The sequence below is a fragment of the Dipodomys spectabilis genome, unplaced genomic scaffold (genome assembly GCF_019054845.1).
Source record: "Dipodomys spectabilis isolate Male_0828 unplaced genomic scaffold, ASM1905484v1 ptg000071l, whole genome shotgun sequence".
Classification (NCBI taxonomy): domain Eukaryota; kingdom Metazoa; phylum Chordata; class Mammalia; order Rodentia; family Heteromyidae; genus Dipodomys; species Dipodomys spectabilis.
Genome location: NW_024870748.1, coordinates 8,625,992 through 8,698,080, shown reverse-complemented (window position 1 = coordinate 8,698,080; position 72,089 = coordinate 8,625,992). Strand labels below are relative to the sequence as shown.

The 72,089-nt window shown below is 40.6% G+C and overlaps 1 long non-coding RNA gene and 1 pseudogene across 1 annotated transcript; both read right to left on the bottom strand.

The window, feature by feature from the left end:
- Nucleotides 1-11,891: 11,891 nt before the first annotated feature.
- On the bottom strand, nucleotides 11,892-42,716 carry LOC122109958. Its single transcript, XR_006147780.1, has 3 exons — nucleotides 42,658-42,716; nucleotides 24,195-24,260; nucleotides 11,892-11,924 (listed from the first exon to the last, which is right to left on the bottom strand). It is a non-coding gene; the product is annotated as an uncharacterized LOC122109958 (long non-coding RNA).
- Nucleotides 42,717-44,947: 2,231 nt separating this feature from the next.
- Nucleotides 44,948-46,366, bottom strand: LOC122109966 (annotated as a pseudogene).
- Nucleotides 46,367-72,089: the final 25,723 nt, after the last annotated feature.

Genomic DNA, 72,089 nt, shown 5'->3' with positions numbered 1-72,089 from the left:
GGGCTTTAGAAACTGTGTCCGCATGGTGGCAGCAGCGCACCGCAAATGCGGCAGGGCCGCCATCTTGAGTGCGCTCCTCCCGCCCTTTCTGTCTGAAAAAACACCAAAAACACTGCTAACCCTAGATAGAGGAGCCAGCTGCCTCAATTCTTAGGTTTCATTGAACAGAGACTCCTATATTTTATTCCTTTTCTATCAGAATCCAATATAAGGCCTACATCCTGTGTGTATGTTCTTGTGCAGGCCCTGGGGCTTGAACTTAGGGCCTGTACATTGCCAATAAGCTCTTGGTAGTGCTGTACCACTTTAGCCATAACTCCATTTCAATTTTCTTGTGGTTCATTGGAGATAGGAGTCTCACAAATTTTCCTGTCTGGGCTAGCCTCGAACAGCAATCCTTAGATCTCAGACTCCTCAGTAGCTAGGATTATAGGGTACTACCTCTAAAAAATCAGTGCCTGCCTCAACCTTTAAAGGGACTCATCCTGATGTGTGATGATGTCCTATGTCAACACACAGTGAGAATACATCCATCTCATATGTGTCAGGAACAGCTGTTGGATGACTGAATTTGAAATATGTCACTTTGTCATGTTTTCTTAAATTTTGTCTTTTTTAAAAAAAATGTAACCTTTCCCTCCCTTTTAAAAAAATGTAATCCCTCCCTCCCTCCCTCCCTTCCTTCCTTCCTTCCTTCCTTCCTTTTTCCTTCCTTCGTGGGGAGGGGCAGTGAGACCACTCAGTCTGCAGTGAAAATGTATATGATTTTATTGAGCGAAAACTCTGACGGGCGAGGACTGCACCTGGAGTTGGGATCCCAGGAAATGCCCCCCCCCCCCCTCCGCCAGCCCATAAGGCCTTTTAAGCATTTTGGGCTAGGGCGGGGAAATTTCCTGCCAAGGTTGCTTGTGGGAAGCAGGGGACTAGAACAAAGGGTGGTGATGGTCCTCTGGGTTAGGGCTTGCATTGCACAGAAAACAGCAGAAGCAGAGTTACAGAGTTACTGGTTTATGGAGTTACAGAGATACAATTATAGTTACTAGCTAAAGTAATGAGTTACCAGGGAAGTCTTATCCACAGCACACTTACATTTATATCTTAAAATTATCCATTAATTTTCTGGGGTGATCTGAATTTCATGATCTTGCTGTCCCAACTACTCAAGTGCTGACATTCAGGCATGTGCAAAGAGGCTGGACTTTAAAGATGTATTTTCAGATAAGAATTTTGGATAAACATCCAAGGTAAATATGAAATACATGATTTTCTCGTTTAAATGTGTGTTAAGTATATGTACATATATATGCATCTCTAAAGAAATAAACAAAATTTTAATGGAAGAAAATGATTTTTTGTTGTCATGAGAAAGCCAACAAGAATGCCTTGGTAAATATTACATTTTCTAAAATTTAGTTGTTAAAATTTTTTTTGTAGAAGTGCCAAAAATATCCAAGGGTCACAAATGAAAATTTGTATTCTTAATGCAATGTATAATTATTCATTTTATTGGGTTTATTTTAATTTAAAAATTGTTATTATAAAGGTGATGTACAGAGGAGTTACAGTGACACATGTCAGGTTATAAGTACATTTCTTTTTGGACAATGTCACCCCTTCTCTCACTCTCCCAGTTTTCCCCTCACTGTGTTCACTGTATGAGAATTTGTACTCTTTCACTGTCTATACAGAACTTTGTGTCTCTGTATTGAACCAATTGGAGAGCTAATGAAAAAGGTTAGTGGTGCTTAATACAAAGCTTGATGAAATTGCTCTTCTCTTGATCAGTAAATACTCATCTACATTAAAGCCATGAGAAACACTCATAGGCCCACTTCACACTTCCAATGTGAGTATGCCCTGACAACTGCAGGTCCACTTGAGGCCTGCAGCTCCCCAAGTTCTGTATCAAGATGCGAGTGTCCAGATATCCCATGTGACCTTAGGAAAACGTTTAAGGTCCAGTTTGGAGCCCAAAGCACTTCCAGTGCTCTTTAGAACATCTCTTCCACCAACTGCTATGCCAATAGGAAAGATAGAATAATAGATCATCGCTTATAGAAACGGTATCCGCATGGTGGCAGTAGTATGCCACAAGTGTGCTAAGACCGCCATTTTGGAGGGCGCTACTCCCGCCCTTATGGTCTGAAAAAAATAAAAACCAAGATAAAGGAGCACCCAAGGAAGGCAGCCCACTTGTTTCCATTCAAGGAACAGGCTTACCATGCTGTGTTTTTGCCCCTTTCCACCTGGAACTAAACTAAAACTTACATCCACCATTCTCTATCAGGATTCCAGTCCTCACGTGTGAAGATATGATGTCCTGAGGAGAAAAGATGTGACTATATCCATCTGTAATGTGTCTCAGGCCAGCAGCTGGTGATTAAATTGGAAAGGTGCCAAGTTCAACCACCTTGTCTTGAAATGTGCCTTCCCTATTTGGTGTGAATATAATCCTTTGGCCTCTTCTTCTTCTTGACATGGTGCCTGAATTTCATGATCCTTGGGCTTCAGTTACATGACTGCTGAAATTCAGGCATATGCCAAGAGGGTAGGCTGAGGATGTATTTTCAAATAGGAATAAAAACTTGTGTAAAATATGAAACTTGAATTTCTTGTTTACATATGTATTAAATGTACATGTACATTATTTCATAGTATATATCAAGTGCATATGAAATGCCATGTATTTCTATATAGAAGAAAATGTTAAATGAGAGCTGAATATTTTTTCATGAGCAGGGCAAACAAGAGCATGCTTCTGAATCTACATTTCCTCCTAACTAGGCTATCTATCTATCTATCTAGCTAGCTAGCTATTGAAAGGGTCAATGAAAGGAGCTGAGGACTAAAGGTGTGGGCATAATGCATATATATATTTTTTGTCAGTTGTGGGGCCTGAATTCTAGGCCTGGGCACCATCCCTCAGCTCTTCGGGTCAAGGCTAGTGCTCTACTACTTGAGCCATAGCACCACTTCTGCGTTTTTCTGCTTATGTGGTGCTGAGGAATAGACCCAGGGCCTCATGCATGCAAGGCAAGCACTCTACCACTGAGCTACCTTCCCAGCCCCCCCGCCCTTAAAAAATTTTTTTTAAAGAAAGTTCTAAAACCTACCCAGGAGTCATAAGTGAAAATATTTGTTCTAAAATGCAATGTGTGTAACTTTGTGTCTCTGTAATGAAGAAATTGTAAGTTTGATGACAGTGCTTTTCTCTTGATCAGCACGTGGCTAGTTTGAGAATCCTTTGTACAATATACAGTTTAGTTATCAGTGAAAAAGTATATTGCGTCGTAAGTGATAAAGTGTACTTTGCACCCAAAGTAGAGCCCTGGGAAGCACTTATAGTCCTTTTTTTTTGGGGGGGGGGGGTCTGGTCGTGGGGCTTGAACTCTGGGCCTGGGCGCTGTCCCTCAGCTCTTCAGCTCAAGGCTAGGGCTCTACCACTTGAGCCACAGTGCCACTTCCAGCTTTTTTCTTTTTGCTTATGTGGTGCTGAGGAATCGAACCCAGGGCCTCATGCATGCAAGGTAAGTGCTCTACCACTGAGCCACCTTCCTAGCTCTCATAGTCCTTTTAATAGTATGAGGGGAATGGTTGTTTTTCTATTTAAATGATTGAACTATGGGACAAATCATGTGCTTTTTTTTTTCTTTTTGTAATTGATATTCCAGCTGGTATTTACTTCTCTCCAAGTAGAGCACTGTACATAGCATTCAGTTTTGAGTGGCACCCTGACCCTGCTCCTGGAGTACCAATAAACCTGCCTCTCAGTGGATCTACAAGTCAGAATGTACAGTACAACTGTCAAAGAAAATGAGAAGTGAATTAGGATGTCAGCCAAATGTCCTGGATCTACCTCAGAATTTGTTTAATTCACAGTTTAAAAATATTTTATCTTTTGTCTAGACATGGATTCTTAAAATTTACCTCCAGCCCCCAACAACCAGATACTAGATGACATGAGGAAACACTGGAGATAGTTTGTAAAAGAAGACAAAAGGGGAAGACTCAATCATATTGATTTCAGTTTTTGGAGAGAGATGCTATTTTGTTAAGGTGGGTATTTCGGGTTGCCCGGCATCAAACAGTCTTGTGTAGTGAAAATTACTGGGATATCAAATGGAAACTCAAAGCAAGGCTATGAGGGGGATATTTAGTGACTTTTTTTTTTAAACAAATGAGATTATCAACATCTGGAATTTTTGTGTCCTTTTGTCATTTTTTATTTTAAAAAGCGGAAGAACCCATGCACGCCATTTCTGGCTAGTGAAGGTAAATACTGCCATCATGCGGAAGTAGTTTCAGAAATGCCAATCCAAGTACATTTTGTCCATGAAAATCCAAAGTGGCTGAGAGTAAACTCTCAGGTAGTCAAAGGGGACTAGAACCATTCTTTGTTATCTATCTATCGTGATTTGTTGTCATCTTTCAATGTCATTAAATTTGGAGGAACAGAAGGTCCATGCCATGAATTCCGGCATCAGTAATGTCTGACATATGCGGGTCGGCTCCAATCCCCCTACTCTCCAGGTTCTGCCCCACAATGATACCCATTTTGGTGTCTCCCTATGGCCTTAATAGTAGGTGAAATGGCCCAGCGTGGGGCCCAGCCTGCTTCCACATTTTTGTGGAAAACATCTACCGCCAACTGCTATGCCTCATGAGAAGAAAAGCTGTAAGTATGCAGCATTTCTTGAAACGAATTCCGCATGGTGGCAGTCTTGTTCCATTGAGGCACGTTTGCATGAGTTCCTCCCGCCTTTCCAGCTTAGAAAAAAAGAAAAAAAAAAAAAAAACGCCAGCAGACTTTGGCTCCTTTGTGTTTTGTTCAGCTTGGTGGAACAGGTTCACTGGCTGCATAGCCAACTCATCCAGGCTCTTGATATCTCAGATCTAAAATTTCCCTCTTTCTTGCCTATGCAGTTTTGTTCTTTTTCATTTTACAGAGCACTGCTCAGCATGCTATGCCCACTATTTTCCTATGACATCCAATTTCTCTCGCAAAAAATGAATTGAGTATCTACCCTTAAGAAAAGAAGAATGAGCTGACAATCTAATTGTATCTCCAGTAACCCTTTTTATCTCAGAGGCTATGTAATAAGTCCTCTCTGTCTTAACAGTAAATAATAAATTTGTAAGACCTATCCATAGCCTAATCTCAACAATCCTTAGCAACTATTCCAGTTGCATGTCAAACAACGCTTTACTTGGACCACCACATATGTATACATTTTAATCCATATACCTTCTTTAATGTTCTGTGTGCTTACTGTTGGTTTCAGTGATAATGATGATGATAATAATAATAATAAACCACTTTCAATATCATTATTGTTACACTTGTGAATATTAGTTGATAAAATTTTGTGCTTTGGGTACCGGTGGCTCAAGGCTGTAACCCTAGCTACTCAGGAGGCTGAGATCTGAGAATCATGGTCCAAAGCCAGCCTGGGCAGGAATCCAGTCTGTTATACTCTTTTTTTTTGGGGGGGGGGTCTGGTCATGGGGCCTGAACTCTGGGCCTGGGCGCTGTCCCTCAGCTCTTCAGCTCAAGGCTAGTGCTCTACCACTTGAGCCACAGCGCCACTTCCGGCTTTTTTCTTTTTGCTTATGTGGTGCTGAGGAATCGAACCCAGGGCCTCATGCATGCAAGGCAAGCACTCTACCACTGAGCCATCTTCCCAGCCCCCAGTCCGTTATACTCTTATCTCCAATAAACCACCAGAAAACCGGAAACAGTGCTGTGGCTCAAGTGGCAGAGTACTCACCTTACGCTAAGGAGTGCAACAACAGCACCCAGTCATAGAGTTCAAGACCCAAGACTGACAAAAAAAAAATAAACAAAACTTTTGTGGGAGGGTTTGGTAGTCTTTTGGTAGTTACTTGAGGAGATGACCCAGGACCTCATGCTTCTAGATTGACTAACACTTGAGGCTTGCCTCTAGTCCTGCATTTCATTTGTTATTTTGGACATCTAGCAAACTTCTCTGTCCCCAGGCTGGACTCAGACAACAGTCCTCTAGATCTCAGCCTCTATAGTAGCTAGAAGTACAGTTGTGAGCCACAGGTACAAGGAGGGAAACAAATAATAAGGGAAACAAATCATTTTTTAAAAATTATTAATGGCCTTCAACAGTACATAAATGCCTTCTAAAAAGCAAGGCAGAGGGCTGGGAAGTTGGCTTAGTGGTAGAGCGCTTGCCTTGCATGGCTGAGGCCCTGGGTTCGATTCCTCAGCACCATATAAGCAAAAAGAAAAAAACCGGAAGTGGTGCTGTGGCTCAAGTGGTATAGTGCTAGCCTTGAGCTGAAGAGCTGAGGGACAGCGCCCAAGCCCCATGGCCGGACCCCCCCCCCCCCCCCCGCAAAAAAAAAAAAAGCAAGGCAGAAAAATGTAATGTGACCATATCAAATAAACATTATCTGTCTGATTCCTTTGCTATACTTGAAATCACTTTATCCTTGTAGAAAACAGAATACGAAATTGCTTAGGAGCATATATATTTTACTCATTGAACACAACATCAAAACCAAGATTGTTCTATTATCTGGGTGATGCTTAGCTTCAGGCAAACATAAGGATACTCAGCCTAGAGTCCAAGTCTCTTGCACCTGCCCACAGGATGGTTCTTCCCCAAGTGCTAGGCCTCATGAAGACATTGCTAACAGCACAACTTACTTTGAAATTCTTTCCTCATGACGGCATTGGCACTGTGGGAATACCCATAAGTGCCATCTTTGCTCTTCTTCCCTTCCTTTCTGAGACAAACACTGTAGGAAGGCACCAACCAACATGTCTGCCTTAACATTTTGCTTGGAGTAAGTTCAAAATGCTGTAGTTTTGTTTTATTTTCCATTTGTAGCCAAACTAAGGTCTAAAAACACATCTTCTAATGCCTTAAAAAACACCTGATCATTTGGGATGTCTAGTATTGAACCTGGAAGGGTAAATGTCATACTAAGCTAGTAAATACTTAGAATTTCTAAATAGGAAGTCATAGGCAAGATAAAGTCTTATACCCAGTGTGGGGAGAATTAGAGGATTTTACTGCAAGTCAGGTTGGTGCTCTCTCTCTCTCTCTCTCTCTCTCTCTGAGTCAGTTAGTACAATTCTATTTGATGTGAATTTCATATGGATCCGTTGTCATGACATGGAGAATTAGAAAGTACCCTATCCAGGGCTTACTGCAGGAACAGGTATGTTTGCCTAAGATCTCCAGGCTCATATCCTGGAACCAGTGGAATCATTTAGCAGCATTGCTATCCAATTGCCTCAAATTGTTGAAATGGCTAAAGAATTATTACAGATACTTGTCCAAATAGTAATGTAAACCTCAAACTAAAATTAGTTATAACTTCAAGTATTCATAAATTTAAGTATGGTGAAGCTGTTACATTAACCTATTAATACTGTGAATAAATCCATCAGTGCTCAAGACTGGGTGACAGAATTTGAACTATAAACATTTCGCTTGCTTTCATTGTTGAAGGTAAGATTTTCTTGTATTGGGGCTGGGAAGTTGGCTCAGTGGTAGAGCGCTTGCCTTGCATGCATGAGGCCCTGGGTTCGATTCCTCAGCACCACAAAAGCAAAAAGAAAAAAGCCAGACGTGGTGCTGTGGCTCAAGTGGTAGAGCGCTAGCCTTGAGCTGAAGACCTGAGGGACAGCGCCCAGGCCCAGAGTTCAAGCCCCACAACCGGACCCCCCCCCCCCCCAAAAAAAAAAGATTTTCTTGTATTATTGTTTCCCAGAGATGTCTTCCTATGAAGTGAAGTGGTCATGGCATTACATTTAAGTAACTAACCACCAGGTCAGGTGCCAGAGGCTTAGTCCTGTAATCCTAGCTACTCAGGAGTTTCAGTTCTGAGAACTGCATCTTGAAGCCAGCCCATGGAAGAAAAGTCTATGAGACTCTCATTTCCAATTGACTAACAAAAATCTGGAAATGAAGCTGTGGTTCAAGGCTTGAACAGCAACAACCACAAAAAAACATTCAAGAGGTAGAAGTCTAAGAATTCAAGTCTCAGTGAGTATAAAAAAGAAAAATGGAGGTTAAAATGCAGGTATAAAATATTTGAGATTTTTATACAGATATATACATATATTTTATGTGTTACACAATATACATGCATTTTCCATAATGCATATTTATACACATATTTACATAAATGATATTTTTGGATAATAATTGTTACATGAACACTATTTGGTCAACAAAGCAAACAATTTTGTGTGTGTGTGTGTGTGTGTGTGTGTGGGTCCTGGGGCTTGAACTCTGGGCCTAGGCATGCTGTCCCTGAGCTTTTTAGCTCAATGCAAGCGCTCTAACACTTGATTGGAGGTAGAGTGTCATGGATTTTCCTTGCCTGGGCTGGCTTTGAACTAGAACAGATCTCAGCCTCCTGAGGAGCTAGGGTTAGGGGTGTGAGCCATGGGCACTTGGCGAATATTTTGTGTATATGTAATTTTCAAAGTTTATGAAATTATGGATGGTTTTTGACATCTACAGAATCAGAAGCAAAACATTTGTTCTGAAATGCAATGTGTAACTCGTCAATTTATATGCAAATTTTTCATGGTTTATGTATAACATTGTGACTTGGTGCTGAAGGAATTGAGGTAAATAAGCAAACCGTTAGTGATGTTTAGTACAAAGCTAGATAACAGTGCTTTTCTCGTTAGTATATGGCTAGTTTCTGAATGTTTGTCACAAAGCATGATGTCCTTACTAATGAGAAAGTAGAAGATTGCTCCTTAAATGAACAACTGTAATAGGTATCCACAGTAAAGTCATGGGAAATAGTCATAGGCCCTTTAAAAATGAGGACACATGCTTATGCTCCAAGGTTGAATGATGAAACTTTTAGACAATCCTGTGATCTGATAGGAATATAGGCATTATGCATAATATTGTTCTTTCTTTCTTTCTTTCTCTCTCTCTTTCTCTCTCTTACTCTTTCCTTCCTTCTTTCCTTCCTTCTTTCTTTCCTTCTTTCCTTCTTTCTTTCTTTCTTTCTTTCTTTCCTTTCTTTCTCAGTCCTGGCACTTGAACTCAGGACCTAGACACAGTCCGTGAGCTGCTTTTGCTCAAGGCTAGCACTTGAGCGACAGTACCATTTCCGGCCTTTTCTATTTATGTGGTACTGAGGAATCGAACCCATTGCTTTATGCATGCAAGGCAAGCACTCTACCACAGAGCCACATTTCCAGCCACATAACATTAAGTCTTGAGAGCTCTCTGGACCCTGTTCTTAGAGCACCACTAAAGCAGGACTCCCAGAGAACTTGGAAAGTGAACCAGAGTGACAACTGAGTGTCCTAGGCCTAGGTTTTGTCTTCTCTAAATCCTGAAGTATAAATGATTCCTGTTTCTGTTTTAGCAGTGGATTCCTGAGGTTGACCCCAAGACCACAAGTCAATTAGACATCATGAGGAAATACTGGACCCAGAATAATGCACAAAGATTTGGTCTTGTGGGACGTGAGTTCTTCAAAAGAGAAGATTCTTACAGCATTCTTTTTTTTTTTTTTTTTTTTGGATCTGGTCGTGGGGCCTGAACTCTGGACCTGGGCACTGTCCCTCAGCTCTTCAGCTCAAGGCTAGCGCTGTACCACTTGAGCCACAGCGCCACTTCCAGCTTTTTGCTTATGTGGTGCTGAGGAATCGAACCCAGGGCCTCAGGCATGCAAGGCAAGCGCTCTACACTGAGCCACCTTCCCAGCCCTAAAAGAGAAGATTCTTGATATTCTATTCTGTCTTTCAATTGGTCTGTCCGGGGAGGTAAGGAGGTTTGGGATTGAATGGGTTATGTTGACTCTTACTTGTTATCAAGTTTAAACCCAAAGAAAAATCCTAAAAGAGGAGCATGTTTCCTTCAATGGAACAACCAAAAAAAAAAAGGCAGATAACCAAATTTTGGGTGCCAGTTTTTGTGATTGGCATTTTTTTTTCCTAAACAGGAAAGGCGGAGTAGAGCTCTGACAGGCAAGGCTCTGGCTGTTGTGGGGCAACACTGCCATCGTGCAGAAATCATTTCAGAAATCTGTAGGCCGGGAGCATTTCCTCCTTACAATCCTAGTGGCTGAGGTAGGTAGGGCTCCAGGTGGTCAAATGGATGAAGACCTGAATGACTTCCCAAACATTTCTTCTGCCATTGGGTCGGAGCAATGCACAAATGCAGAGGTGTGGTGTAGATCTTTTACGGAGACTAAGAATCAGGGCTCAGTTGGCTAGGCTTTTGAATCAAGAGAAATGTCAACTGATTACTAGGTGGATCTGGCAGGTTTGGTTGTTGTGGATTAAAGCCTATACAGAATTAATTATGCAGACAAATAAATTACTCCTGTGGCTAGAGGAGGAGACACAGGACCTTGTGACAGAAGCACTGGAGTACTGGATGACTTTTTGTCCTGTTGATTTTTGATTTGTTCTTGCCTGGACAGGTGACCAAAACAGGGTCTCAAGTTAGACAAAGGTACTACCATTAAACTTGTCATGCCCTCAGGCCTAGAAAAAAGGTTTCAGGGAATTTTTTTCTTAAGTTTGAGGAGAGAACAGGCCTGTGGGGCATCTTTATAATCAATCAGATATGGAATTGTAGGGAAAGGATATGGATAATTGTGAATGGATTTATAGTTTGAGGCTAAAAGAACTTTAATGTGGAAGATACTGTTGGATTCTATACCTCTTCTCCCAGCTCTCAGGAGCCCAAAGCAGGAGGTTTAGTACGTTCATGACAGTCCATACCGTACAGAAAATTTCAAGACAGCCTGTGGTCCATAGCAAGACCCTCTCTTAAAAGCTTACAGAGTAAAACTTGATATATACAAAACAATGAATTTGAAAACTTAAAATTTTCTCCTCAAATATGTTTTATTAGTATATATCTTTTTTTTTTCTTTTCTTTTTGGTCGGTCATGCGGCCTTAACTCTGGGCCTGGGCGCTGTCCCTCAGCTCTTCAGCTCAAAGCTAGCGCTCTACCACTTGAGCCACAGTGCCACTTCCAGCTTTTTCTGCTTATGTGGTGCTGAGGAATCGAACCCAGGGCCTCATGCATACAAGGCAGGCACTCTACCACTGAACCACCTTCCCAACCCTTAGTATATATTCTTATTGCTAGAAGGCTTTATTGTATAATTCATGGATAGATATATGATCCATATTATAGGAAGATGCTGAACATTTCCATTATATTCCTTAGGCCCAATTGCCCATGCCACCATTGCCCATCCTTTAGAAAGTTTTACAGAATTGTATGGCTTCCCCATTTACAATTTCTTCTGAGACATTTCTTGGACCTTCGCTGTGCTTCCTCTGAGTCACTACAGACTACATATGTTAGTGGAAGCTGTTGGTACATGTCTTGTACATTAAAATACAGAAGTTAGGAGGGATCTAGTGGCTAATGATTGTGGCTCCTTGTGAAATCCTGCTAATTTTTGCTCGAAACCACCAATAGAGGCTAGAACCATTGCCAAGAATCATTCATGTTATTTTATTTTGTGTTGTCGGTGGTGGGCTTGAATTCCGGGCCTGGGCACTGTCCCTGAGCTCTTCAGCTCAAGGCAAATGCTCTACCACTTGAGAAACATGGCCACTTCCTCATTCATTTTGTTTTGAATTGATATTGCTCACACTGACCCGATCACAGGCCTTGGTGTCAATGTCTACCTGGCTTTCTAGGTTTACCTCAAGATGAAACCCAAGTTTTAGTCTCTTAGGTGTTTTAGGAAAAGGTGAAATGGCTGAGCTTGGTGCCCAAGGGGCTTCCAAGGCTCTCTAGGACACCCCTTCCGCCAACTGCAATGCCTCATGGGAAAGATCCTCTAATTGTGCACAGCTTGTAGAAACTATATCCTGATGATGGCAGTAGAGCACCATAAGAACTCCAGAACCACCATTTTAGCGTACTCTCCTCCCGCCCTTCTTGTCTATAAAAAAAAAAAAAAAAAAAATCACCAATTCCTACATTTAAGCCCAGTTTTCTTTACCGGATCACACATTTGATATCAAAAGGAAACCCCCAAACAATATTCCAAAGGATGATCGTGTTTAATGAAACAAACAACAACAAAAAGGTCGTTTAAAAACTATTTGCAGCCTTTGTCTATTTTATTTTATTTTTGTAAAGTCGGGAAGAACGTCTCCAGGCGACATTGTCAACTGAAGGTAAACACTGCCATTTTGTGGAAATAGGTTCAGAAATCCTAAAGCCAAAATATTTCCTCCGAGAAACTGCGAGCCGTTTGAGGAAGGTAGAACCTTAGAAAGTCAAACTAAAACTGAATTATCATTGCTTTGCCAATTAAAAAGAAATCTGAGATTTATTTGCAGTCTGCCAAAGTCATCTAAACTTCCTTTTATAAGGATTGTGCATTATATCCTGAGAATATCTAAAATGGACCCAAAGCCCAGTAGAAAAGTGGTACCTTGTGAAATTCTGCTAACAGTCCTTTGTGGGATCAGAAAAAGGAAAGTCGCTAAAAACATCTGTCTGTTTTTTATTGATTCTTCTTATTACTATTCTCATTGTACACATTTGGAGGAACAGAAACCCCTCCCCAGGACTTCCTGTGTTCTTGTCTTCTGACAAGTGGGGGTCCACTCCAGATCTCATCCGTTTCCCTCCCCACCCCCCACTCCCGGTTTTGTGCCAGCATGCCTGCAGTGTCCAGGTCACCTTCTGGAGAAGGTGAAATGTTCCATCTTGAAGCCCAAATGGCTCCCAAAAGTTCTTTAGAATTCCTCTTCCCTCAACTGCTATGTGTAATGGAGGATAATATAATGTTGCATGGCTTTTAGAAACTATACCCGCATGATGGCAGTAGTGCACCACGAATGAGCTAGAGCTGCCATGTTGGACTGCTCTCCTCCCGCCCTTATTGTCTGAAAAAAAAATCCATAACCTCTAACCATAGACAAAGGAGCCAGCAAATATGGCTGTTTCTTGTTTCTCTTCACGGAACAGGCTTTAAATACTATCTTTTTCTTCCTTTTCCATCTCACACTATAGTTATGTCTACTCTTGTCCATTAGGACTCGTGAAGATCTGATGTCTAGATGAGAAATATGAATATATTCAATATATTCATCTCAAAGTATATTCAGGGAACTTTCTATGTGATTGAATTTGAAAGTTTCCAATTTCAACACTGTTCTCTAGAATTCATATAATATAAAATATATTATTGATATATAATATTACATATCATATATTGTTATACAGTATTATATAAATAAATTTGTAATATATAAGTAATATAAATATATACTATGCACAATATAAATTTATGCTTATATTTCATTGTTGTTGTTGTTTTTTTTTCTGATGAGGACAAGTTATCTTGATGAAGCTGGCCTGAATTTCATGATGCTCCTACCTCAGCTATCCAAGTGCTGAAACACATTCATTCATATGACAAGGGGGCAGAATCTGAAGATAAGATATTTTCAAAGAAGATTTTAGGGTACAAACTTTAGCAAAATGTGAGCCTCTTTATTTATTTTTGAGATGTGTATATAAGATTATCCATAGAAAAATAAAGACTTTTATGGAAAAAAATATTAAATGCAACCTGAATATTTTGTCATGAGAAAGGCAAACAAGAATATCAATAAATGCTCCATTTTCTAAATTCCAGGAATTGCAATCTTTAAAAAAAAATTTAAGGGAATGTGCCAAAACCTACTCAAGAGCCATAAGTGAAAATGAAAGAGGTAACTGATCAATTTATATACACATCTATTGTGGTATTTATTTATTTATTTAGTCAGTCATGGGGCTTGAACTTTGGGCCTGGGCAATGTCCCTCAGCTCTTCAGCTCAAGGCTAGTGCTTTACCACTTGAGCAACTGGGCTACTTCCTGTAATCCTAGCTACCCAGGAAGCTGAGACCTGAAGATTTCAATTTAAAGCCAGCAGAGACAGAAAAGACTCTCTTCTCCAATGAACTACTAAAAAGCCAGAGGTGGAGCTGTGAATCAAAGTGGTAATGTGTAGCTTTGAGCAAAAAAGCTCAGGAACAGTTGTCCAGACTCTGAGTTCAAGGCTTAGAACCAGTACCCCCCCAAACAAAACAAAAAACCCCAAAGAAACAAACAAAAATGGATGGAGAAGGAGAATTCTTGGGTTTTGAAGGTAAACACTGCATCTTGCAGAAATAGTTTCAGCAATCCCAACCCAAGGACATTTTCTCCAAGGAAATTCAGCAAAGGGACAGAAGAAGTCAGCAACTGAGGAAATCAAATGGGACTAAACCCATTCTTGACCTCTTTTTTTTTTTTTTAAAACTGGACTCATTGGAGATTGCCAAAGTCATCGAAACTTCTTTTACAAACAGGCCTGTCCTTTATTTCCGAGAATAGTTAGGATAAACTCAAAGCCTGATAGTAAACTCATACCTTTTGAATTCTTGCTAACTCTCCTAGAACATCCATTTGAAGAATAACATCTGTTTTTCATGTTCTTTTAGTATTGCAAACACTAAGAAACAGAAGCTCTACCCTACAACTTCCTGCTTCAGTATCATCACTATCATCTGACACACACCACTCCAGGTTATACACTCTCCAGCTTCTATGCCACAATGATACGTCACAGTTCCTGGTTTTCTCTATGACTTTAGGAGAAGGTAAATCTGGCCACCCTGGTGTTTGCATGTCTTCCAAGTCCCTGTAGGAAAAAATACCTTCCGCCATTTACTATGCCTCATGGGAAGGAGCTGTAATGGTGCATTGCTTCTTGGAATCGTTTTCCTCAGGATGGCAGTAGCGCTCCACAGACTACAGAAACCTTCGCGCTCTTCTCCCACCCTTTCCGTCTAGAAAAAAACACCACTCTGTGGTAAAGGCACCAGCAGATTTAGATGCTTTGGGTTTTTGTTCAGCTTGACTGAACAGGCTAACTAGTTGGGGGCTACCTTGGTTTCCCATGTGAATCCAATATGAGCCCAAATAGCACCACTCATCCAGGTTCTTGCTATCTCTGATGTAATTTTCACTCTTTGTTGCCCATGCAGTTTTGCACATTTTCATTTGTCTGCTCAGCATGTTATGTTCAGTGTTTTTCCCACTACATAAAATTGCTCTGACACAAAATGAATTGGACATCCAACCTTATGAAAAGAAGAATGTGCTGACAATCCAATGCCATGCATCTCTAGTAACCTAGAAGAGTTATCTCCAAGGCTATGAAATGATACCTGTGTTCTGCCTTACCACTGAATTAGGAATTTGTAAGACCTGTCCATTGCCTTATTTCAACAGTCCGTATGAACTGTCTCTGTTGCATGTCAACATGCAAAATATGGAAGAACACGTCGATATGCCTCACACGGAACAACACGTGTTTATACATTGTCTCCATAATCTCCCTTGGTTTTGCAGTTTTCTGTTGCTAAAAAATGCTCTTTTAATATTACCCATTGAGATTTTTACTTCGCTAGCGCTCTACTTCTTTTAGGCACGGCTACATTTCCCATTTTCTGATAGTTAATTGGAGATAAGAGTCTCACGGGGACTTTTCTGCCTGTGCTGGTTTCAAACCATGATCTTCTGATCTCATCCTCCTGAGTAGCTAGGATTGCAGGCATGAGCCACCAGCACCAGGCCCACTTTTTTTTTTTAAAATGAAAAGTAGAAAAAAAACTTTTGTTGTGATTTGTTGGTTGGTTGGTACCTGGGTTTGAGCTCAGCCTTTATGTTTGCTAGGCTAACTATCATTTGAGACTTAGTCCTGCTCTTTGCTAGTTATTGTAGAAATGGACTCTTATCAAACTTATTTGACTAGGTTCGATTTTAACCATGATCCTTTAGATCTCAGTTTCTGGAGTATGAGTTATGAGTTTGCAAGTAAAAGTGATAAACACTTATTTTTTAAAAATTGGATTTGATACAACTTAAAAGGACTATATCAAATAAAGCACTGAGTAAGCTTCAGATACCTATTTTGTGTGTGTGTGTGTGTGTGTGTGTGTTTTGTCTGTCAGTTTTGGGGCTTGAACTCTTAGCCTGGGCATTATCCCTCAACTCTTCAGCTAAAGGCTAGTGCTCTACCACTTGAGCCACAGCATCACTTCTGTTTTTCTGACTGATTTATTAGTGATAAAAGTCTCATGGACATTCCTGCCTGGGCTGGCTTTGAACCATGATCCTCAGTTCTCAGCCTCCTGAGTAGCTAGTATTACAGGCGTGAGTCACCAGTTCCTGGCCTTTTTTTTTTTTTTTTTTTTGATAGACACCTATATCTGATTCTTTTTTTTTTTTTTTTTGGTCGGCCGTGGGGCTTGAACTCTGGGCCTGGGCGCTGTCCCTCAGCTCTTCAGCTCAAGGCGAGCGCTCTATCACTTGAGCTACAGCGCCACTTCCGGTTTTCTGGTGGTTTATTGGAGATAGGAGTCTCACAGTCTCTCCTGCTTGGGCTGGCTTTGAACCGCGATCCTCAGATCTCAGCCTCCTGAGTAGCTAGGATATCTGATTCTTTTTTAAAGCCACTTTTTTTTCTTCTTGAGACCACATAAAATAGTGAATTACTTATTAGCATATATAATTTTCTCATTAAATACAACATCAAAACCAATATGGCTCCAGTCTTTCCATCTTTTTTAGGCCTAGGAAAACACAAGGATGTCCAACTTGGAGCCCAAATCTCTTCCAACTGTTCTCCTAAGTGCTAGCATACATGAGGCATATTTTGTACGGAAACTATTTTGTCACAATGGCAGTAGTGCTCCAGGAATGCCCACAAGTGACATCCTTGTATGCCCTTCTGTGGGCCTTCCTGTCTGCAAAGAAAGCCACAGGAAGGCACCAGCCAAGATGGCTGTCTTACTTTTGTCCAGGCTTTGTAGAAGTTCACACTGGTACTGTTTTGCCTTATTTTTCATTTCAAGTCAAACGGAGGTCTAAAACCACTTCCCTTGCTTTCATAGACCAGCGAAAGAATGAAATTTCTTTTGATGTCAGCAGCTTTTAAGTTTCTAATATAGGAATTCCTAAGCAAGGCCAAGTGTGGGTGGGATTAGAGGATTTCATTCAAAGTCATGCTGGCTTCTGTGGGTTTCTCTTTTTTCTCCCCTTGAAACCAGGCAGTTGAACTCCACTTGATATGTTTTTTTTGGGGGGGGAGGAGGGGGGCCTGGTCTTGGGGCCTGAACTCTGGGCCTGGGCGCTGTCCCTCAGCTCTTCAGCTCAAGGCTAGCGCTCTACCACATGAGCCACAGTGCCACTTCCGGCTTTTTTCTTTCTGCTTATGTGGTGCTGAGGAATTGAACCCAGGGCTTCATGCATGCAAGGCATGTGCTCTACCACTGAGCCACCTTCCCAGCCCTGGGTTTTTTTTTTTTTTTTTTTGGTCATGATATTGTCAAAATATAAAGATGAAAATAGCCAGTGACTTTTTGTAGGAACGTGTGTTTTATGAAGCTCTGAGCTACAGCCTAAGATCTATAGGCTCATTACCTGGAACCAGGAATGTAATTTAGCAGTGGAAATGTTTAGACTCAAGAATTATTCAAACTTCTTTTTTTTTTTTTTTTTGGTCGGTCGTGGGGCTTGAACTCTGGGCCTGGGTGTTGCCCCTCAGCTCTTCAGCTGAAGGCGAGCGCTCTACCACTTGAGCTACCGCGCCACTTCCGGTTTTCTGGTGGTTTATTGGAGATAGGAGTCTCACGGCCTCTCCTGCCCGGGCTGGCTTTGAACCGCGATCCTCAGATCTCAGCCTCCTGAGTAGCTAGGATTACAGGCGTGAGCCACCAGCGCCCGGCTTATTCAAACTTCTTGTAAGGAATTATTACAGATACTAGTCCAACTACTAATGAGAACCCTAAATAAAAATTAGTTCTATAGCTAGGTGCTAGTGGCTTATGCTTGTAATCCTAACTGGTCAAGAGGCTGAGATTTAGGGCTCACAGTTCAAAGCCAGCTAGGGCTGGAAAGTTAGAATGATTCTTGCATCCAATTGAGCAGAAAAAAGCTGGAATTGGAGCTGTGGGTCAAGTCAGAGCCTTAACATTGAGTAAAAAAATTCAGGGACAGCACCATGGCCTTGAATGCCTGCAGGAGAACAAAAAAATTAGTTACAGTGTAAAGTATTCATAAATTTAGGTTTGATTAAGTGTGTAGATTTTCTTTTCTATAAGTAGTTTTATGAAGGAATTTTAATTCAAGAAATCAGTTTATAAGGACGTCTTGATTAATATCACCTGTTCTATCTTTCTCCCCAGACTTTCCCAATTAAAGTTACATTGTTATGAGTTTCAACAAAGAAACTGGTAAAAGGCTTAGAAGGATTTCTCATTTTAAAGGCATCACCTAACACAAGTGTGTGTTACCTATCAGATCACTTCCTCATCTAAGGCTATTGTAGCTAATGGATGGTAAGAAAGCATAATTGCTTCTTGAAACACAAAAAAAGTGGCAATTATGACATTCTAAGCCAAATATCTAAATTGTAACCAATATACATATTTTGTTTTGGTGTGTGTGTGTGTGTGTGTGCGCGCGCGCTTGCGCGCGTGCTGGTCTTGGGGCTTGAATTCATTGCTAGTGCTCTACTATATGAGTCACAGCTGCCCTTGTGTTTTTTGATGGTTAATTGGAGATAAGAGTCTCAGGAACTCTCAGGTTGGTTTGAACTGCCAACCTCAGATCTGAGGCTCCTGAATAGCTAGGATTTTATAGATTTAGCCACTGGTGTTAGGGTTAGGATCTGTCTCTGTCTTCTGTCTTGTTGTATATATATATATATATATATATTATGCAGATCTATCTATCTATCTATCAAACTTCAGATTTCATGACCTCTGATGTAGAAAAGTTACTTTTCAGTTCCAAAGAAGCAGAAACAGTGGTAAAAGCCTGATTGCAGAAGTGAAAAAGGTCTTTTTTTTTTTTTTTAAATACCACAAGGGCGGGAGGAGTGCACTCTCAAATGGTGGTTCTTGCTCCCTTGTGGAGTTCTACTGCCATCATGCGGATACAGTTTCTACAAGCAGAGAGAGAACTACTTTGTACAAGAGGTGTGCCATTACAGTTTCCTTCGCTCAGACATAGCAATTAGTGGGAAGAGTGCTCCAAAGAGCCTTAGAAGCCACTTTAACATTCTGCTAAATCCTAAAGGTGACCTAGACACTGCAGGCAAGCTAGCATAGAACCTGGAGAGTGGGGGACCCTAGAGTGGACCCCTAGTTGTAAGAAGACAAGGACAGGGGAAGTTGTGGGGCGGGGCTTCTGTTCCTCCAAGTATGGGCAACACTAGAAAATCGCTTGGAAGGCAAATAGATGTTCTTAGAATCTCTCCTTGTTATGATCCCAAGGGAACCGTATTAGTATTTTAAAAGGTACCATTTTGCTTCTGTTCTATTCTGGCTTCTGTCTGGATATACTAGACTGTCCTGTTCCAGGAAGATTAGATGCTCTTTCATGCCGTCATTGATTGAGCTTTTTGCTCTAATTTTTGGTGTTACTTGGTTTCAGACCATGTTCCTCAGAACTCAGCTTCCTGAGTTCTAGGGAGTACAAGTGTGAGCCTTTGGCTTTTTAAGGGGTCTATTTTCCACAGCTGCGTTGTGGTTTCCCAGCAACAAATGCTCCTGGAGTTAGATTTCTGAAATCATTTCCACATGATGGAAGTGTTTACTGTCAATATCCAGGAATCTGATATATGATCTGTGCTTCTGCCTATTAGTTTTTTAAAAAGAAAAGATAAAACATATATTCCAGAAGCTTTGGTAATGACGCCTTTTTGTCCAGTTTTATCTTTTAGGAGTTTGCTTTAGGCTTCCATTTTATACTAAAGGGAGATCTATCCTACAAAACGCATTAATTCTACACGTTGGCGATTTTTTTAGACAGGAAGGGCAGGAGGGATACTCCAAGATAGCGGCTCTGGTCTTCTTGTGGCGCACTACTGCCATCATGCGGATTTGGTTTCTACAAACCGTGCGCCATTACATTAGCCTTCCCAGAATGCCTAGCAGATGGCGGAAGGGGTGTCCTAAAGAAACTTGGAAGCAGCTTGGGATTCAAGCTGGGCCCTTTTGCCTTTTCCCAAAGCCCTAAGTGGTGGCAAACCTTGTTTTTTTTCTTTTTCTTTTTCCTTTTTAGTTGTGAAAATACCGTACAGAGGAGTTACAATTCCATGGGCAAGGAATGAGTACATTTCTTATCAAGCATTGTTGCCTCCTCCTTTCAAATCTTTTTTTTTTCCTTGTTTGCTTTGTGTGTGTGTGTGTGTGTGTGTGTGTGTGTGTGTGTCTGTGTGTGTGTCTCTGTGTCTGTCTGTCTTTTTCCTGCCAAGGGCAATGTGAACATTTTTTTTAAATTGTCTGTAGTGGGGCTTGAACTCTGGGCCTGGGCACTGTCCCTCAACTCTTCAGCTCTACCACTTGAACCACAGCGCCACTTCTGGTTTTCTGAGTGGTTTATTGGATATAAGAGTCTCATGGACTTTCCTGCCCTGGCTGGCTTTGAACTTCCACCCTCAGATCTCAGCCTCCTGAATAGCTAGGATTACAGGCATGAGCCACTGGTGTCTGGCTTGTGAATATTTTTTTTTAATACATCATTTGAGGTCTACACAAAACTTGAGGCAGACAGACTCCTATCAGCAAAGGAGATGATTATGTGTCTGTTCTATGTAGTACCACATGATTTCAAAGCCCTTCAATTGGAATTTCCCTACCTTATTAGAGTAGGGGGCCTGAGGTGAACCCGTAGCTTCCAGAAAGTCATGGCACTGTTCCTCTGTTCCTCCCATTGTTGACTATACCAGAGAAATTTACTCTGAGAAAAATGGGAGGTCTTAAGGATGTTTGTGCCTTCTTTACTCTTCAGCAGAGTTAGGAAAATTTCACCAGTTATTTTTGTGCTGTGCCCTTTGAGTTCCTTTGAATTCAGTCAAGTATAAAGGACAGGCCTGTTCTTTCTATACCAAATATTTCTATTTGGTATGCTTCTAGTGAATCTCACATTAAAAAAAAAAAAGCTAGGGATGGCAATGTGGCTCAGTGGTAAAGTGCTTGCCTAGCATGCGTGAAGCCCTGGGTTCAATTCCTCAGTACCACATTAATAGAAAAAGCCAGAAGTGGCACTGTGGCTCAAGTGATTGAGTGCTAGCCTTGAGCTAAAAAAGCTTAGGGAGAGTGCCCAGGCCCTGAGTTCAAGCCCCTCAACTGGCAAAAAACAAAAACAAAACAAAAATTAAAAAAGTTGCTAACAGCTGGGATGTGAACATGATATACATTGTTTATATTTTAAATATACTGTGCATAATATTCATATACAGTATCATAAAGCACACTGGTGTTTGACCATAAGGATGAAATCAGATGCTGCTTAAATTTCTCCTGTAATTCTTCAAAGAGTAAAGAAGAGAAACCCTCCTTTATTCATGAGCTAGTAAATAAAGTTTATACCCGGGCAGTGCTGGAAATCTTCCTCTCTACTTCTTCTACCTTTACTTCTAAGCCTCGGCCTAGTCATTCTTGGTTTCTCATTCTCAAGGATCCACACCAAGGCTCTGCTGTTGTGCATTGCTCCTGCCTGGTTACAGAGGACATGTTGGGGAGGCTATGTTCAGGTCTGGGTCTTTTGGGCATTCCGTGGCTCTATCTCCTTCAAAGCTAGAACTTGCTATAATATTGGCTTGAGGATTTCTAAAACTGTTTCCGCATGATAGCACTATTGACCCAGAAGAGCCAAGGAGCCAGCTTGCAAGAGCTTTGCTTCTACCCTTCCTGTCATACTGCTTTCCATAGTAATTGTCCAGTTTTTCACTACCATCATCAGTTTAAGAAGGTTAGATTTTCTTCCACATCTTTGCTAATACTTGTATTATCGTTTTCCAAATAAAAATCCTATCTGGTTTCGCTTGTCCTCACGTCTTTACTCCCAGTTACCAGAGACAATTGTGGAACTAGGCCAATCCCAGGCCAAAGGTAAGGAGCCTCCATGTCAAAACAGAAACTGAGTATGATGGTGTATTCCCATCTTTTGGAAGGATGAGGTAGGATTGTTGTCCTAGGCTGGTCTCAGGCATAAAGCTTAAGACCTTATATTTTAAGCAAAAAGAAAAATAAAAAAGGACTGGAGACATAGCTGGCCTAGTAGGCACAAGGTACTAATTCTCAGAGTTAGGAAAGAAAAGAATTAGAAAAGAAAAAATATTATTTTAGTGTTTGAAGTGGTGTAATGAGGTAATTTTATATTTCTGTTCTCATGTATTTGTTGGGAATTTGTATAACTTCTTATAAGAAACGTCTTTTTAAATGCCGTGTCAATACTCTGAATATTAGAACCTTTTCAGATAACTGGTTTGAAAATGTTTTTTCTTGTTCTGCTAGCTGCCTTTTTATCTGATTAATCATAGCTTTAATGGAAGTAACTGCAAAATTCTAGTGAAATCCAATTTACTTTTTTCTTCTGATTTGCGCTTGGCAGCATGTTCAAGAAATCACTGCAAAAATCAAATGACATGAAATTTTACCCTTATCCTGTAAAATTTCCACAATTTCAGCTTTTACAATGAGAAATTTAACATTTTCCTTTGCTTTGGGTATTTGAACCCGTGGCTTTATATTTGCTAGGTAAGCAGTCTACCAGTGGAGCTACACCCCAACCTATTTTGCTTTAGTTTTTTTTGTTGTTGTTGTTCAGATAGTTTTTGCCTGATGCAGTCTTGGACAATGAGTCTCCTTACCTCTGCCTCTTCTATAGGTGGGATTACAGGCATGTACCAGTAGGCCTGACCCATTAACTTTGTTAAATTTTGAGCTTAATTTTCCATATGTGACTGTAAGATGATCTCACTGGATCTTTTGGTATGTGGATAACCAGAATGAATTTAATACTCTGTTAAAAATCAGTTCATCGTAGTATACGTGTTACCTTTAGTCTCTATATTTCACTGGTCTCCAAGTGTACTTTTGTAACAACTTTTTGTTTCTTTTTTCTTTTTTCTTTTTTTTTGGTCAGTCATGGGGTATGAACTCTGGGCCTGAGCAGTGTCCCTGAGCTCTTCAGCTTAAGGCTAGTATTCTACCACTTTGAGCCACAGTGCCACTTCCAGTTTTCTGGAGGTTAATTGGAGATAAGATTCTCACAGACTTTCCTGCTCAGGATGGCTTTGAACCACGATTCTCAGATCTCAGCCTCCTGAGTAGCTAAGATTACAGGCATATGGAAGTAAGATTTCAAACCACGTTGGTGTTCTTATTTAAGATTGTTTTGGCTACTCATATGTCTAATACTTCTGTATGAATTTCAGGATCAGCTCTTATTCCATTGATGTAAAAATTGTCATTAGAAATGATGATAGAGACTATACCAAATCTGTAGATTGCTTAGAGTAATATTGCCAATAGAGCTTTTTTTTTGCTTTCCAACTAATAATGTATGTTATCTTCCTATCCTTCAGGTTTCACTTCAGGACTTTGGAGAAGGCAGAGATCTCACTGAAAAGTTTTACCCTTTCTTGGGCTGGGAAAGTGGCTCAGTGGTAGAGCGCTTGCCTTGTATGCATGAGGCCCTGTGTTTGATTCCTCAGCACCACATAAGCAGAAAAAGCTGGAAGTGGGGTTGTGGCTCAAGTGGTAGAGCACTCACTTTGAGCTGAACAGCCGAGGGACAGTGTCCAGGCCCAGAGTTCAGGCCCCATAACCGACCCCCCCCAAAAAAAAGTTTTACCATCTCTCAAATTCATATAGGTCCTCATGGGAAGGAAGAGGTATTAGCACACAATGTAGTTCAAATTATCTCAAGATTTCAATAATGGTGCAGAAGTATTCAGTAGTTCTTTGAGTTTTTATTAGTCATTTGTCATTTTTTTTGCAGGTCCTGGGGCTTGAACTCACGGCCTGGGTGCTGCCTCTGAGCCTCTTTGTGCTCAGAGTAGTTTATTAGAGATCAGAGTCACAGAGTTTCCTGCCCAGGCTGGCTTTGAAGCACAGTTCTCAGATCTCAGCCTCTTCAGTAGCTAGGATTACAGGAGTGAGACACTGTCACCCAGCTTACAAATTATTTTTTAATTTCTAAAATGCTACAAATTTAGAGAGTCCACATTTGTGTTCCCTGAAGCCTAGAATAATTAATAAAATAAACACCATTTTTACTAGATTTAAATTACTCAACATGTTTTGTATTTCCTTTGTCTCAAGAAATTAAAAGATAACATAATACCCAGGAAATAAAGACAACTCACCAAATCTGTTCTCATTATTCTTGCTGATCCTTTATTTAGAGGGAGGCTTCTTACACAAATGGCTCTATTAAAAAAGTTTTGAAGGTTAGTATAAGCCAGATAATGACATATTATTAAATGTTAATAAATAATCAAAAGTCCAAACAAATGAGGAAAAGTGAATTAGCTCAACATTAGTGTATTCCATGGTAGGATAGCACAATGCTTTACACTTGGTAATTTACAAAACATAGAATTTATACATAGTTTTGTAGGCTGGCAAGTCACATATCAACATATATCATCAGATTTGGTATATGGTGAGGGCTAACTCTGCCTCATAGATGCTTCCTTACAGTACATCTTCACATGGAGAAGGGGCAAATATTCTCCTTCAAACTCTCTCAGAGGGACGCTAATCTCATCCACAAGAGTAGAAGACTCATCTAGTTACCCCTCAAAGGTCTTACCTCAATACCATCATCTTTTTTTTTTTTTGGGTCCGGTCGTGGGCCTGAACTCTGGGCCTGGGCACTATCCCTCAGCTCTTCAGCTCAAGGCTAGCACTCTACCACCTGAGCCATAGCGCCACTTCCGGCTTTTTTTCTTTTTGCTTATGTGGTGCTGAGGAATCGAACCCAGGGCTTCATTCATGCAAGGCAAGCGCTCTACCACTGAGCCACCTTCCCAGCCCAATACCATCATCTTTAGCTTTAGGTTTTAATATATGAATATTGGAAGGAACACAAACATTACAGAACCTACTACTCCTTCCTCATGAACTATGAGCAGTTAGTTAATATTTAAGTATGCTAGGTTTCAGAAAGGCAAGAGGAGATTGGAAAAATCATCTTTCCAAAGAGCAACAAGGAGACTGGATAATACAAAACTATTTCTGTGCTGTGGAAATTAACTACTAGCTTATGATAGTATTAAGAAGAAAGGGGAGGGGCTGGGAAGGTGGCTCAGTGGTAGAGCGCTTGCCTTGCATGCATAAGGCCCTGGGTTCCATTCCTCAGCACCACATAGGCAGAAAAAAAGCCGGAAGTGGCGCTGTGGCTCAAGTGGTAGAGTGCTAGCCTTGAGCTGAAGAGCTGAGGGACAGCGCCCAGGCCCACAGTTACAGACCACTATGGGCAGGAGAACTGGGATGCCTCCTGCTTCCAAGTGTTTCTCAGATTTGGTAACAGGCTCAGAGGGGAAGGTGTCACACCCAACCTCCTACCTCCTACCTACTTTAGGGTGCAGCCTGCTGTCCCTTCTCCACTGCTCTTGCTCCTTAAGCACTTAGGAGCACCAACTGGGTGTTCAGTTCACTGTGTGAGTAAACACAAATAGTGTCTTTTGCTTTAGCTCTGTCTCCCAGCAACCCCTTGTGCCCCACTGATTCTGTACCCAGCTACTGTAAGGGAGCTGTGAGCCAGAGCTAAGCCCTGGTAAGGGTGGAGTATAGCTTCTGTTGGACCTTCACTTTTGCTCTGGCACCATAGGCCAGCCCTCCTGTGTTGGGCTTTGGACTTGCTAACCAAAGGTCCTTGTTACCAGTTCCTAATAAATACATTCTGTGTTCCAATCTCCAAAATACAACATAAAAAGAAATAAAGAGGATAGAAAACATAAATATCTGGGTTAATATAGAAGGCTTTTTCTCATTTGCTTATATTCAGAAAACAATATACACAGTAATACTGTTTTATAATAATATAGTAAAATCAGCAATGTATTGTTGGCTTTGTTATATAGATGTAACATTTGCTAATAATAGAACAATATTGGAGAGGGTATGTAACTATAAATGAGCAATGTTTTTACATTGTATTGTATCAAGTTGATAGTATATGCATAGGTTAAAATACATATTGTAAACTTTAGAGCCACTAAAAAATAAATTAAAAAATTCAAAGAGAAATTTGAAGAACTTGAATTTCAAGTCCAAACAAGAACAGAGGAACCAAAGGTAGAAGACCAACTATGGAAAATATCAAATATGAATCCAACAAATGTAATTACTGAAACATAACTACATTTAAGTTTAATGGTTTAAATATACAAATTAAAAGCAGAGATAAGCCAGAAGTGCAGGCTTGGTTCAGGTGGTAGAGCACCAGCCTTGAGTGGAAAGTCAAGCAAGAGCCAGGTGCTGGTGGCTCACACGTATAATCCTACCTATTCAGGAGGCTGAAAACTGAGAATCATGCTTCAAAGCCAGCCTGTGCAGGTAAATCCATGATGCTCTTATCTCCAATTAAGCACCCAAAAAGCCAAAAGTGGAGCTGTGACTCAAGTGGTAGAATGCTAGCCTTGAGAAAAAAACTTAAGGACAGCACCTAGGTCCTGAGTACAAGCCCCATAAATTGCACCAAAAAAATAAACCTTGTAAAAAATATCAGTAATCCACAGCAATTATTAGAAGCTAACAGCTAGATGTAAGACTAATTGATAGAGGTGGATTGACCAGAAGCTTAATAGGATGATCATGAAAGCAGAGTTTGAAAAGAGCTCCGATAAAACCATAATCATTTTCCTAAATGCCCATCTAAGTGTATGGTATTGAGAGAAAGGAAAAGCTGCTTGTGTTCTCATTCCAAGATGAATAGATCTTATTCCCACTATGGCTCAGTTTGCTTGGCTGGTGTGGAGGAACCCAGGCAGTTTGCAAATATTTCCAAACCTCTCAAATGAATCAGTTTATTTGGGGTATCAAATACAGAGGAGACTCTGCTTCAAGCAATGAAGGAGAAGATGATTAAATCCTCTGAATTAAAGGGCAACAGTCTACACAAGACTGATATGACTCCAGTGAAAAGATACAGCTAAGATGAACCTTCTTGGATCAGAAAAAAGCGCAAAGTCTTATCTCAAAAATATGTCCTGCAAGGAGATCTGAAGTTAATTCATTCAGCCTGTGAAGCAATGAGTGCATTCAGGCAATAAATGAGAACAAATAAAAAAAAAAAAAACCTCAATTAATTTGGCTCCTTGAACTGCCTTTGGAAATGAACTTTATAACTTGGTGGGGTGGGGGGAGGGAAAAACTGGGAGAAAATGAGGGAGAGGGTGACACTGTTAAAAAAGAAATGTACTCAATACCTGACATACATAACTGTAACCCCTCTATACATCAGCTTCACAATAAAAATTTTAAAAGGGGCTGGAAAGGTGGCTTAGTGGTAGAGTGCTTGCCTTGCATGCTTGAGGCCCTGGGTTCGATTCCTTAGCACCACATAAGCAGAAAAAAACCCGGAAATGGTCCTGTGGCTCAAGTGGTAGAGTGCTAGCCTTGAGCTGAAGAGCTGAGGGACAGCGCCCAGGCCCAGAGTTCAGGCCCCACGACTGGACCCCCAAAAAAATTTAAAAAAAGAAAAAATATGGTTTTATTTAATAAGGAAGCCAAAAATATACTATGGAAAAAAGATAGCCTATTCAATAGTTGGTGTTTAGCAAACTGGGCATCCTTAGGCAAAAAACTAAAAGTGAATCACTGTTTGTCACTATACACAAATATCAACTCCATAAGTGGATCAAGACTTTGAAATTACTACAAGAGAGATTAGAAGAAACACTAGAACTCATAGGTATGGACAGAAACTTTTTTTTTTTGTCAGTCATGGGGTTTGAACTCTGGGCCTGGGCATTGTCCCTTAGGCTCTTCAGCTCAAGGTAACTGCTCTACCACTTGAGCCACAGTGCCACTTCCGGTTTTCTGGTGGTTTATTAGAGATAAGAGGGTCACGGACTTTCCTGCCCACGCTGGCTTTGAACCATGATCCTCAGATCTCAGCCTCCTGAGTAGTTAGGATTACAGGCGTGAGCCACCAGTGCCCAGCTGCACAGAAACTTTTTGAAAAGAGTCCCAGGGGTGCAACAGATAGGAGAAAGACTTTGAAAGAGGGACTACATCAAAATAAAAAAAAGTTTCTGCATAGCTAATGACATAGTTACTAAACTAGAAAGATAGCCAACAGACTGGGAGATGATCTTTGACAGCAATATATCAGACAAAGGCCTAATATCCAATATATACAAGGAGCTGAAGACACTGTTCCAAACCTAATAAACCAATCATTAAGTGGGCAAGGGAGCTAAGGAGAGACTTCTCAGAAGAAGAGGTGAAAATGGCAAAAAAAAAACAACTTTCAGATTCCATTTCACCCCAGTTAGATTGGCCAATATTGTGAATGCAAAAAACAACAAATATTGGAGGGGTTGTGGGGAAAAAGGAACCCTACTGCACTGTTGGCGGAAATGTAAATTAGTACAAACACTCTGGACAGCATTCTGGAAGTTCCTCAAAAAACTAAACAGACCTTCCCTATGACCCAGTCATACCACTCCTGGGCATCTACCCTGAACACCATGAGCCAGGATAGGTTATGCTAAAGACAACTGCACATTCCTGTTCATTGACACATCATTCACAATAGCCAAAATATGGAAACAGCCCAGATGCCCTACTATGGATGAGTGGATCCAAAAAATGTGGTTCCTATCCACAATGGAAATTTATACAGCAATTAAACAGAATAATGTCATTTGCAGGGAAATGGATGGTACTAGAATAATTCATGTTAAGTGAGGTAAGCTGTGCTCAGAGAGACAAACAGCACATGTTCTCTCTGATATGTGGAAATTATATCTAAAATACACTGGGATATGATAAATTATACAGAATTCTAGATACACACAGTTCAAAAGAGAATACTCTTAGAAACAAAAAGGTGCAATGCCTACGTGCCTCTTCATATTAACATATAATTATATATAAAATATATTCTATGTTATATATAATATACTGTATCATTTATAATATATAATATATACTATATGTATATATACATCAAAATGAACTCCAAGATACAGAAACAAGACCTCTCCTTTGTTTTCTTTTAATTTTTAAATTTGTTATATTTTTAGTTTTTGATGATTCTGTCTTCTTTTCCTTATGTATGGTGTATTCAAATATATATCTTTAGAAGGGTTGGGGGGAAGGGTACAGAAATGTGGAGTGAAAAAGGGGGGAAAAGTGCAGCAGTGTAGTTCAATAAACACTGGTGAAAGTTAACTATACAACTTATGGGTGGAGATGGAAGGAAGGGCTGGGAGAGAATGAGTTAACAGAAGACACTGTATGAAAGAAAATGTACTCATTACCTGATTTCTGTAATTGTAATCCCTCTGTATATCATCTTTACAATAACAATAAAGTAAATTAATTTAAAAAAGAAAACCAAGAGACAGGGTGAGGCCCTGAATTCAATCTTCTATACTTACACATAAAAAGAATAACCACTCCAATAAACCACTCGAAAACCAGAAGTGGCGTTGTGGCGCAAGTGGTAGAGCGCTAAAGAGCGCAGGGACAGTGCCTAAGTCCAGAGTTCAAGCCCCATGACCGACAAAAAAAAAAAAAAAAGAATAACCAAATAGATTCTTTCACAGGAAGTCCCTCTTGATCAGAGATTCCAGATTTTTCTTTTCTGTTTTTTTTTTTTTTTTCTAATACTGGGTCTTGTATCCATGAGCCCAGCCTAGGAATGAACAGAAGAAGCAATTCTGGGGCACTAGATGTGTAATAATTTGTTGTACGATGCTATGATGTATACAAAGTCCCTGCCTTCCCTAAAAAAGTATATAAAAAGTACTATAACCCTGGGCTCAGGGCCTCTTAGTGTTACCAGTTACCTGGTGCTTGGAGGACCAAGCTCAAGCTTGCAATAAAGACTCCTTTGCTTTTACATTGGTGATGGTCTCTGATGGTCTTTTGGGTAAGCATTTCCGAATTCAGTTTTACATTTGGTGCATTGGCCGGGAATCCCCCCCAAGACCACCCAGATGCCTTAACCAAGAAGTCCTGAGAAACCTGGCTGGTAAGTAGAGGTAGAGGCATTGCCGTTCTGACATTATCTGGTATTTGAGTTGCCTGAAGGTTCTGTATTGGGGTTGGCAAGAGGTCTTGGCAGACGTGCTTTAAGACAGCCAACGGGGCTGGTGGGAGATGTCCTTTGGACCCCCTCGGCGGGGTAAACTATCCACTAGTGTGGACGCTTGAGTCCGACACTTTCTGACTGATAGTTTACAGGGTAGGCTATCCACTAGCGCAGACGCTTGTGTCTGGCGCTTTCTGATAGCCTACAGGGTAGACTGTCCACTAGTGCGGACATTTGGACCCATCTGTAGTCTGGCACTTTCTGACTGACAGTACAACGCGCACACTGTGAACGTGTCTTTTCTCAGTGTTCAGTGTTGTGTGTGTGTGTGTGTGTGTGTGTGTGTGTGTGTGTGTGTGTGTGTGTGTGTCTTTTGGAATTCTTGGAATGTTCCTCCTCCCAGATTCATCCTGATGTGAGGGCTCAGAGAAGACTGGCTAACACCCTCTTAATATCTGTTTCTCTCTAGCTCCTTCTTTTTTATAAAACTGCCACTGACCACCTACAAGTGGCAAGATCTTAGCCTTGGGCCTTGGCCCAGGGGGCCTGAGTATGGGGGAGAACCTGTCAGTCTGAGGGGACGGCCGCTAGGGACTTCTTTCCCTTGCCGCAAGATGACTGGGAATTCTCCTCTGTCTTGGAAGGCCCCTGGGTCAACGTTTGCAGGAATCTAAAAGAAAAATCCTCCGGAGGTGAGCAAAGGGGGTTTGAGTCCCCTGGTAAGTGAATGACGGTGAGATGTCGCCCCATTCACTGAGACCTGATTTTGTCTTTGTGGCCACTTGTCTGTCTTGTTTACTTCAGTGTGTTTTCTGTTCTATGTTTTCTAAGGTAGGGAAGGTCTGGGTGAGAGTGGCAGGCTCATTCAGCAAACTCTGGATTCAGCTTGAAAATGGCACAGAGTTCTGGTAGGGATAAACGGGGGGCCTATTAGTCCCCAACTCAGCCTTTGGTTGTTGTCTTGTCTAGTTCTGTTTTAGAACTGGTAACAGTTTTAAAATGTGAATCCTTGGTTTTTGTGTTTATTTGTTTTTGTTATTTATTTAAACATCTCTGGGGGAATAAAATTTCCAGCCTCCCGCTGGGTTTGGTCACAGACCTGCTAAGTCCCCCCTCCTTGTGTTACAACAGCCAAGAGGAGGGGCATGGACAAGCCTCAGTGGAGGCTTCTCCCAGTGGAGGCTGCTGGAGGAGAGGTGAGGGTGTAGATAGCAGTGAGCCTGGTCTGGACTTTCAGCTGCTCCAGACACCTTAACAAGTTGTAAAGTGCTCTTGTCAAAATTGGGTAAAAATCAGGCCAGTTTAGTTTCAGGTGACCCCTTCCACCCCCAGCCTTCCTCCAACAGAAGGGATTCAAAAGACTGATTGGTAAAATGCCTTGCTAAACAAGCAAGTCCTGGGAAAATGAAGCTCAACAAAGGTACTTCATTTAAAAGAAATATTGTCTTAAATTTTGGCTTAAAAACTTTAGAAAATGTACGTAAAACTGATTTTGATTTTTGCGCGCTTTGAGATCTGTGTGAGTGTTTTGTGTGCATGTGAACATATTCAAGATAAAAATTGTCAGCATGCTGTAACAATTGGGTGAGTTTCAGTTTAAAATTCAAAAGGTTATGAGGTTTGGACATTACCAAAAATTTTAAGAAATCTTCACATTGTTTTAAATGACTTTTTAAGGATTCTTTAACTTAAAAAATAGAAAATCTAGTATTTTAAAATGCATAAGGCTGTTTATACTGTAATCAAGATATCTGGCTTAACAAAAATGCATTGGCTGTTTGGAATTTAGTTCCCTTGTCAAAGACGTTACCTGTTCTGTCTGTCTAAAACTGTGTATTTCATTCGAGAACGAAGAGATTAAAAAAAGGGAAAACTTAGAAGCCAACAGAAGACCTATCCTTAAGGGTGAGGGGTGAACAGGCAGAAGTGCAGTTCAGCTGGTCATGTATGGTGGGACAGGCCCTGAGAAAGTCCACAGATGGTGGGACAGGCCCTGGGAGGAGTCCACGCATGGTGAAAGAGGGCAAGCTGGCACAAACGCAGTTCATCTAACCCTAAAGAGTCGGATGGGGTGCGTGCCCATTCCATTGGAGGGGCCGGGTGGCCCATCTTTGTTCTGTCCCTTTTTCCTGCAGATACACACTGGAAACACTGGAAACATGATGGCAAAAATTAGTGATGTGATGATCTGATTAGCATTGCTAAAACTTCCCCTTGGATGTGTTCAAATTAAAATTAAGAAGGCCTTAAAAAGAGGGTTAAAAAGTTTATTTGTATAATGTGACTTGCTCTCAATAATGTTCTACAATTAGGATGTGTTTAAAAGCTATAAAGGTGTTAAGTCTAGCTTATTGGTGATGGTGATTGTAATTCTTGCATTAAGAAAAAAATTGTCATTTGAGTTTAAAAATTTTAATGTGTATCTGTTTTAAAACAAGCAGCCAAGAGACAAGTGACACTTGGCCTCAAGATTTCAAGGGATCTTTTAAAATGCAAATGAAAACTATACAATATTAAAAGAGATTAATAAGAGGCTTAAAAATTAGGAATGGATTTCTGGATATAAAGTTTAAAAATAAAAGTGCACAAAAGAAAAAAATTAGGATTTCCAAAATAATTGCTATTTTAGTTTGCTCTTATAGGTTTTTTTTTTTTTTTTTTTTTTAACAGTTTCCAGCAAAGCCCAGAGCAAAGCACAGAGGATTCTTACAAGTTTGTCAGATGTAACCCTGGCTCTTAATAAGTTTCAGGTAAGAGCATGCTTAAAAGCTACTTCTATGTTGACCACCTTTTTGTTTTTAATTGCAGTAAAGTGGCCTTTTATAAGACTCATTGATCTGCAAACTGGTTCAAAGCCAGCCCTGGCAGAAAAAGGTCCCTGTGAGACTGTCACCTCTACCTAGCCAGCAGAGTGCTGAAAGAGCAAGCAGAGTTGCTTTGGATCTCAAAGTGGCAGAGTGCTAGCCTTGAGCTGTAGAGTTGAGGGACAGCACTCAGGCCCTGAGTTCAAGTCCAGAGCCCAACTAAGGGAAATGCCAATGAGGCATTTTTCCCAGTGTGGAGAAGACAGTCCTGGGATGAAAGCAATGGTGGAGCATCCAGAGGCAGTAAGCCACTGCTTGGATGGCAAAAATGTCAGATCCTAGAGTCATTTGTGCATGGCTCTTCAAGAATTGGTCAGAGCCAGGAGGCCATGGGAAGACAGCTTGTAAGCATGCCTAATGTCCATGACTATCTACCTTGTAAGGGACAGGAACTTGCCATCCTCTGTGATAGTTGTAAAAAGCTAAAGTTATAAAATGTGGGGGATAGTTTAAATACCAACCCCTATATGTGCCAAAAGCCCTAATTGGCAGTAATTTTTGAGCTGACACCAGCTATATGAAATCCATCTGCTCGGAAAAAATGTTTGTAAACCTGAGAGTGTGTATCTGTCTGAAGGCCTGCGTAGGTAACTTAGGCATTGTTAGGATTGCCTAAACCATACAGAAAGATGCTTTTGCAAACCAGAAGGCTAAACAAGCCACACGGCTGTAGCCGGAGAAAAGGTTTGTGCATTTGTCAAAAGTTAAAATATTGTTCTTAATGACATCTAACCCTGATAGCCTCTTTGTAAAACAGGCTAAGGTTATAGGTTCCTGGCTAGGTAGGATCAACACCCCTGAGTCAGCTTAAAGAAGTTATAGAAGATGAATCTTCACCCATCTTCCCCTTTTAAGAACAAGGGACCAGAGTCACTTAAAAAAATGTGGCAAAATAGACAGAAGGAAAAGGCATGGGAAATAGTACAGGCCTGAGCCTTCTATATCTGCCTAGAAAAACAGCCTTATTAAAAGAACTATCTAGTTTAAAAAGTTGTCATCTTGGTAAACTGTCCTGGGCTATTGTCTAGTCTTAAAAACTAGTGGTCACAGCCTGCCAAGCCTATGCAATGTATCCTTAACCAGTCTGTGTAGGAATTTACAGCCCAGCACGAGATGGACAGTCCCTTGGAGCCACTGAGAGACCCTGTTGCTGTTGCTGCTACAGCCTGGAGGAAATCTACATTGTTACCCTGACTACCTCTACTGTGGAACTGCCTGATTCCATCACCTGAGACTGCATCCTGTTTGAAAGCTACTAAAACTAAGATCTGTGGGACATATTTTGGTGAGTGGATATTGGGGGTTAGGATATCACTGGCTTGCCTTAGGCACTTCAGGGTCACAGCCTAGTTTGGCTCTTGTATGGTAATAAACTGAGTGTGTTTTCAATACAGGTAGTAATGAGACCCAGCCCTGCTCTTAGCCTTAAAATCTAGCAAGCTTCTGCATCCCAGTGGTGCCTTGAGGCTGTTCTGAGATAACTTGGTTCTGCAAGCCAAAGGAAAAATTGGAAGTTTTAAACTGTAGCCACAAAGAAGCTCAAGGAATTGTAAAGAAGAGGAGAGTAATAAAGAAAGCCTTGGAAAACGAATTGGGGAAAAATTGGTATCCCTTTTGGATAAGAAAGGATTTGAAAAGTAAAGATTGTCTTAAAACATAGAGTCAAAGAAGACAAACCTCAGAAAGTTTAAGTATGTAGCAAATGGTATGAGTATGTCTTAAAATTGGACCTTAATGAGTACACCTGGAATAAAATTAAGTTAGCTGTGATATACAGAGTCAGGACTGGTGGAAGAAAATGTAAGGGCATTTGGTACTGTTAATTTTGTTACTCACAGTCGGGCCCTGTGTCATAAACTGGCTAGTGATGTTTGTAACAATGAGATCCCTCACTGTATGATATAAGCTAATAAAAATTAGTACACATGGAAGTGGTGTTTCACTTTAAGACAGGTGGTGGTGCATGTCATATGTAGCTTATTATGATGTCACAATTCTAGAAGCATAAGTGTGGAGATATATAGCCCAAGATATTCACAGCAATGTGAACACAGACAGGAGACAGTACAGCTCCAGAAACTGTGCCTTTTCCAGTATAATGAGAAAACATGAACAAGTAAGAGCTAGTAGCCATGTCCTAAGTTTTAACTAGACTCTTAAGAACTTTAACAGCTGCCAAAATAATTTGAATTGTTTTTGGTTTTTATTTTACCACAAAACCTGAAAATAGGTATAGAATAGTAGGTATCAAGCTATCTGGTGTAGAGTTTTGGTACAAAATGGATGTCAGGGGTGAGCTAGTAAGCCAAATGAGAGTATGAGGATCTGAGTTTAAGACCTGGTACCAAGAGGAAAGAAAGTAAAGGAGATAGTAATGCTCAATAGGAAATGTACTTATTACCTTACTCATGTAACTGTAACCCCTCTGCACACTATTTTTACAATAAAAATGTATTTAAAAATAAAAAAGGAAAAAAAGAGGAAAGAAAGTATCCAAATATAAATGAATCCTATGTACTTTACAGAGGATTGCTCAGAACTTGTGTGTGTGTGTGTGGGGGGGGGGGGGGAGGGCAGGGATGTGTGTGGGGAAGACACAGGAATAAGATTTTTCTTCACTTATTTATTTATTTGTTTGCTTACTTATTTATTTGGTGTAAGTATTGAACATAGGGCCTGAGTGCTATCCTTTAGATATCTTGCTCACAGCTGGTGCCTAACCACTGGATCCACATCTCTTCTCCAAGGCTTTTACTGGTTAACTGTAGATAAGAGTCTCATAGTCTTTTTAGCCTAGTCTAGCTTTGGACCCTGATTAAATCTCAGCCTACAGAGCACCTAAAATTATTGGTATGAGACACTGGTGCCAGTCTAGAAGCCAGGTTTTGAAACATTATCAAACTGGGTAGGTGAGTGATATTAATAAATAAAATTTTAGAGTGTAGCAGCAACGACCTTTGAAAATACAAATTTTTGACAGGTGCTAACGGCTCAGGCCTATAATCCTAGCTACTCAGGAGGCTAAGATCTGAGGATAGCAGTCCAAAACTAGCCCCCACAGGAAAGTCCCTGATAGTCTTATGTCCAGTTAACCACAACAAGCCAGCAGTGGAGCTGTGGCTCAAGTATTAGGACACTGACCTTGAGCAGAAAAGCTCAGGGACAGCATCCAGGCCCAAAGTTCAATCCCCAGGACTGACAAAAAAGAAAAAATACTACAGTTTTGTCTTACCATTTTATCGGATACTTTTTATCCAAGCTAAGAGTACATTCTAAAATAGACATTTCCTCTGTTTTTATCAGTGTGACAAACTAGGAAAGTTCAAAGGAACTTCAATTTTATTTTTTGAAATCTTTTTTCTCAAGACGTGAAAAAATATGAGTACTAGTTATGTACTGTGCAGCTACAGAGAAATTTTGTATGATTCTTCGTTTCTTTTACTTTGATATGTTTTGAGATGAGATAAAATTTGACTATATTCAGTGGTTTCCTTTGCCATTGACTTCTACTTTAATTACCATGTTTGATAGAAAACAGGAAGTTATCTGTGTTTTCTTATATTTGGTCTTTCTGATGGAAAATATGATCAGTATTGAGGAAAGTTTCCTGTTTTGTTTTTCAGAAAAATGTGAATTTTGTAGCTGCTGATTTAAACAATCTAAGGATATCTGTTAAATTCATTTGATCTGCGTTGGTATTAACCTTGAGTGATTTTGATGATTTTTGCTTATCAGTAAGAGAGGAGTATTAATTCTCCTATTATCATTTGGATGTAGTGATCTCAGCTTTTAAACTTCAATAATGTTTGTCTAATCTAAGTATGTGCACCGCTATTCATTGCATTTTTTTTTTTTTTTGATCGATTGTGGGGCTTGAACTCTGGGCTTGAACTCTGGGCTTAGGCGCTGTCCCTGTGCTCTTCACCTCAAGGCAAGCGCTCTGAGCCACAGCACCACTTCCAGTTTTCTAATGGTTTATTGGAGATAAGAGTTTTACAGCCTTTCTTGCCCAGGCTGGCTTTGAACTGTGATCCTCAGATCTCAGACTCCTGAGTAGCTAGGATTACAGGCGTGAGCCAACAGCGCCCAGCTTCATTGCATATTTTTTTTAAATCAATCATTAGTGTTTTCTTGATTGTTTGTTTTTCTCATAGGTAATGACCTTTTGCCTCTTCTAATTCAGTTTGAAGTCCATCAGAAATGCACATGGCTAGCTATTCCTACTTGTTTTTCATGTCCCTTTGCTTGCAAGAGTTTTCTCTCCCTTTTCCTCCTAAGCCAATCTTTGTTCTGTCAGTGAGATGTGAGAGACTGAAGAGATGAAAATGACTTTCTGTTAGAACTGAATGGCTAGAAAGTTGAAAAAGGGAAATAAGACTCTCTAAAACCATTTTTGCTTATCATTAATCTAATAAATGCTTTTAGCTAGCAAGTGAGAGCCCCTATATTTCCATTTCTCAACACCTGACTCATGGATCAGAATAAATGTAACGGAGAATTGATGTCCTCATGACTCATATCACATGGAAACCTTGTCCCCCAGTCTCTAAAAGCTATCGCTCCTGTTGTTCCCATTACCAAGTACCTGTACTTGATGTTTGATTCGCTGGGAGGAGATAAGTTTTATGTAAAAAGCTGAAAGAATAATTTAGTGTCTTCTGGTTTGGATTAACAGTTACTCCTGAAATTAAAGTTTAAACAAGTAAAAAAGTAATTAGATCATTACAGTCATCTTATCTCTCCAAATTCTACCTCAATAAGGTACTCCTTTTTACCATTGGGCTAACATATTTTATAATTACAGATTTATAAATAGCAAAAGGGATAATTCCTATGAAGCAGGACTACTTTCTTAAAAAATTACTATGTAAACTTTGATCTTTACAGATTTGAGCATACAGCAGCCCATAGTGGCAAACTTTTGCAGTTTATGAGGTCATCATTCAGGGCAAGTCATGCTTGCGAGAGCTATAGGAATTCAACTTCTGAATTCCAATTGCAAAGGTCACCCAGGAATTCGTATGACTACATACCTCAGTTATCAGATACAAGTTCTCACAGTGAAACATATGAAGATAGTGATCCCACCCAAGCTACATCAAAAGTCATTAAAAAATGCAATTGAAAAAGGTAGTGAAAGATGGATATGTATCTTATCAGGTAATTCCATTAGAAATGTACTCTGAAGATAATTCTGAGAATGCTTGCAAAAATGTTGAACCACTGATGCAAAGCAAGGTTACAAATCGGAAAGGACCACAAGTAATTCCAGATCCAGGGCCTGCTAGGATAAGAACAAATCCTATTAATCTGGCGCACACAGATGAAGCAATATAGAGAAAGGGTGATTCACTTATTAGCCGTGAAAGATTATAAAAAAATTGAGCTGCTTACACGATTACAGAAAGATGGCTGGAAGAAATGTAATAGATTTTCTCTGGGTAAAATTCTTGAACAAGTAGCCAATCTGAATGCCAGCAACCACTCCTATAATTTAAAGGACTGTATTTTTAAAGAGATACAAAAGGACTGGCCTGGTTATAATGACAATGACAGGCAGTTGTTGGACATGGTGCTTTCCAGCAAACCGGGGCTCAAAGATATCTCAACAACTGACCAGATAGATTCTTCTGTTGGCTATAATTCAAATTATTTTCTGCGATCTTACCAGCTTCTGCCACCACCACCATCACCAATGGTACTTTCAGATATAGATGGCCCTTTGACCGATTTAGAAGGATCTATAATTTTTTTACCATATGCTTCAGAGCATTTCGGCTACAATCCTCTATCCGTGTTCCCACCTCAGCACTCTAGTTCAAATAACAATCTAAGTGAGAATTCCACTGAGTCTTCTTCTGATGCATCAGAGAGATCTGACACTGAAGAACTCTCTTCTGTAGGGGAAAACAATGATAGTAATGATGCTGAGAAGGAGGATCAACCCATGGATCAAGTACAAGAAGGAATCTTTTAAAGCAAGATGAAACACTCAAATCGTAACTTGTAAGAAGTAAAAATGAGAAGTTTCCATCTATAGGAAAAGTTGGCTTGTGTTATGACTACAAAAATAGTCATTGCTCATTTATTAAAATTCTGAATAAATTGCTCTAAAAATTCTAAAGATCTGTATTCTGTGTGTGTGTCACAAACTTCCAGCTTTATTATAACTCATTTTCCTTATTTTAATTAACTATAATGATTACCATTATTATTGTTTATTATTGCTTAATTTTCCTTCTATTGATCTTGTTTTCTCTGGTTTTGAAGCTAATTTATTTGATAGCCTCTTAATCCCAATATTTGTGTTTTCATTTCATTTTAAAAAATATTGAGGACATGGTGTCTATGAAGAAAATTGTAAACACTCATTTTTGGGGGGGGGCTGGTTCTGGGGCTTGAACTCAAGGGCCTGAGTGCTGTCCCTAAGCTTCTTTTGCTCAAGGCCAGTGGCTCTACTACTTGAGTCACAGTGCCACTTCTGGCTTTTTCTGCTGGTGCTGGATTTCTACCTCAAATCTCAGCCTCCTGAGTAGTTAGGATTAGAGGCATGAGCCACCAGCTCCCGGCTAAGAAATAAAGTTTTGGAATGACTAAGATGACATAATTTTGGATAAACAGTCTTTGAACTATTTTTCTATAGCATTTTCTGTTGTTTCTGTGAGGATCAAAACATTCCAGGCCTTGTACATACTAGACTATCTAGTCTTATTTGATCTGCAGAAGTCTTAATCCATAATCCAGATCTTAGTTTCTTAAGTTCAATGTTTAGGCATTTACTACCTGGATGCAATTACTATGTAAAACAGTATTTTTGTTTTTATTATTTTGCTTATTCTGAAAGTATATACTTTTACCTCCTTTAGGTGGATCAGGATATCTTTGGCTTGGAAACTACATCACAAAAGCATTCACATAATCCTTGTTTCATTTAAAAATACCTTACCGTTAATTACAAATATGATGCTTACTCATAAAACAGTAACAAAATCTATGTCCTTACAATCCTGTGTCAATGATAATTGACGGGCACAGCAGATAGGAGACTTGATAAAAGGTATTACGCAGCAAAGGACACAGTTACTAAACTAGAAAGAGTCAACAGACTGAGAGACAATCTTTACCAGCAATAAATCCAATAAAGGCCTAATAGCCAAAATACAAGGAGCTAGAAAATTACCCTCTCCCCCCCCCCCCCCTCAGGTAAGCAAAGGAGTGAAGGAGAGAATTCTCACAAGAAGAGGTGAGAATAGCAAACACACACAAATGCTCATCATCTCTGGCCATAAAGGAAATGCAAATTAAAACAACTCTGACATTCCATCTCACCCCAGTTAAGACTGGACAACCTCATGAATTTGAACGACAACCTCATGAATTTGATCAACAACCAATGTTAGCGGGGATGTAGGGGAAAAGTGTTAGTATCCTTCCCGGCCATCCCAGGGCACTACGTGGAGGCAGGCATGCACAGGAGAAAAAGATTTATAAGATTTATTAGAGGGGCCATATGTTTCCTGGGAGAGCGAGCATATAGCATCTGCCCCTATTCAGGTGGTAGCTTTGGGGCTAGTAGCAAGGTCCCTGCACGGATAAGTCTGGGTAAAGAGCTAGTGGCGAGCTAGCTATATGGTGGGAACTCTAGGGCAGGGAGGAGCTCAGGTCTGGGTGAAGCTGAGGACAGTAAGGTGAGGAAAGTACTAACAAAAAGGAACTCTATTGTGGTGCTGGTGGGAATGTAAACTAGTACAACCACTCTGGGCAGCAGTCTGTGTGAGCTTATTCATCCCTATTTTGGGTTAGCAGCCATCACCCTGGGTCATCCACAAGCCAAGCATGGCCAGATTTCCATTCCCACTGGCCCCAGCGGGGTCAGCAACGTAGTCTGGATGGCCAGTCCCGGTCACACACAGGTCCTAGTGTATAGTTGCAAGATGCCAGCTATAGAATGTATTATCACTGCTATAGGATGTTTTCTCTGGCTGCCAACTAGCTATAGAATGTCCTGCCCTGGCTGTCTGATATCTCCAGTGTCCAGCTGTGACTACAGAGATTTCCTGCCAGCCCCTTCTTTTGTCTTCAGACTACTGACACTGTATCTCTCATATGTGGAAGCTAGATCTAAAACACACTGAGGCATGATAAATTACACAGGACTCTAGGCATTCACACGCAGTGAGACCAAAGGAGGATACTTTTAGGGGAGGAACACAAAGGTGCAATGCCTATGGAAACGAGATTGGTTATTATTATTATTATTACTATTATTATTTTTGCCAGGTCTGGGTTCTGCCCCTGAACTCAGGGCCTGGGTTCTGCCCCTGAGTCTCCCTCTGCTCAAAGCTAGCACTCTACCACTTGAGCCACAGCACCACTTCTGGCTTTTTTCAAGTAGTTTATTGTAGATAAGAGTCTCATGGACTTTCTTACCCGGGCTGGCTTTGAACCATGATCCTTGGATCTCAGCCTCCTGAGTAGCTAGTATTACAGGTGTGAGCCACTGGAGCCTGGCGAAGAGGTTTTCTCCTTCACTTCTGTTTTTTTTGTTGTTATTGTTGTTTCAGTCTTTCTTGTTCAATAATATGCCTTTGGGAAGGTTATGGGAGGCACAGAAATAGAGGGACAAAGGGTGAACAAATGCAGCAGTGGTACTAGACACTATTTGGAAAGTGAACTATACAACTTGTGGGCGAGGATGGGAGGAAAAAACGAGGAGACAAGGAGGGAAGGGGTGACAGTGTCCAAAAAATGTACTCTTTACTTGACTATTTAACTGTAATCCCTCTGTACCTCACCTTTATAATAACAATAAAACATTAAATACATTTATATAAACACAAATATATATATAAGATATATGATATATAATGTTTTATATATAACATTTATATATATGTGTATATATGTATATATATTCCCTAAAATATATTTTATATATAAAATTTTATATATATAAAATATATTTATATATGGGATGCCCAAATGTAATGGCCAATCTTGGAGACCATGAGTCCAAGAGGTAAAAGTGTAACACTAAGCATGATTAAGACCACAGATAGGCCCCTTCCAATGCATAACTTTAAATCAGATCCCCTACCTTTATCATATAAATTCCCCTGGTATGAAATAGCTGTCGCTCTCCGTTTGAGAGCACCCACACTCTGTTAGAGTGCGGCTCTCCTTTCTGCTTGTGTGTGTTTGCTGCTTGTTTGCTTTTCTGCTCACTTACTTACTCAATAAAGCTCTGCCAAGTTTTCTTACCATTATGACTTGCTCAGCAATTCTTATTCTGCGATCTAAGTCAAGAACCGTAAGTGAAGAGGCTCTGCTTTTAGACAGAAACTTTGCAAACCCTTATGTGCACCCAATGACAAAAACGTGCTCCAAAAACAAAACTCAGAGATCGAAATATTATCGACAGTCTACGGCCATACCACCCTGTACGCGCCCGATCTCGTCTGAAATATTATCGACACGTACGGGTTGATCATACATGAATTCTCATCATACATGAGAATCCAGAAAGAGACTTTATGTAATTACTTAATCTCAATAAAAATTTATAAAAAATCAGAATTCGATAGAAATTCTGCATGCATATGTTGGAAAACTCAATAAATTTGCCAATACTAGATCCACAGACTTTAAATAAAGTACTAGATATACTACAAAGTACTAGATATACATACCTCTTTGTGTCTCCGGCCACTGCTGGAAGACGCCGATGCCACGTCTGCGCATCTGCAGCACACTGTCGAAAAGAACGTATAGCATCAGGCGACCGCAAAGCAGTCTGTTGTGGTGGTCGTGAAGCGGAAGTCACCTACATTACCTGTTACCAAATGCGCACCGGACACAGTCAACAGTGAAGAGCTGCAGGATTGTCCCATGGCTGGACAATCTTTATTTATTCTAGGGCTATTCGGATATTTATAACATCATTCCAATGCCATACGAAATTATCAATATACGCAGATGGCCTTTTGCAGCTGAAGAAAAAGAAGCATGCAAGAAACATACAGAAACGTACGTGTCTGTTCATTCCTGTACCAAACTATTCCATGAGCCTCCTGTAAATAGTAATTAATAGAGAATATGTTCTGAAAGCTGAACAAACACGTCTTTAAAAGGGACACGTATCCTGGAAACGCAAATATTTAGGAGAATGACTACTCTTGGCACAAAGTATTTATCTCAAAGATAAATGTCATATACATGTATATATGGTACAGTTATACATGGAATAGATTTGAATATATACACTGCGTATTATATATCACATATAAATATGTGACAATTATATAAAGCTCTCTCATCTATATGAATGCATTCTTTATCTCAAGTTTACAACTGTCTTAATATATGATGCAAGAGGTATGTGAATATATTGAAGGGATGACAAAGACCAAGATGCACTGTATACATAAATGGCAAAAAGTTAAATACATTTCCTAAAATTAAGAAAAATGAGGAAAAGTTGGGGTAGGAGTGGTGGGTGAGAATGGTGAAAGGGGTGACATTCATCAAGAGGCACTGTATTGAATGCTGTGAGTAATGCATGACTCTCCAGTGTCAGAAATTAAGAGACATGCTAGAGATACAAGACAGTTCATCAAGGAAATTTACTTTGTGAAAGAGCAATGTCATTACTCCACTCAGAGCTAGGCAGGCACACCATAAAGGGTAGCTTTCATCCCAGTCCAAACTGTCCTTCCTCCTGGTGAAGGAGCTATTCTCACAGTCTAACTGCAGTTGATTACCAGGGTTAGAAAGGGGGCCATTCTTTAATTTCTGTCAAAGGTTTACCTACCTTTCCTCCTCCTCCTCCTCCTCCACCACCACCTCCTGCTCCTCCTCTTCCTCCTCCTCCTCCTCCTCCTCCTCCTCCTCCTCCTCCTCCTCTTCTTCCTTCTCCATCCTCCCCCCTCTCTCCCCCCCTCTTCTTCACCATGGTTAGCTGAGAGTGAAATGGCTGGAGTAGGTTGATGAGGTCCATGGAAAGCACCTACTAGCATTCCTTCTAACTCTGATGATAAAAATTTCTCTTTTTGCCAGGCACTGGTTGCTCACGGCTGTAATTTTAGCTATTGAGGTTGAGATCTGAGGATTGTGGTTTGAACCTAGCCAAGGCAGAAAAGTCTGTAATACTCTTACCTCCAATAAACTACTCAGAAAAAGCCAGAAATGGTGCTGTGTCTCAATTGGTAGAGTGCTAGCCTTGAGCACAAAAAGACTCAGGGACTGTGCCCAGGCCCTGACTTCAAGCCCCAGGATCAGAAAAAAGAAACAATTCCCCCCAAACAAACAAAAAACCCTACCCATGTCCCTTTGTAACAACCAACACATTTGGTCATTACAATTTGTTATATTAACTCCTTCAACCTAAGAATTGTCTTAGTAACATGGCTAGCTGTTCAAAAGTACCACAGATATTTGAGCTTGGCTTACCTTACTTAACATGATTCATTCTAGGTCTATCCAGCAGTGAGTACCACTTCTGTATTTGTTCACTCTTTGTCCCTTCATTTCTGTGCTCCTCTTATCCTCCTAAAGACAGATAAATGAACAAGTAAGACAAAAGAAAATGAAAAACAGCAACAAAGGCAAAAACCTTGTTTCCGTTTCCTGGACTTCATTTTGATAAATATCATTTTATATGATCATATGCATGTAGCCATTGATCCTGGGTCTTGAACTTAGGGCCTGGGAAATCATCCAAGGAGGATGTAAAAGTCCTGGGTGGGGGGAGTGGGAAGACGCAAAGTCAACATGGCCTCGACCCTGGTAGAAACTAAAAGCAAAAAAGATGAGAAAACAAAATTGACTAAAAGAGGTGTGGTTGCCAGTGTCTCTCAGGAGTTGGGGGCCCTGGCTGTCTTCTTTCCTGGGGCTGTGAAAGGCAGAGTCTGCAGCATGCAGTAATGGTGGCCGGGAGACCTCACACCTACATCTTGCTCACCCCAGCAGGTTATGCCCAGCTTAGGTATCATAAAAATCCTTCAGCTGGGTTCTCCTCCGCTGCTCTGCTATGAGCATCTGGTTCTCCAGGTCCACTCTGTCATAGCTGTCCACACGCTCCACTTTCCATGACAAGTTTTTGATCTCAGCTTCCAGCTGAGCCTGCTGGTATTCGAACAACTTCTTCCTGGGGCCAGATTCCATGTAGTATGCATATGAGTAGGTGTGCTGCAGGGTGTATTGGCACTTGGCCAAGAGCTTGGCAGCATTCTGTAGCTACTGCTAGTCGATCCAAGTTCCCAGATTGTTCATGACCCTTTCCTGAATCTTCTCATGAATCCGCTGATATGTCTGTGCCTCTAGTTACAAGCTTTTATTATGGTTTTCCCACCTCTCAAAATAGAACAAGTACTTCTTGATGGCTTCCCTGGCCTGGGCTTGCTGGCTCTGGTTGACAATGTCAAGATTCTCCTTGTAATGACTGCACTCATAGTACTCACTGCCATGCGTCTTCCAGTCCTGTAGACACATCCAGCAGAAGTCATGTTTACATTTGGAGCATTGCATGTGATTCTAGCCCTCACACTTGGGACAATCCTTAGTGTGAGCACTGATGTAGTTTGCTGTTTCTGAGTCATCTGCACACTTCGTGAGCCATTTGTGGATGGTAGCACAGTCCATGGGGGCGTGATACATCTGAGGACACTTGAAACAGATGACCTCCTTGCACTGATTACACTGCACTCAACGAGCTCTAGGTTCCTGTACCCGAATGACCAGGGGGCAGTCTGCACCAGGCACAGCTGGAGCTGGTTGTGACTCTCCACATAGTCCCTGAAGAGGTAGCGCCTGTATTTGTCTCTCAATTCTTCATTGGGAAGTAACCGAAACACAAAGTCTTCTGGTGTACGGAGGGGACAATCCTGAGCCATACAAGAGACTACTACACTCATGCCATCATTGACAAGTACTGAGCAGTGCTGCTCCCAGCAGCTGCAGCAAAACTGGTGCTGACAAGTCAGAGAGAGGAGGTTTTCCTTTGTACAAACTGCATATACACTGTGCAGTGGTGAGGGGGATGGGCTGCGGGGACATGTTTTGACAGGCTAGGCAGTTGAGCAGAATTGGACTTGAATCTGTCCAATATCCCTGAGACTTGCCAGTTGAAATTAACTAATACAAGTTTTGCAACTGAATGAGATACTTTTAGTACAGAGACTAAGCTGGTCATGTGTTCATTGAGGGCACCCTCAGACTCCTTTAAGTTAAGCAGTTGAACTGGCACTCCTCAGGATCAAAGGCATCAGCTCCCTGTTGCTTCACATCGCTGACTACTCCCACATAATAGTCCTTTATGTCCTCAGGGTCCTTGTCCTCTTCTTCCTCCTCACAATTTGGATCATAATCCTCTTCATTGCTGTCAGAACCCTGACTATTCATGTCACAGACATCTTAGCATCCAGCCAGGTTGTGGATCAGAAAAGCAGGTGCTTTTTTCCCCTTCCCCCAATCTCTACTGCTTTCTCTCTCTTTTTTTTTTTTGGTCCGGTCGTGGGACCTGAACTCTGGGCCTGGGCGCTGTCCCTCAGCTCTTCAGCTCAAGGCTAGCACTCTACCACTTGAGCCACAGCACCACTCCAGCTTTTTCTGCTTATGTGGTGCTGAGGAATCGAACCCAGGGCCTCAGGCATGCAAGGCAAGCGCTCTACCACTGAGCCAACTTCCCAGCCCTTGCTTTCTCAAATTCATTAGTATTGTTGTTGTTTTGTTGTTGTTGCTTTTCTGTCTTCTGTTATCTTTGAAGTTCCATCGGGAGCTGCGGCCTGCGCCGCACAGCCCCGGTGAACCAGACCAAGGTGAGCAACTGAAGTCAGAAGGGGTGGGGGGTTGTGAACAGGGGAAGGAGGGAAGTGTGGGGAAGGGCAGGGAAGGGTTACAGTGGAGGCCGCTTGGCCCGGGGGCTCCCCCCCCCCCCCCCAGGGCCTGGGAGCTGTTCCTGTTTTTTTGTTTTGTTTTGTTTTTTGTTTTGCTTAAGCCTAGTACTTTATCACTTTGAGCCTCAGCTCCACTTCCAGTTTTCTAGTGGTTCTTTGTCCAGGTTGGCCTTGAGCTGAGATCATTAGATCTCAGGTTCCTGAGTCACTAGGATTACAGGCATGAGCCACTAATGCTTGGGCCAGCAATTATTTTTTATAGTGTATATTGGAATTTCTATAATGTGAGTTTGGTATGGACTACGATGGGGTGTGGGACATAGCTCAGGAACAAGGATGCTGCGCTGTTAGGAAACCATGTGTCAGGTCAGGGAGCGAAGCAGAGAGACAGAGGCCACAACAGGATTTGGACCACGCTCTGCCCTCTTCCTGCACCTATCTTCTCTCATTTCCTAACTTTCTCCTTCTTTCCCTCTTTTCTTCCTCTTCCTCTCCTCTCTCCCTTTTATCCTCTGCCCTCCTCTTTTCTCACATGTCTCTGTGTACCACATTCATTACCGTAATCTGCCTTGTGGTTGAATTAAAATCGTTATCATTTGCTTAGTGGTTGGGTTGATTGATCTGCTCTTTCTATGAGAATGCTGAACTTGAACCACAGCCCTGGAAGAAATCCGCTGTGCTCTTTTTAGACACAGATCAGAGCCAACCGTGCTCTGGCCACGGAGAGCACGGAGTGACCCCTGTAGTAGGGTCCCATGTATATTTCCACCCTTTGTCCTGCTGTGGGCCACATGGCCACACGACTCAAAGTCCTTTTTCTTGGGAACTCAGGGCTTCTCCCAGCTGTCCCCCAAACCTGAACCTACCTGGGTTCTGGAGAGCCTGGGCGATGTGGATGCAGTGATACAGCTGGCAAGGAGGGGTCACACCTTGGAGAGCAGTAGGTAGCTTGCTTTCATTTCTTTACTCTCATGCCCTGTCTGGCACGGGTGTAACAGACCCCTGCGCCAGTGGTCACATGGAAGCCTGGAGCAAAGGGAAAGGGAGTCTGGGGCTGTGCTCACAGGGAGAGAGAAGAACCAAGGCCAGAATGGGCTACTAAGCAGGGGTCTTGGGAGGGAACTGAGGAGCAGAATTTGGGCCAGGGTCATGTGAGCAGGTTTACCCTGGATCTGTCAGCGAAAGGTACGTGGAGTTCAGAAAGAAGAATCGTAAGCCTGAAAGAAACGAAGCTCTCCTTACTCTGCTTCCAGTCTGGGAATCTCCACATCATCTGGGGAGCCCAAGGCTCAGCTCTGTGAGCTGGGATCCCACCCTTAGAAGGTAGACAGAAGTCAGGAGAGGCCCGGTTCTCTGGAGATGCCCTGGTCCACAGCGTGGTGCAGGCCCAAGCTACACAGGGGGGTTCTGAGTGAGTTGGGTACATGGCAGGACTCGTGGAAGAACCTTCCTGAAGCAATCTCAGGTCCCAAAGCCATGCAGCTCGTCCCATTTCTCACTCAGAACCACTGTCCATGTACTGACCTCCTCAGCAGGGCTGCCAGCACTGTTTGTTTATTTATTTTGTCGGTCGTGGGGCCTGCACTCTGGGCCTGGGCGCTGTCCCTCAGCTCTTCAGCTCAAGGCTAGTGCTCTACCACTTGAGCCACAGCGCCACTTCCGGTTTTCCACTTCCGGTTTTCTGGTGGTTTATTGGACATAGAGTTCCATGGTCTTTCCTGCCTAGTCTGGCTTGGAACCACGATCCTCAGATCTCAGCCTCTTGTGTAGCTAGGATTACAGGCGTGAGCCACCGGTGCCCAGCTTGTTTTTTCTATTTTTTATTTTTCCTTTCAGGCCTTTTATTCTTGCATTCAAATTTTACAGCACATATTTTTACAGGGTTTGATACATGTAACAATTGGGTAGTCATTGCTAGAAGAGGACATACGCATGTGCTGATTGCCAAATATGATTTATATTACATTAAATTAAAATTATATTCTGTTGGAAATAAACAAGAAGGAATTCCAAGATCCTAGAGAAAATTATGGCTAAGGAAATAAAGAACTCAAAAAAGGAATCTACCTCCAAGAAACTAATTTAGTATAGTAAAATAGAATGAAGTGCCTTGTCTTAGGAAAAAGCTCATTAATAATAAGAAACAACGGGGATACCATACATCATTTCTTTGGAGATTAAAGTGCAAGCTATGAAATGGCATATAAAAATGCATAAAATAGTGCAATCCTAAGGTGCCATTCTTTTTTTTATGACACATAGCCTATTCTCACATGTCCATTTTCTTTAAAAAATCCAACCAGCATTATTATTATTTTTTGGGGGAGGGGGTCCAGTCGTGGGGCCTGAACTCTGGGCCTGGGCGCTGTCCTTCAGCTCTTCAGCTCCAGTTAGCACTCTACCACTTGAGACACAGTGCCACTTCCGTCTTTTTTCTTTTTGTTTATGTGGTGCTGAGGAATCGAACCCAGGGCCTCATGCATGCAAGGCAAGTGCTCTACCACTGAGCCCCCCGCCCCAGCCCCCAGCATTATTTTTTGAAGAGGACATTCCCTCCAACACAAACTTTGAGCTCTTTAGAAAAAAACAAAGGGGTGTGGATTCATGTATATGCTTTCTAATCAGTTCCATTGCTTTGGGGCCTGTTTTTGTGCCAATACTAGGCTTTATTTTTGCTATTCCTGGGGCTTGATCTAAGGGCACTGTCCCTGAGATTCTTTTCCTCAAGACTAGCACTCTACCACTTGAGCCACGGTGCCACTTCTGGCTTTTTCTGTTTTTGTGGTACTGAGGAATCAAACCCAGGGCTTCATGCATGCTAGGCAAGCACTCTACCACTAAGCCACATTTCCAGATCTACCAGGCTGTTTTTTTCTTTCTCTATGATTATATAGTAAAATTTTGTTTTTCAATTTTTTATTTGGAAACTTCATATACATTTTAGGAATGATTTTTTTCTGTCTCTGAAGAAAGATATTGGGATCTTCATGTGTACTGCATTGAACTTGTAGATTGGCTTTGGCAATATGGCCATTTTCACTATATTAAATCTTCCAAAATACCAGCATGGGGGTTGGTCTAGGAAGGTCCTTTCCTATCCTCCAAATGCCAGGAGGGCCTACACTTCACCAAGACATTCCTGCCGGGGTGATGCCCTCCTAAGCAGACATCACAGTGCTGGGGATCCTCCCACACCCTTTCTTCTATCCCCACATCTGGGGCTGAAGCAAATGGAGGACCACTGCATTTCTCTGGGATATAACTTCTCACCTTTCAGTTGTGTTGCTTACATATGTGATGTAGATCATAAAGTCTACCGTGGAGAAATGTTCCAGAATTGCTTCTACACGTTATTCAAGTGGACTTGTTTTCTTAGTTTTCCCAGATGGTCCCAAACTTCCAGGTAAGCACAGTTTAGCTTCTTCTCCCACTGATTGCACAATTTCACTGGGGCATTTGAAGTTGAGTCTCATATACCAATGTGGGCCACTAGATGGAGGCAGAGATCCCGGCAGGATGTCTCACTGACCCTTCCAGGGCTGGGGCAACTTTCCCATAGGTCAAGTTTGTCCTGGTCCCAAGGGTGAAATTACGGCTCAGGACAAACCTGGTTCCCAAATGCCTTCCCTTCTCCTCTCTCACATACACATTTGAGGGAATAAAAGATGAAAAGCACTTCCTGCCTGCCCCAGAAACTTCTCCCTTTACAATTCTTTCCCCTTCTGCACCATACATGGTGGGCCATATAGGACAAGGGAGCTGTGGGTGAGTGCAGCCATCTCTGGCTATCCCTAAGTCCCCCAATCCTAATATCTCTCTTTCCTATATGGTAGAGGACTGGGCTCAGGTTGTGTAGCACTCCAGGAGTGCTAGAGCCTTTGAAGACATAGAGCACATCTAGTAGCTGTGTGTCTTTGAGCTAGTTACTTTGCCTCTGTGTGCCTAAATTCCCTCATGAGTACCATGGGGGTGGTAGCTGCACATGTGTCATGGGGTTGTTTTGATCAGGTCTTTCTGTTTCCTAGGCTGGCCTTGAACTCCTCAGCACCCTAGTACTGGTATTACAGGTATAGACTACAGTGTTGCATAAATGAATATTTGTAAAATGTTCATTATAATGCCCTGCAGATAATAAAGCACACTGCATTTGTCAAATAGGCTAATGCTAATTTTTCTTTTCTTCCTCTTCTTCTTCTTCTTCTTCTTCTTCTTCTTCTTCTTCTTCTTCTTCTTCTTCTTCTTCTTCTTCTTCTTCTTCTTCTTCTTCTTCTTCTTCTTCTTCTTCTTCTTCTTCTTCTTCTTCTTCTTCTTCTTCTTCTTCTTCTTCTTCTTCTTCTTCTTCTTCTTCTTCTTCTTCTTCTTCTTCTTCTTCTTCTTCTTCTTCTTCTTCTTCTTCTTTTTGTTGGTCTTGGGGCCTGCACTCTGGGCCTGGGTGCTGTCCCTCAGCTCTTCAGCTCAAGGCTAGCGCTCTACCACTTGAGCCACAGCACCACTTTCAGCTCTTTCTGCTTATGTGGTGCTGAGGACTTGAACCCAGGACCTCATGCATGCAAGGCAAGTACTGTACCACTGAGCCATTTTCCCAGCCTATGCTAATTTTTCATGTTGGACCTTGATAGTAAATTATCAATATGTACTCTTTCTTGCCATTTCCTATTTAGAGAGCCTGTGTGGCTTGTGTCTCTGTCTTCATAAATGTATCAGGAGTCACTAAATGTTCATTAGAACCAGCTTTCCACAAAGATTAGATATTGGTAGTGTTATTATGCTCTGGGATGAGCTGAGAGCTCACGATACATTTCTGAAATCTTAATGTTCTCTGGAAATGTATGGGAGAAAACAGAATCATATTCCTCCACTCACAGGCAGAAACCTGTGCCCTCTTGTTGAAATGTTTGGTATTGGGAGCATGGGCCCTAGGGCCATTCAGTTAATGCTACTGTGAGGACAGTAATCATGCTTCAACAAGGAGATTCTTCCACTTCTGAAGTATAACTGACCGCGGACCTTGAGGTTCCTGCAACTCAGAATTGCGCATCAAATTCAGCTTACTACAAAATTTCCTCCCTCCATGTGTCCTGCATTTTCTCACTTCTGTTTTAATAAAAGTGACATACAATTCATATATATATCATCATGTTCACCACTTTAGATGACAGACTTAATGAGATTTATTATGTTCATCAAGTTTTACGAAAATAACTACTGGAAGCTGGGTAGTGGTAGCGCACACCTGTAATCTTAGCTACTCAGGAGGTTGAGATCTGAGGATCACGGTTCAAAGCCCGCCAGGGCATGAAAGTCTGTGAGATTCTTATCTCCAATAAACCACTCAGAAAAATGGAAGTGGCACTGTGGCTCAAGTGGTAATATGCTAGCCTTGAGCAGAAGCAGCTCAGGGACAGCACCCAAGCCCTGAGTTCAAGGCCCCCCTCCCCCAAAAAAACCCTCCAAAACAGCCCCATTAATTAAAGAATGTTTTCATCACTCTTCCTCCCCCCCCCACTCCCGCAAAAGAATGTCCACAGTGGTCAAACAGACCTCACTTAGAAAACAATGACTATCTTTCCTCCCATTATTTTATTCTATGTATGTACCTATGTATGTTTGTATGTATGTATGTATGTATGTATTTCTTTATTGTGTTAGTCCTAGGGCTTGAACATAGGGCCTAGGATCTGTCTTGAAGCTTTTTTTTTTGCTCAAGGCTGGAACATGAGCCTCAGAACCATTTCTAGCTTTTTAGTGGTCAATTGGAGATAAGTATCTCATTGACTAGGCACTGATGGCTCACACCTGTAATCATTACCACATAGTAGGCTGAGATCTGAGGATTGCAGTTCAAAGCCAGCCTTGGCAGGAATGCCAGTGACACTGTCATCTCCAAGTAACTACAAAATAAAAAGCCAAAAGTGGAGCTGTGGTTCAAGTGGTAGAGCAGCAGCCTTGAACTAAGAAGCTCAGTGACAGCCTCTCACCAGCATGGGCACACGCGTACACACACACACACACACACACACACACACACAAACACAAACACACACACACGCACACGAGAGAGACAGAGAGAGAGAGACAGAGAGAGAGAGAGAGAGACAGACAGACAGAGACAGAGACAGAGGCACATAGAGAGAGACAGAGACAGGGAGAGGGAGAGAGGAGTCTCATGGACTTTCCTGCCCCAGGTAGGCCTTCTGAGTAGTAGGATTACAGGGGTGAGCCATTGACTCCTGCCATCATTCCCTACCATCAAGCCACTTTTTTCCTTTCATTCTTTTGCAGAATAGACTGTCTTTATCATTTCTGGGGTTGCACAGCATGTACAGCAGTGTCCAAAAGATGCTAACAAACAGCTTTGCTGGGAGTTACCCTTTGACTCCTAGGACTCATGGCAGTTATTTAATCTAACCCAAATTCTTCCACTTCACCATTGGGACTAAGCACCCATTAAATTGTGGCTTTGTGCTGAGATCTTCATCTGGGTCATAGACATTACAGAATGAGTCCAGGTACAATATGGAAAATTTGAATTTTACAAACTAGTAGCTTTTATATACCATATCCTCTTTCTTTTCATTACAGGAGTAAAAAGAGAATTGAAGCCCTTACTGTGTACACGGGAATGGTTTGATACATTTATGTATTGCATAATGATTAAATCCAAGTATTTAGCATATGCGTTATGTCAAGCATGCACCACTTTTTGTGTAGCATGAACATTCCAAAATTCTCTTCTAGTTATTTTGAAGTGTACAATGTAATATTGCTAACTATAGTCATCTTAGACCAACAGAACTTATTCCTCTTATTTAATTGTAATAATATTACTTTCTCACGATTGTTGACCAGTATCTCTCCCACCACCTTGCCTGTAGTAACTACTACTCATTTCTTTACTTCTATGAGATCAGCTTGTTTAGATTCTGTAAGTTAGTGAGATCAAATAGTATTTGTCTTTCTGTGTCTGGCTTATTTCATATAACATCTTTCAGGCTCATTTATGTTGCTGCACGGGACAAGATTCCATGGCTAAATAGTATTCCATGGTGTATTTATACCACATTTTATTTGTCCACTCATCTACAGTAAAATTTGGATTTATAAATTCATGCCTAAGCCCTGTCATCTTTCTAAAGAGTTTCACAGATGTGGACATTTTTTTCTGTTCCCTTGGATAGAAGTGAGAAATTTCAAAATGATTCCTACATTTTATTTATCTATTTATTTTTGCCAGTCCCTAGGGCTTGAACTCAGGACCTGGACACTGTCCCTGAGCTTCTTTTCCTCAAGACTAGCACTCTACCACTTGAGCCACAGTACCACTTCCGGCTTTTTCTGTTTATGTGTTACTGAGGAATTGAACCCAGGGCTTCATGTATGCTAGGCAAGCACTCTAGAACTAAGCTATATTCCCCAATTTCTACATTTTCAATTGTGTTACTGAGCCTATATATATGTGTATGTGTATATATACATCTAGTCATACACACACATACTCAGAAAAAGCATCTTGGATAAAACCATTTGAGTTCAACTCTTACCTCTTTCACTTGTTTTTATTTTAATTTTTAATTGTCATGAAAATGATTTAGTTTTTTTAGTGTTATTATAAAGGATTTACAGAGGTGTTACATTATGTAATGTTTCACTTGTTAATTGTATAACTGTACTGTGTCTAAAGACAACTAAAACATAGGAAAGTACAAATAAGTCATGGGGATTTTTTTTTTTGTAAAATGGCAAAGATCTATCATTTTCCTTTCTTTCTTTCCTTTCTTTCTTTCCTTCCTTCCTTCCTTCCTTTCTTCCTTTCTTTCTTCCTTCCTTTCTTCCTTTCTTTCTTCCTTTCTTTCTTCCTTTCTTCCTTCCTTTCTTTCTTCCTTTCTTCCTTCCTTTCTTTCTTTCTTCCTTTCTTTCTTTCTTTCTTTCTTTCTTTCTTTCTTTCTTTCTTTCTTTCTTTCTTTCTTTCTTTCTTTCTTTCTTTCTTTCTTTCTTTCTTTCTTTCTTTCTTTCTTTCTTTCTTCCTTCCTTCCTTCCTTCCTTCCTTTCTTTCTTTCTTTCTTCCTTCCTTTCTTTCTTTCTTTTTTGGTCAGTCATGGGGCCTGCACTCTGAGCCTGGGAGCTGCCCCTCAGCTCTTCAGTTCAAGGCTAAAGCTCTACCACTAGAGCCATAGTGCCACTTCTGGCTTTTTGTTTCCTGCTTAGGAGGAATCGAACCCAGGGCCTCATGCATGCGAAGCAAGCACTCTACCACTGAGCCACCTTCCCAGCCTAGATCTATCATTTTCAAGAATTGTAATTCATTTGCTGGGTGCCAGTGGCTCACGCTTCTAATCCTAGCTACTCAGGAGGCTGAGATCTGAGGATTGCAGTTCAAAGCCAGCCTGGGCAGGAAAGCCTATGAGACTCTTATCTTCAATAAACCACTCAGAAAACCAAAAGTGGCGCTGTGGCTCAGCTGGTAGAGTGTTGCCTTGAGCTGAAGAGCTGAGGGACAGTGCCAAGGTCCAGAGTTCAAGCCCCATGACAGACCTCCCTCCCCCAAAAACATGTTTATCAAGTGGTTGCGGATTTAGCTCAGTGGAAGAGCACTTGTCTGGAAATTGCAGGGTCCCGAGTTTGGTCCTCAGCTTTGAAAAAAAAAAGCTACTCTTTATCAAGTACTTACTGTACACAAGATTCTGTGTTCTGTGCAGAGTCATGATTTTTTTTTTTTGTCAGCCATGGGGGTTGAACTCTGGGCCTGGGCACTGTTCCTCAGCTCTTCAGCTCAAGGCTAGCACTCTGCCACTTGAGCCACAGCACACTTCTGGCTTTTTCTGCTTATGTGGTGCTGAGGAATCGAACCCAGGGCCTCATGCATGCAAGGCAAGCACTCTATCACTGAGCCACCTTCCTAGCCCAGTCATGAATTTTTTTAAGGTGACAGTCCTGGGTCTTGAACTCAGGGCCTGGATACTGTCTCTGAGCTTTTTTTTTTTTTTGCTTATTAAGGCTAGTGCTCTACCACTTGGACCACAGCTCCACTTCTTGCTTTCTGGTGGTTCATTGGAGATAAGAGTTACGTGAACTTTCCTCCCTGGGCTGGCTTTGAACTGCGAACCTCAGATCTCAGCTTCCTAAGTAGTTAGGATGAAATGTGGGAGTCACCAGCACTCTGTGGGCCATGATTTTCGACAGACTCAAACAGGTAGTGAAGCTAAGAAAGATGGCGATAACTGTGGCAGTTGGTAATAGTGTGGGTTGAGAAACCTCAGAGTGACTGTTGATGGTTGGCTGGGAAGAAGGTTGTCCATCTAGATCTTAGCCTGCATTGCTTTTGCTTGAGTCACGTTCACCTGTATCACTCATTGTAGAAGAATACCTGCTATAGGGACTTGACCTTAAGCTGCTCCAAACAAATATTTTCCCCCTGGTTTCCATGGAGATGTTTGCAGTGAAGCCAGCACAGGTCTTGTACATGGCTGTGTCTGGGAAACTCTGTTAGCATTATGTCTGTGACCAATTCCACTCCACTTTCAGGAGAGCACATACAGTACTTTCCTTTACTACTTGAATAGTTAGGGGCATAGAAAAGGCCAAAGAGCATATCTTGTTCTTTGAAATGGCCAAGCCTCCTCTGAGTTGAAGGCAAAAACAAGTCAGAATATAGAAATGAAATAGGAAGACTAGAGCTGGGAAGCAGAATAAACTTTGGTATAAACTGGTAAGCGAGGTAGGAAAGAAGCCCCATCAGAAATAGTGTGAGCAAGGTTTTACGAGTGAAATGTCACCTATCTGGATAGTCATGGACATACCTGCTGTCTACTGGATAAAGGGGCAGTTAGAATTCCTTGGTCAGGAGGCCTACATAGGGTCCATCATCAAGATGAGAAGAGACACTTTCAAAAGGCATAGAATAGATGGGCACTGGTGGCTCACGCCTGTAATCCTGGCTGTTCAGGAGGCTGAGATCTGAGGATCATGGGTCTTATCTCCAATGAATCACAAGAAAACCGGAAGTGGTGCTGTGGTTTAAAGTGGTAGAGAAAGTAAGCTCAGAGACAGCTTTCAAGCTTTGTGTTCAAGACCCAGGATTGGCATGTGTGTGAATGCGTGTGCACACATACACACACATGAACACACAGAGTCATAGAATAATACCCACAAGTGGCAATCAAGAAATTAAGGGAAATTCCACCAACTAGGAACAAAACCTCACCTCAGAAGTCAGTTTGGAATGACAGAATGGGGATGGAGAGAAAACCCTGTGTCCCAAAACTCATGGATACTTTCCCTGTTATCTTCTGCTTTATGTCTTCTAGTTTACAGCAGCTAAAAAATGTATGTGGAAGGAGGAAAATGAAAACATCTGTGGCCATGCTTGGATGGAAGAGAAAGAAATCTCTAAACACCGAAGGAGAGAGAGAGAGAGAGAAAGAGAGAGAGGAGGGAGAGGGAGGGAGGGAGGGAGGCAGACAGAGAGAGGGAGAGAGGGAGAAAGGGAGAGAGGGAGGGAGGGGGAGAAATTTAGGAGAGAGATCGGGGAGAGAGAGACTAGTTAGAGAGGTGAGCAGGCTTGGGTAACACTCAAGAGCTTGTTTTAGATCTGGATTTAAGCTTCCTAGCCAGGCACTAGTGGCTCATGCCTGTATCCCCTAATGGGAAGTATACAGGTCCTTTTACCTATTTTCTAATCGGATTGCTGACTTTTGTAGTGCCAAGTTTTGTATATATATATATATATATTTGTATATATATATATATATATATATATATATATATATTTGTTGTTCATGGCATTTGAACTCTGGGCCTGGGCTGTCCCTCAGCTCTTCAGCTCAAGTCTAGCACTTTACCATTTGAGCCACAGCACCACTTTCGGTTTCTGAGTGGTTTATTGGAGATTAGAGTCTCAAAGGCTTTCCTGCCCAGGCTGGCTTTGAACTGTGATCCTCAGATCTCAGCCTCCTGAGTAGCTAGGATTACAGGCGTGAGCCACCGGTGCCCTGCATATAAGTCCTTTATATAATGTAGATATTAGAATTTAAAAAATATATTATCAACACAAATTCTTTTCTGTTCTACTAGCTGGATTTTATATTCTTTGAATAGACTCATAGATCTTATTTTTTTCTTTTATGGGTTGTGCTTTTAGGATCAAGTAAATGTAAGAATTTTTTGCTTTCTTCTATATCTCAAAGATTTTTGTACTTTTTACCCTTGAATGTTATATAGCTTTAAATTTGATGTCCATAGCACATTTTGAGCTAATTTGTGCATAAAGTATGAATCTTCATCCAAGGTCCACTATTTTGCTTATAGATTTCCAATTACTCCTATACCATTTGTTGACAATGCTATTTTTCCTCCACTGAACTGCTTTTGCACCTTTGTCAAGAAAATCAATGGGCATATTTGTCTGTGTCTATTTTTAGGTTCTGTGTTCTGCTCCACTAATGTGTGTGACTGTCCCTCTATCAAAACCACACCGTGTGATTGCTGTACTGTACTTCTATACTAACACTTGAAATTAAGTAGATTAATTCCCCCCATTTTGTTATTTTTCAAAACTACCAGTAGCTGTTCTAGTTCCTTGAACTTTTAAATCTATTTTTACAATAATTACTATCAAAGTCAGCACAAGACTTTAGGTATATTGTAGATATCTAAGTACTTATCTATGATGTATGCAAATGCTATCAAAAAGATAGGTGAAAAGGCACACTGACACTGTTGGTAGGAATGTGAATTAGTGCAGACATTATAGAAATCAGTATGGAGGTTCTTCCAAAAGCTATACTACTCTTGCGCATATATCTCAAGGAGCATAAGTCAACATGTAAGAGGCGTGTCCGTACACCCACCAATGCTATTCACAGCACTATTTTCAATAGTCAAGTTGTGGAATCAGTCTAGACAACTGATGACTGGATGAAGAAAATGTGATATTATGCACAACACAGTAGTATTCAACTGTAAAGAATAAAGTGTTGAACCCCAAGACAAGGATTCAAATGTTTTTTCTTTCTTTTTTTCCCCTTGTCTTGGGGCCTGAACTCTGGGCCTGGGCACTGTCCCTCAGCTCTTCAGCTCAAGGCGAGCACTCTACCACTTGACCCATAGTGCCACTTCTGGCTTTTTCTGCTTATGTGGTGCTGAGGAATCAAACCCAGGGCCTCATGCCTGCAAGGTAAGCTCTCTACCACTAAGCCACCTTCTCAGCCCCTGTTTTTTCTTTCTTGTGATTGTTTCTAACATATTTATAAGATGATTTCTTTGTTGCTTTGTATGTCCCTCCCCCACGGTATAACCCCTGTTTCCATTGTATTTGATGTTGGTATACTTTGTGGAGGGGAAGGGAAAAAACAAATTGTTTAAATAGGGATACAGGTGGACCCATTGTAACAATGAGAAGTACAACATGTTATGTCAAAAAACGAACTTTACAACTTTGGCGGGGTGTGGGGGGAGATGGGAAGGGATGGGAAAGGGAAACAAAGGAGGAGGCAACAATGCTTGATAAGAAATGTACTCATTACCTTGCCCATGTAATTGCAACTCCTTTGTATGGTATTATGACAATTAAATAAAAGAATAAAGTGTTATTTGAAGGAAATGAATGTTGAGCAAGATAAGCTAAATTCCAAGAGACAAAGGTATGTTTTAGCTTTTTTGAAGGATTGAGACCTAAAATGATAATAACAATAATAATACGACATGAATGTAAAAGGGGGCTCCTGCAGGGAATTTTAGTGGGAAGGGGGAGGGCAATGGAGGATGAAGATCAAAAAAAATAATATGTATTTATATATAATATATAAATATCAAACTATCAAAGCCACTAAGTACTGTTTGAAAAAAAGGCAGAAGGAAGTTTTAGGAAGTGTGGTAGAATGCATGAATTTGATTGAAACATATTGCACCTATTCATGGAAGTATCACAAAGAAACCTCATTATACAATTAATAAAATATACTTTTATGCATATTGATTTTGTATCTTACAACATAGGAAAGTCACTTATCAGTTGCAGAAGATTTTTAGAGATTCTTAGTCATTTTTATGTAGATAATAATGTTATTTGTAAATAGTGAGTTTCTATTATGTGTTTCTTTTATAGACTTGTCTTATTCTGCTAGCTAAAACGTCAATACTATTGCTTACAAAGTGTTGCTGCTTTTTTGCTGCTCATGAGTGAAGTATTCAGTTTTTCATTTTAATAATATTAGCTGTGTTTTAAACAAGATATTCTTTTTTGGGGGGGTTCTGGTCATGGGGCCTGAACTCTGGGCCTGGGCGCTGTCCCTCAGCTCTTCAGCTCAAGGCTAGAGCTCTACCACTTGAGCCACAGCAGCACTTCTGGCTTTTTTCTTTTTTGCTTATGTGGTGCTGAGGAATTAAACCCAGGGCCTCAGGCATGCAAGCCAAGCACTCTACCACTGAGCCACCTTCCCAGCCCTAAACAAGATATTCTTTATCAAGCAAATGAGGTTTCCTTGTATTACTTTTCTGATAATTATCTAAGGTAATCTTAGAAAAATATTTAGTATGATTACAAGTTTCTTGGAAATAGGTTGAGCGATTGATTTGTCTGTACACATAACATCAGAAAGTTCCCCCCAAACTGGGGGGAAATAAAATAAAAATAAATAAAACTGGGTATGGCGCCATTTATCCATGCACACCAAAGACGATTTTAAAGGGCCTTGAATAGTACTCTTCACATTCTTTTTTTTTTTTTTAAATCGGTCATGAGGTTTGAACTCTGGGCCTGGGTGCTGTCTTTCAGTTCTTCAGCTCAAGGCGAGTGCTCTGCCACTTGAGCCACAGCGCCACATCCTTGAATATGCATGTCAGAGTTGCAAACTTCAAAAGTACTGAAGGCAAAATAGCTTACTAACTTGAGTGGCCTGAGATCCAGAAAATGGATGAGGTCATTATTTTTCTCCTTTCCTAGAATTCATTTTGATAAATATTATATTGTATTATCAGAGGCACATAGGCATTAAGCCTTTGAATTCCTCCCCTAAGAGTATCCTCCTTTGATTTCAATTAAGTATCATTTTCCTGTGACAAATTAGGTAAATCAACCAGGTTGGAGTGAGGATAGTGGAAAGGGCGTTATTATAAATTCTATTGTTATAGAACATATAGGGGCTGTGTGTAGGAGTATAGTCTTTCTTTGAAATAGCAAATGTGTTTCTTGTTCTGCCTATGTTTTTGTTTTTGTTTTTTTTTTAGACACGCTACTACATTCGAAGTTGCTATGGAAAACCTCCATACACATTAATCAGTATTTTTTCCCCTGGCGGTCCTGGGGCTTGAACTCCTGTCCTGAGGGTTTTTGTTGTTGTGTCTCAAGTGGAGACACAGATCTACTTCTGACTTTTTGGTGATTAATTGGAAATAAGAATCTTAAGAACTCTGGCTGGGGCTGACTTGAAATGGTGATCCTCAGATTTCAGCTTCTTGAGTAGCTAGAATTACAGGTATGAGCCACTTGTGGCCAGCTTTTTTTTTTTTTTTTTTTTTGGGTCCGTTCGTGGGGCCTGAACTCTGGGCCTGGGTGCTGTCCCTCAGTTCTTCAGCTTAAGGCTAGCGCTCTACCACTTGAGCCACAGTGCTACTTCCGGCTTTTTTCTTTTTTCTTATGTGGTGCTGAGGAATCGAACCCAGGGCCTCAGGCATGGAAGGCAAGCACTCTACCACTGAGCCACCTTCCCAGCCCTTGTGGCCAGCTTTTAATCAATACCATGAATCCTCATTGAACATTAACTAATCCATCTTGTAGGTTTTCCCTGAGGCTTGCTGAGAACCTAGACAGCAGAGCTTAGTTTTTCCACTCAACTGATCGGGCTACTTTCCAAATATATTGCATTAAGAGAGTAAAGTTTGATCCAATCTCCTCATCACTCGACAAAATCTGAAGTACTTAGAATTTCTTCAAACCTGAAAATTGTCATTGTTAGCCAAGAAATTACAAGTTGCAAGGTGAGGATGCTAGAGAAAATAATGTTGTGTATCATGATAGCCACTAGAGGGCACCCATGTGCTTTTAGAAGTTGAGAACTGTAACTACAAGCCACCCTAATCACACCTTGTAGAGAATTTCACCCATTCTTCTGTGGGATTTTTCATGTGATGATTCTGGGGCCTGGGATGTGATAGGGAATATTCTGAAGAAGATAACTCACTAGGAATTCGGGATATAATGGTTAAGCTTTGTAGACAGAGCTTACTGTGCCTTGGACATGATAGAAGCTATTAAAGGAACAACGAAAGGTTTTATTATTTTCAACTACTAGCTGTAAGCAGATTCCAAGATCAATATTTCTAGATTCTTCCTCTGAGATTTAGGCAAATATCCTACTGGTTACTGGACTTGTATGTAGCTACCTGAGTATCCCTCAGATTGCTTACACTCAATGTTTCCAAAATAGAACTAATTTTCTTTCTTTCCATATTCACCTTTTCTACTTTCCTCAATGCCATGAGCCCACCAGTGCTGTTCTTTCTACCCCAAAGATCTGTTTACTTCCTAACATTCCCTACTTCAGTAATTATGGTTCCTTTTTATTTGAGATATAAAATGGTGGTACTATCTTTGACATGTTTATCTGTCTATCTTCTTTGTCCTATAATTATCTTGTCCTGTTCAATTTTATTCCTAAGTATTGTTTGAATCTAATTAATCTTCAAAAATACCATTCACAGTTACCATGTTTTCTTACCTCCATCACTGCTATATCTTTACAGATCTCTTCCTCACATCTAGTATTGGTACCCGTTTATTCTCCATCCAGCCTGCAACGTCTATCTAAAATCCAAATGTATCCGTGTCACCTCTTTGCTTGCAATTATTTAGGAAACCTCAGCCTTCAGAACAAGGTCTACAGGTTTTCACATGGAATTCATTTATGCTACTTTGGGAGCATCTGTTTTGTCCTATGTACTATTGCAGAGAAATTGGGACTGAACTGGTAAATGAGATGTACTTAGGTTTGCTTTCTTGGAGTTCAGTCTCAGACTCACAGCTGATACTGAGGTTGCATTCTAGTGTCCACACCTTTCATATTTTGCTTGCTGCTCCCACTTACAAGCTATGATCTTTCCATTCCCTATGCTTCCCACTTTTCCTATATCCTCCCCCCCCCCTCCCCCCACTGCTTCAGCCAAGCAAAGCGGCTTGCGTTTTCACCTGCTTCTCCCTTTAATGCCTTCATGCCTTCAGACAGGCTATTTTATCTCCAGGCGCAATATCTGCCACAACTTTTTCATCAGGAAACGTCTATTCCTTTCTCAAACTCATTTTGGATGCTACATCTTACTGGTAGCATTCCCTGCTGAACTTTATCCTCTAAGCTCATATTAGGTATGAATATAATCATAGGAAGTCCTGTGTTTACCTCCATTCCAGCTCGCATTACATGGGTAGTGTATTACAATTAGTTACTGCTTCGTTTCTCCCTTCTTTGTGAGGATCCATCACGCCTTGTACCTTATCCCTAGAGCATGAGCCCAGAGTCATGTAAACTGCACATGTTTTCATTCACTCACTTTCTTTTTTTCCCCCACCAGCAAGTCCTTGGACTTATCTGACTCAATCAAGGCCTTTGACGAAATCATAACAGGTGACCCTTTGTTTAATGTCTTTCATTTGTAGCTATTTCCTCCAGCTTTGTTCTTTACAAAGCAAGAGATAGACTTCACAAAAGGCTGCCTTTCAATATTCCATGCTGGTACATGTTGTCCATCTGCTAGAAATGGAACAATGACCATGTAGGCCTGACAAGTGGCCTCCCTGAATCTTTGGATTCATGCAGAGGGACCTAGTACTTCTCCAATTTGGATCTGTTGGAAAACACATAACCATTCTTTTATTCAAGAGACTAATGGTACACAAACAAACTTTTCCATTTCAATGATGGTATCTTATTCTTTGGTTGATTATGTGTTCCAGGGATGGGCTGGTATTTCATAAATGTCATCTGACCTTCGGGAAATGGGCTGCTTGTTTTTCAAGCACAGCATATTCCTAGGACATTGCAATCAACTCCTATTTTTATTTCATTTGAATTAATCAGACTATTTTCCTACTTCTAACTCTTACTGAGGCCATCTTTCCCTACATGTAGACTGTTAACTATTACTCTGATTAAAAGAATCTCACATATAGATAGATTTTATGTTCCTCTGCATGTATGCCCTCCAGTCCCACTTGAACCCTCAATGTTAGCAGATGAAGCAGTATTTTTCTAGCTTGCTCTCTCCTCCATAGCCTAGAATGGATGATCAAAACTTCATTTTCCTTCTCCTATCTTCTAACTCCATTACTTCCATCTTCATTCTCAAAACTTGACTTTCCTGGACCTTTCTTCTTTTTTGTACATTTTTTATTGTAAAAATGTTGTACAGAGGAGTTACAGTTACATGAGCAAGGTAATGAGTACATTTCTTATTGAGCATTGTTGCCTTCTTTTTTTTCCCACTACCATCCCTTCCCTCCCACTTCTACAACTACTCCCCACCGAAGTTGTAAAGTTCATTTTCAACATAGTGTTTTGTACATCTCATTGTTACAATGGGTCAACCTGTATCCTTATTTAAGCTTTTTGTTTTTTTCTTCCCCTCCCCAAATTAGAGAAGTGTATATACAAGACGCATAGCACCAACATCAAATACAGTGAAAATAGGGGTTATACCATGGGCGAGGAACATACAAAGCAACAAAAAAATCACATGGTACATTATACATACGTTAGAAACAATAGCAAGAAAGAAAAAAGGTATTTGTGTTCCTATCTTAGGGCTCATTTTGCTTAACATCATCTTATATGGTCATATGTACATAGCCTTTGGCCTTTTCTGCTTGCCCTACACATGTACTAATTATTGCAAATAAGGGGAACCATGGGACTTATGTTTCTTTGGGCCTGGCTTACTTCACTTAATATAAATTTTTTCCAAGTGTTTCCATTTCCTAACAAATGGGGCAATGCCATTCTTTCTGATGGAGGCATAGAATTCCATTGTGTATATATACAACATTTTCTTCATACATTCATCTACTGAGGGGCACCTGGGTTGGTTCCATATCTTAGCTATGGTGAATAATGCTGCAATAAACATCGTTGTGCTAGTAGCCTTAGTATGGCCTTGTTTGTGATCATTTGGGTAAATGCCCCAAAGTGGGCTTGCTGGATCATAGGAGAGCTCTATGTGGATTGTTTTAAGGAACCTCCATACTGCTTTCCAAAGTGGTTGGCCCTTTCTTCTAAAAACATTACATTTTTATTTTTTAAAGTTTTATGGTAAAGGTGCTGTACAGAGGGGTTATAATTACATAAGTAAGGTAATGAGTACATTTCTTTTTGAACACTGTTACTCCCCCCCTCATTTTCTCCCATTCCTTGACCCTACTCAAGTTGTAGAGTTCATTTCCAGCATAGTGTCTAGTGGGTATGGCTGTTGCACGGGTTTACCCTTTGTCCTATGACCCATTATTGTCACCTTCCCTCATTATATTTCCCTTACTTTATCTAATGTTTAACATCTCAACTAAAAAATTTGACTCTATTCCCCTAACCTGTGAAAATATTCCAGATTTTCTCCTCTACTATCTCTTCTCTGGCTGTCACTTCCTATCACAGTTCAGCTTCTTGGTAATGTAATCATAACGGGTTATAGTCTTCACTCATCAGAGGGTCTGAATGAAAAGGAATTAGAGATTCTGAATGTTTGGTGAAAGGGTTTATGGTGAGGTGAGGAATAAAAGCATGATGTTGTGTAGCAGTAGAGAAAGGATTAATGGGCAGTAATAAAAAGTGTAAGGACAGCAGGGAAAAGCTGTGGCAAACTAGCTGTTACCAAAGAAAGAAGACAAGATGGGGGTTTCTACATAAAACATCTGTGAAACAGAAAAAAGGAGTGTGGTTCACATAACAGCAAATACCACAGGCTCCCTGAAGATGGAGTCCTGCTCACAGAATTGACACGAATAGAGATCGAAGCAATAGCAATTTAAAAGGAGCATTTTTCTCCTTTCAACTTAAGCTCATTTCTGCATCTTTTCTGTATCTAAACCTATGCTTTCTTTCAGCCTGTGAGGAGGAAGCTAAACCCCGCTTGCACGATGAGCTCCTTCTATCACTTCTTACTAAAAAAGGATCTTGCCATAGGATATTTCCTTGCATTTCATCTTACAAATTTTACTATAAAATTTCAGTCCCCTCTCTCATTCTCTTCTTTATCTTCTCTTCTCCCCTTTCTACTTCCCTGATTTTGTTTTTAACTGCAATTCCATAGGTACATATTTATTTCCTGTATGTGCCAAGTTCCTTTCCTTATACTTACACTCATACAGTGGGCTCCCTACTGAAAAAAAAATCTGTCCTTCAGTCCTGGCAAATTCCTGAGCGATGGCATATCTCATTCCCTTTTGTCATTACACCTCACACAAAGAAGTCTGCATCATTGCTTCCACTTTCCCACTTCTACACAGAGCTTTTACACCTTGCAATTTACTATGCTATCATATGTCGAGGTTTCTAATAATGTCCCAATTGTCAAGTTGACTCCTCAGAATTCATTCTCGGCCATGTATCTAAAACATTTTAGCGTTGGTAATCATTTTCCTCCTCCTTTTTACTTCTCTCTTCCTTTGGCTCTAATCATGTTTCAGTATGCGAATGCTTCCCTTAACTCCTCTACAGTATTTGTTTCCTCACTAACTTGCTTCTTTCTCTTCCTCTCACCCTTATGCATATTCTCCATTGACATTCCTTCTGATATGTTCTCTGATTTTGGCATGGTAGTTCCTCAACCCCTAAAACTTTAACTATTGATTCTCTATGGTTGGTTTCTAATATTTCTATCTCTATCCAGCATCTCATACCTGTATATCTTTGTATTTGGTGAGTGTCTTTACTTGGATGACTTTCAAATGATAAATATTCCATTACAGCCAAGGCTTAATTTATTTCCTTTTGACCAAAGCCATAAAACCTCTTCTTTCCTTCCTTTCCCAAGAGTGGTGCTTTCTTCCTAGTCACCCAATATAAAGCATTTTGACATTAACTGTTTGCTAATTTATCCATTCTTTTAGTAAATATTTAATGGTTTGTTACATGACTCCTGCCTTTTTTTTTTTTTTTTTTTTAAAAAGAGCTTTCAGTCCCAGGCACTGATGGCTTCCATCTGTAATCCTAGCTACTCAAGAGGCTGATATCTGAAGATAGAGGATAAAACCAGCCTAGGCAGGAAGTCTTAACAAGCAAAAAGCTACAAGTGGAGTGGTACCTTAAGTGGTAGAGTGCTAGCCTTGAGCAGAAAAGCTAAGGGACAGTGTCCAGACCCTATGTTCAAGCTTCAGGATCAACACAGGCACAAGCATGCGTGCACACACACACACACACACACACACACACACACACGTTTTTGATAGCTGCTCTTTACTATAGAATACAAAGAACTTTGACAGTATGTTTTTCAATAAGACCTCACCTTACCATACTGTCATTTGTAGTTCATCTTTCAACAGGAACTAGCTCTTCTAAAAGCACTGTGACATGCCTATATACTTGTGTGTATTTTTCCATCATTTGGAATATTATCCATTGCATAGCACACTTTGCTTATTAAAATACTACCTTTGCTTCCAAACTTAGCTCAAATTCTTGTCTTTTAACAAAATGTTTTACATTACTCCTTACCCTTAAATAATCCATCTCATTCCTTTACACCCACAACAATACAGTTGCTTGCTAATACTGCTTGCCAAATTTTTGCAGTTGGTGTCTGGGTTGGACTTTAGTGTTATTGAAAAGGAGGAAGAGACTACAGAAGAAGGGTAGAATCTTTGATAGAGTATTATCACACAAATATCTGATACAGGAGATATGAATTGGAAGACATCATCAAGGATATCCATTACTGGGGAAAGGAGCTTGGGTTTGTAAATTAAAGATGCAGGATCCTTTCTGCATTCTTCATAAAATAAAGTGGTTTTGGAGGAGAGGAACATTTCAATTACAGCTCAGACAAGGGAATGCAGCCAGAGATAATTGGAAATGGGCCAGTGAAGCCAAATACTTAGAAAATTGTGTACAAAACTGTATACTTGACAGAAAATTTATTTGGAAGCATATGCTAACACTTTGCAATATACTTATATAGAAAGAAAGTGATCAGTACAACTGACAGGATTTATAGGCAAGAGACAGTCAAGGTCTGGCATATAAAATGAAAGATAGCACTTTTTCTCATCCTGCAATGGTAATAGCTGAAATTAATTTCTTAAAAGCTTGGCTATTTGGCAGAAGGAAGTGGGAGATGAGCAAATTCTTGTAAGTAAGAGTAGGAATTGAAAACAATGAGAAATGGTCAAGGAACGAGAAGCTCAGCTTTCATTTCAAGCTGTCAGAGAAGATTGGTACAGATGAAAAAATAATTTAAAGAAAGCTCTCAAGGAAAGAAATGAAGCCAAATGCTTTGGAGAGAAAAATAGCTAGTTTCAATTTTAGATCAAACTAATGGAGTACCCAAAACAAGAAAAAAGAAAAGAAATTAAGGGCAACAATAAGAAAAATCAGAGCAAATGACACATGTCTGTTACTGACTGGGTCATTATGAGGAAATAGTAAGGCTAGTGTCATTGTGTACTGGGCTACACAAATGCAAGCAGAAAGTGAAACAGCAACACAATAATGGACTTCACAGCTCAAAATGTGAGTGAACATCACAAAGAATTGATGAGCAAACGTGGATCTGAACCTCTTATTTGACGTAGCACCATAGCAAATCTATGGGCTTCTAGGCTGACTGCTACTACTTAACCAATGTGTAACTGTTGACAAATCCTTTGGCTTCCAGATCCTTGAATTTTTTGCTCATCTCTAAGGTGACTTTGCATTTCTATGAAGCTCCATTGAGATGATATTTAGGAAAACATCTGGAATAAAATTGAGTCAAACAGGCTGAGAAAACATTTATTTGTGGGTTTCTCTTATGTGGAAAATACATAGGAAATGGTCAAGGTGATAAAACAAGGATTAATTTTGGAAAAAAGATAACTCATAAACTGAATGCCACAGGCATTTCTGAACGTTTTTTCAAGACGTTTTCCTATCGTGTCTCATGATGGTGTGATTCATGATGCATAAGACACATCTCATGGTTTTCTAAAGGAAGTGGGTGATGAGCGGTGAGCATCAGAGGTCACTCAAGCAAGGAATCAGAAATATTGAATATTTCTGAATAAAAGTGTTTTCTTTGAACAAAATGCAGTTTATATATCATACATTTCTATTCTTCTATACCTTTGGAACCTACTATTTGATATCTCTTTGTGCTCATTGGGTATTAGCAAAGAAATTGTGTTGAGAGTGAGATCCCTTACATCTAAGATCACTTATTATATCTATGCTAAGCATCTTGCTTGAGAAAATATACATTGAATGGGAACACAATTACATGCAAAAATGAAAAAACAAAACAGCCCAAACGGGGGAACTGTAGAATGAAAGTCTTTTCCAAATCCACAATGTTACTACCCACTTTAGGCCACGTAGTTCTGATTATTGTAATGGCCTCCTGTGCCAAATCTTCTACCTTTTCAATCAGTTTTTCATGATTGATGCAAAAAAAGCAATCTTTCTTTTCATTTCAATAAATATTATTTTATATGCTCAGAGGCACAAAAGTTTTGCACATTTGGTTTCCTCCACTTTGGTCTCACTGTGTGTGAATGCCTACAGCCTTGAAAAGCAATCTTTCTTTAAAAGCAAACCAAAAACGTCTTCCTTTATTCTCACTGTGTGAATGTAAAGGAGGATATTCATAGGAGAGGATTGCAAAGGTGCAATAGTTGGTGCATGAGATCATATAAAATGATGCTTAGTGAAGTGAACTCAAAGAAATGGAAACAATGTTTTATTATACTGGTTGCAGTTCATTTTTCCTTTTCTTTCCTTCCCTTTTTCTTGATCTATTACCTTCTGTAGTTTTTTTTTTGTTCGTTTTTTTTTTTGCTGGTCTTGGGGCCTGAACTCTGGGCCTGGGCACTGTCCCTCAGCTCTTCAGCTCAAGGCTAGTGCTCTACCAATTGAGCCACAGTGCCACTTACAGCCTTTTCTACTTATGTGGTGCTGAGGAATCGAACCCAGGGCCTCATGCATACAAGGCAAGCACTCTACCACTGAGCCACCTTCCCAGCCTCCTTCTATAGCTGTTTTTGATTTCTGTATCTTTTGTCTTGTATATAAGTTTATCTGATTTGTCAATACGAAGGAGAAGCAATGAAATGGTTGGATGAAGAGTGAACCAATTCAACAGTGAAACCCACTAGAGATTATGATGGAAATGAACTTTGGGGAGAGTGAAGTAGAGAGGGGAAAAAGTGGAAGAGAATGAGGGAAGAGATGGCACTGTTCAAAAGGAAATGTACTCATTACCTGAGTTATGTGACTGGAACCCCGCTGTACATCACCTTTGCAATAAAATTTAAAAGAAGAACAAAAACAAAAGCAATGTGTTATACTTTACTGGGTTGCTGAACAATTTTCAATGGTTATCTATCACCTCCCATAAGAGTCAGCACACTTTTTTTTTTTCCTCTAAAAGGCCAGATAGTAAATATTTTAAACTTTGTAGGACACACACAGTCTTTATGGAATGTTCCTTACTCTTTTTTTTTACATCTCTTAAAAAATTGAAAAACATACTCAGCTTGTGGGCTTTACAAGCTAACAGCTAGATTTGCTCTTTGAGGATATAGTTTGCTGACCTATAGAATAAATACAGCGGAAGCCTCTTAATATAGCATAGCAGTCTTCTCACAATCTGGCCTGCTGCTTTTTTCTCCAGTTTTATGTAGTACCCCAAACATTTCTCATACCCTCTACTGCAGTTCTGTTGAATTGTTGGTAGTATCTGTAAGGACACCAAGCAGGGTTTTGAATTTGTACTTGTCCACATTGCATCCACTAAATTTTTTTTTTAATTTAATTTAATTTTTTTTGTGAACATACTGTACAGAGGGGTTACAATTACATGGGCAGGATAATGCATACATTTCTTATCAAGCATTGCAGCCTCCTCCTTTGTTTACCCTTCACATCCCTTCCCAGCCTCCCTCCCCCCCATCCCCCCCCCCCCCTCCCCCCCGCACCAACGTTGTAAAGCTCATTTTGGACATGACAACTTGTACTTCTCGTTGCAACAGGTCCACCTGTATCCTTAAACGACTTGTTTTTCCCCATCTCCTCCACAAGTTATACTGACATCAAATATAGTGAAAGCAGGGGTTATACTGTGGGGGAGGGACATACAAAGCAACCAAGAGATAATCTTATAAATGCGTTAGAAACAAATGCATGGAAGAAAAAAAAACATTAGAATACATATCTAAGGGTTCATTTTCCTAATATCACATTATCTGACCTTTTCCGCTTGACTCATACATATACTAGATATTGCAAATAAGAGAAACCACGGGACCTATGTTTCTTTGGGCCTGGCTTACTTCACTTAATATAATTTTTTCCCAAGTTTTTCCATTTCCTAACAAATGGGGCAATGTCATTCTTTCTGATGGAGGCATAGAATTCCATTGTGTATATATATACCACATTTTCTTGATCCATTCATCTACTGAGGGGCATCTGGGTTGGTTCCATATCTTAGCTATGGTAAATAATGCTGCAATAAACATAGTTGTGCTGGTAGCTTTAGTGTGGTCTTGTTTGTAAACATCTGGGTAAATGCCCAAAAGTGGGATTGCTGGGTCATAGGGGAGCTCTATGTGAAGTCTTTTGAGGAACCTCCATACTGCTTTCCAAAGTGGTTGAACAAGTTTACATTCCCAGCAACAATGAAGTAAGGTTCCCTTCTGTCCACAACCCCTCCAGCATCTGTTGTTGTTAGAGTTCTTGATTTTTGCCATTCTAACTGGGGTGAGGTGGTATGCATCCTCTAAAATTATCCTCCTACATCCAACTGGCAAACTTTCTCTAAAGTCTCTACTAAAACTGCCACCTTTTGTATTAAATATTCTGTCTAGCTCAGTTAGAATTGATCTCTATACTTATACAAATATGGACAATATATGTAACACTTAACTCTGCTTATTTCCTTTCTAACGTGAACCTCTCAAAGGCAGAAAATGTTATTTGTATTTGTATTCTTTTTTAATTGTGAAAATACCGTACAGAGGGGTTACAATCCCATGAGCAAGGTAATGAGTACATTTT